The 72,089-nt window shown below is 39.9% G+C and overlaps 2 protein-coding genes, 3 long non-coding RNA genes and 1 pseudogene across 7 annotated transcripts; 3 read left to right on the forward strand and 3 right to left on the reverse strand.

Annotated features, from left to right (window-relative positions):
- Window positions 1-5,654: 5,654 nt before the first annotated feature.
- On the forward strand, window positions 5,655-8,105 carry LOC130139842 (uncharacterized). The gene is made up of 2 exons (XR_008817906.1): window positions 5,655-5,921; window positions 5,996-8,105. It is a non-coding gene; the product is annotated as an uncharacterized LOC130139842 (long non-coding RNA).
- A 3,090-nt stretch (window positions 8,106-11,195) lies between these two features.
- Window positions 11,196-11,861, reverse strand: LOC130139843 (uncharacterized). The gene is made up of 2 exons (XR_008817907.1): window positions 11,670-11,861; window positions 11,196-11,484 (listed from the first exon to the last, which is right to left on the reverse strand). It is a non-coding gene; the product is annotated as an uncharacterized LOC130139843 (long non-coding RNA).
- A 7,465-nt stretch (window positions 11,862-19,326) lies between these two features.
- Window positions 19,327-20,783, reverse strand: LOC130139985 (uncharacterized). Of its 2 annotated transcripts, XR_008817994.1 has the most exons (3): window positions 20,667-20,783; window positions 20,385-20,544; window positions 19,327-19,852 (listed from the first exon to the last, which is right to left on the reverse strand). It is a non-coding gene; the product is annotated as an uncharacterized LOC130139985 (long non-coding RNA). The 2 variants fall into 2 exon arrangements; XR_008817993.1 differs by having other exon boundaries at window positions 19,327-20,544.
- Window positions 20,784-33,558: 12,775 nt separating this feature from the next.
- LOC115664660 (uncharacterized) lies at window positions 33,559-42,486 on the forward strand (annotated as a pseudogene).
- Window positions 42,487-50,084: 7,598 nt separating this feature from the next.
- Window positions 50,085-51,157, reverse strand: LOC130139965 (BOI-related E3 ubiquitin-protein ligase 1-like). The gene is made up of 2 exons (XM_056318023.1): window positions 50,754-51,157; window positions 50,085-50,550 (listed from the first exon to the last, which is right to left on the reverse strand). Exons 1-2 carry the CDS (start codon window positions 50,841-50,843, stop codon window positions 50,164-50,166), a joined length of 477 nt encoding a protein of 158 aa, XP_056173998.1. The 5' UTR covers window positions 50,844-51,157; the 3' UTR covers window positions 50,085-50,163.
- A 4,100-nt stretch (window positions 51,158-55,257) lies between these two features.
- LOC130139963 (E3 ubiquitin-protein ligase BOI-like) lies at window positions 55,258-56,575 on the forward strand. Of its 2 annotated transcripts, none has more exons than XM_056318014.1 (2): window positions 55,258-55,792; window positions 55,969-56,575. In XM_056318014.1, the coding sequence occupies exons 1-2, from the start codon at window positions 55,457-55,459 to the stop codon at window positions 56,359-56,361; spliced, it is 729 nt and encodes a 242-aa protein (XP_056173989.1). In that variant the 5' UTR covers window positions 55,258-55,456; the 3' UTR covers window positions 56,362-56,575. The 2 variants fall into 2 exon arrangements, with proteins under 2 accessions (XP_056173989.1, XP_056173990.1); XM_056318015.1 differs by having other exon boundaries at window positions 55,975-56,575.
- Window positions 56,576-72,089: the final 15,514 nt, after the last annotated feature.

Raw genomic sequence — 72,089 nt, forward strand, 5'->3', positions numbered from 1 at the left:
TTACCTCTTTTCTTTAAGATCACGGAGCTTCTATTTTTTCCTTATCTTCTGATTTCTTGTGCTTGCCAAGAACGTCACTTTCTCTACTGGTAATTAAGTTCATTAAAGAGGGCTGGGCTTGTGTCGGATTGGTCTCTGGAAGTTTAAACAAAATTCGGAACCGAGCTCAAATTCACTCAACAAACTAGGCCAATTCAAATGCTATCCGCGACCGACTCGAGTGCAATTTATGTGGACGTATTTATTATGAAAATGCTCCTCATAGCTATGATGAAAAGTAATAATATTTTTGTTTAGTGGTTAGGGTCCATTCCTAATTTTTCTTTGCAATGAGTGATCAAATGGGTTATCAAAATTTAAGTGTCAACATTGATGAGAATGGGGAGAGTCAGGGTCGGTGTCTCCAGAGTAGGGATTACCACAAGGAGGCACCGACATTGCAAAGGTGAAAGAGGAGCTTTGAAAGATCGAATTCGCACGAGATTGGCAAACCCAAATTTCGAAATTGATGAGACAAAACGGTTGCTGAGGTTGAAACAGTAGCCTGCTGGAACGTTACTGTTCTATGGCGCGAAATTTGCTAATCATCGAGCAAGAGTTAGTGGATTGGAGGCTTAAGTCAGTCAAAGAAGATAGATGCAACGGACTCCTGTGAAGCTGTCACCAATTCTTCATTCATTAAAGTTAACGTAACAGAGACAAACCGCACTTTCTCTCAAATGTGTAAATCTTGAGCTGATTATGTGCAGTTTATTGTCTCTCTTGTTCCCTGCAATTCATTGTCTCGAAGGAAAAGATCAAAGTTAAGTACAAATGTCATAGTTCGGTTGCTGTTGAAAATGGTATTAGCCATAGCGATGTCCGTTATTGAAAACAAGATTTAACATTGTAAACATTACATTTAGACGATGTAATAAATTCAAAGATAAAGTATTAGAAATGCTGAAAATGGTATTAGCTATAGCAATGTTCGTTATTGAAAACAAGATTTAACATTGTAAACATTACATTTAGACGATGTAACAAATTCAAAGATAAAGTATTAGAAATGCTGAAAATGGTATTAGCTATAGCTATTTCCGTTATTGAAAACAAGATTTAACATGGTAAACATTACATTTAGACGATGTAACAAATTCAAAGATAAAGTATAATACTTTATCTTTGAATTTGTTACATCGTCTAAATGTAATGTTGGCTATCAACTTCTTGCTGAAGCATATCTTCTCAGGACAAATCGTTCAATTTGCTGATCCCGAAACATCATAGATGAAGTACAGGCTCAAGACGAACTCTGTGAGTCGTTGCTAAAGTATCTCGTCACTCCCAGTATGGGTGAGGAGGGGAGTTTTTTTCTGTGGATGTTCACTGATTCACTGTTGCCTCCACAGGGTTTACTAGTTGATAGTAACTCAGAAACTTCCTCAACTCAATCGGGTCAAAATCGTATGTACTTTTAGGGAAAGAAACTCGTGTGTCAATTGCTTAGGAAATTGGAAAGTTTAATCATTTGATGTAAATAACACTTAGTGTTAGATAGGCCACAGAGAGATGTACTTCCTTTGCTGATGGGGCATCAAATATGATTAAGTTTTATTAGTAGGTTAATCATTTCTAACACAAAAAAAAAGTAAATTCATCACATTAACTCCGAGGGGAAAAGTGCCAAAAAAGTCCTAAACCTTTTGCATTAGTGTCAATTTAGTCCTAAACCTTTTTGGTGCCAATTGTTCTAAACCTTTTGCATTGGTGCCAATTTAGTCCTAAACCTTGGTGCCAATTAAGTCCTAAACCTTTTAATTGGTGTTAATTCAGTCCTAAACCTTTTGTTTGTGCCAATTTAGTCCTTCCGGCCAATTTAGATCGGAATTTCCTACGTGGAGCTGCCGGCCGGGCGGCCGTCCGGCGCCGACGTGGCGCCGACGTGACAACTTTAATATTTTTTAAATATTTTTTTGAATTTTTATTTTTTTCCTTTTTTTTTTTTTTTTTCCGCTTTTTTTTTGGTTGTCTTCCTCCTTACTCGGCTCTGGCCGCCGGTCCGGGCGACCGGCCGTAGGCCGAGGCCGGCGAGGGCGAGCCTCGCCTTGGTCGGGCGAGGCTCGAGCCCGCCGGGAGGCCGCGGCGAGGGCGAGCCTCGCCATGGTCGGGCGAGCCTCGCCATGGTCGGGCGAGCCTCGCCATGGTCGGCGAGGCCCGACCTCGCCGTGATCTCGGCGAGGTCGACGCTCGACCTCGCCAAATCCGGCGAGGTCGGGCCTCGCCCGACCAAGGCAAGGCTCGAGCCTCGCCGGAGGCCGCGGCGAGGGCGAGCCTCGCCATGGTCGGGCGAGGCCCGACCTCGCCGGATCCGGCGAGGTCGACGCTCGACCTCGCTAGATCCGGCGAGGTCGGGCTCGCCTCGCCGCTGGCCTCCGGGCGAGGTCGGGCCTCGCCATGGCTCGGGCGAGGCTCGCCCTCGCCGCAGCCTCCGGCGAGGGCTCGAGCCTCGCCATGGTCGGGCGAGGCCCGACCTCGCCGGATCCGGGCGAGGTCGGGCCTCGCCGGCGGCCGGGCGAGGCTCGACCTTGCTGATCCGGCGAGGTCGAGCCTCGCCCGACCATGGCGAGGCTCGGCCTCGCCGGCGAGGCCGCTCCCAAAGGGGCCGGCGAGGCCGAGCTCGCGGCCACCGGCCTCGTTGGCCGGCGCGGTCCAAATGACCGCCGATGAAGAAGAAACCAAAAACAAAAAGTGGAAAAAAAAAGAAAAAAAGGAAAAAATAAAAATTCAAAAAATATTAAAATATTATTTAATTTGTCCACGCCGCCGCACACGCCGGGCGCCGGTGACGCCTCCGGCCGGCAGGCCCACGCCAACAAATTCATCAAAATTGACCGAAGGACTAAATTGGCACAAAAATAAAAGGTTTAGACTGAATTGGCATCAATTTAAAAGGTTTAGGACTTAATTGGCACCAAAAAGGTTTAGGACTAAATTGGCACCAATGCAAAAGGTTTAGGACTGAATTGGCACCAAAAAAAGGTTTAGGACTAAATTGGCACTAATGCAAAAGGTTTAGGACTTTTTTGGCACTTTTCCCTAACTCCGAGAAATGCTCAAATTATGGTAACAAAATCTTGAATTATCCAATTGTATACCGCGAATACTTTTTGTCTTACCTAGTAAAGCAAAATGCATCTCGATGGAGATCCGCGAAAAAAAGGTAACGAATTTCAAAAACTTAGTAAACATATCAGTAGCTGAATGTGAATTTGTAGCAAGTCAATTACTATTTATTTATTTTTAATCTCGCGTTTACTCAAACTCCAAAAATACCGAACTTTAGACATCTATATAAACCCACTTCAATGGGACACATAAACACATATCTTTCACAATCATACCTCAGACAATCAATCAAGCCAAATATACTTGGAAATGGAGAAGGGTCAAGTCAAGCTCATCGCAATAGTCTTTCTATTGGTGATTGCATTCAGTAGGTTTCTTCTCATCTCTCAATTACTATTATCATTTCTATACGTACAGCTTTACTAACGAGTTCCTCCGCATTTTCCTTCCTTTAAAGATCTTGTCGTCTCAAATGCTCAAACAAGAGTAGGACCAGGAGGGAGCTATGATGTCTTGGATGATGATCATATTCGGAAAGGACCAGGAAACGTTTGTATTGGAAGTTGTCTTCCTGGGCAGCATCTCGAACTTGTAAATGGAAAATGCGCATGTGTTCCAAATGTAGACCATTGATGGATGTATGTGAGCTTTTGGGCGTATGTGAGAGAAGAGGAAGCAAAAATAAAAAGGGAATTTCGTTCTAAATAAGATGGGTTCATAGTATTGAGTATTAGACTTTTTATGGTCTCAAATATTTTCAATGATCGATCGAAGGTAATCATAAGTGATGGCTGTATTTATTGACACTTAATTTTTAGCCGACGCGTCATAAAAATAAAAACCTAAAATTAGGGCTTCTGATTGCGACAGAGCCCGTTTCTCAACTAAAAAGAGTCATTTAACACTTTTTTTTACATTAGCCCCTCATTTCCTTTTCATTTACACTTTAATCTTAAAAAAGTCAAAGCGTTGACTTTCAAGTTGACTTTTTTGTCAAATTTTGACCGAAAAGTCAACCCTATGTCAAAATTTGGCTTTTTTTCATGAAAAGGCCCAAGATAATGTCAATTTCACTTTTGTATTGTTAATTTTTGAAAAAATCAAAGTTTGACCCATTAATTGACATTTTACTAACTTATTTTTGACTTTTGGTCAACATTTTGTTAAAAAATTTGAAAATATTCAAAATCTAAAAATCAACCTCATTTTACATTAATTTGATTTTGGCGTCATCAATTTTAAAAAAATTGATTTAGAACAAACTTTTCTCCAAAATCGGCCAAAAATGAAATTACTTCGTTTTTTCTAGTCGTTTTTTAAGATAACTTCCTTCATGACATTTGATCTAGAGGTCATTTCACATCCAATTGGCAATTCAATTTTAGAATTCCAAGCCAAAGGTAAAAATCCCCAATTTGAGCCCTAATTAGTGGTCTCGATCGGTTCCTCCTAAGTTGTGTAATTAACCGTGAATGAGTTCATTTTTATGCAACTCAAATTCAACATCATTTTTTACAAATTCACACGAATTTGGTTCAATTTGACCAATTTGGCTAACCAAAGACTTGCAAAATCAAGTTAACTTGGTCCAATTGATGCAATTCAACTTGACCCATTCCAATCTAGGGGTTAATTTGATAAATTGAGGTTTAATTTGACAATTAAGCACCAATTTCCTTTTAAAGTTTAATTCGAGTCATTATGTAAAAGTCAATTTGTGCATGTTGGAGTGTTTTAAACCCATTCAAATGAATCAATTGATTGCTTTTCAAGTTAATTGAGTTTAATTGAAATCAATTTTGTCAATTGGGAAAAATTGAAACAATTGCATCAATTGATAGAGAATCCCCAATTTGCATGAAGTAAATCAGTTGAGATGAAATTGACATCACCAATGATGTATTGGAACAAATTAATTTAATTGAGATGTTCATAATGAGTTTAATTCAGTTGAATTGGTTGGATTTGAGTTGTATTCTTCCAATTTGGCTCATTTCTTTGATAATTAGTTAGGAATTCCTTGCAATTAGGTCCTCCAGAGAGTAAATTGGACTAAAATGCACAAAATTGTTTGCCTGAAACGGTTTGAACCAGCCTGAACTGGTCAGATCGATAACAAAGCCTATTCGGTGAGAACGACTTCATTTTGGCCATTGCCGGCCATATCAGGCCTTAACCAACCAGCCCTCTCCTATATGCATGAAATTACTAAAATGCCCTTAGGTGTTTACAAAAAAGCCCCTAAAGCCTTGTCATCAATCCATGTCATTGAATTTAGGCCAATTAGAGTATTTTCTTAATAATTAAGCAAATAATCCTAGACATGCAGATATCCTAGATCTTGGCTATCCAATTTGACATGTCATCAGTCCAAGTGAAATGAAATGGACAAGTGAAATGCTTGCTTAATCAATAAGCAAATAATTTGAGCCATTGGATTAATCCAAGGGCTACAATTCAAACTTAGAGAAGTATATAAAAAATTTTCCCTAAAAAATATGGGAGGTCATTTTGGATTATAAAACTCTCTCTCTCTCTCTCTCTCTCTCTCTTAGCCAAGTGTCTCCACCGCCCTCATTGGCCAACCGCCGCTTGGCCGCCCTTTGCCAGAGCTCTCGATTTGAGTTGATTTCTCTCCCGGTCACAAAGACCATGTCCCATGCCAGTCCTGCTGCCTGACGGTTTCGGCCTCTGTTCCAACAACGGGCGACCTTCCTCCGGTGCTCCAAGCTGTGCAATTGTGTTCCTCATCTTATCCACAAAGTTGTTGTGGCTGGCTTCCGATGAAATAGCCGCAAGAGCTCTTCAATTAGGTTGATTTTCTTCAATTACTCATTGGAGTTCATTAAGTTGGTTTCTAACTTCAGTTTTTGCTCCCTCGATTCAGCTACTTGACGAGCTTCCATTGGCTGATTCGTGAAGTCGTTTGAAGTAATACGGTGGCCAATTAGCTTGATTGAGCGTTGAAAAGTCTATTGATAAGGTGAGTAGTCTCCAAATTTAGTATAGGAAATGTAGGATGAATGACATGGCCAAATATGCATGTGAAATTGTGAAGGCCAATTGCTAATATTGAGATTGTTGTTGTAGGCTTAGAATGATGATCGAATGACATATGTTGTGTAGAAATGGCTTGGCAATTGCTTGTGGATTGATTGTTGATTGTTATCATGTTCTGGAAAATCAGAGCTCACTGAATTAATAAGCTTTGTCTAATGATTTGAGCCTTGAAATGTTGAAATCTTGAAATCTTGAAAAGTGTTCAACTAGAGAATCAAAATAGACATCCTCAGCTTCAATTTAGTAGGTTTCATGTCGAAGTCGAACATCATTTATTAAGTCAAATCGTCCTCGTGATTTGAGGTCAGAATCTGGAAAATTTTATTCTCTCTTCTGTGATGATTCATTCCTGATCAACCTTATTTGGTTCAACGATTTTTTTGATTTTTTGTGCTCATAATCTAGAAAATATTTCTTCATGAAAGTTTCAGAAAACATCTTGATCTTTCTATCCTAAAAATTTCATAAAATTCCATGATAATTTGATCAATACAATCCTTGCTCAAAGAGACGATTTCAATTCCGTGATGACTGTTTTCCTATTGACCTTTGCTTGTTTTATGATTTTTACGATTTTTTGCATTTGGAATTTCACAACGTTTTCTTCATGAAAGTTTTAATTAAGAGTCTGATATTTCCAATGGTATCAATTTTATCAAAATTGTAACTCGTTTTGTTGCTCAAGGGTCTGATCAATATGCCGATTGATTTCCATACTCAGATCTGGAAAATTGTCTTGAGCATCCAAACGTGTTTTGCAATTTTGGTAAAATTCATGTCCTTTTTTGCAATAAAATCAAAACTAAAAATTTGTTGATTAGGGTCTTAATTTGTAAACTAGAAAATTGGAGGACCTAATAGCAACTTTTTAGGGGGTCATTTGGCAGAAATTTCGGATAAGGTCATCTGACCTGAAAACTGTTTTCAATTGAGTCCTGGGTAAAAGTTTAATTACTAGAAAAAATCAGGGGCTTTTCAGTAAAATACTAAAATACAAAAGTTGTTTAGGACACCCTGTCCTAACTCTCTGTAAAATTTGACGTATTTTTTACCTCATTTGATATTTTTCCCACATTTTTTCAAATCATGGGCTGGAAACTGGTCAAGTCTTGGGTATCTGGTTTAATTCACAATTTTCAGGTAAATCAGATTAGAACCGGTCGAAATGATCTTCACGAACTTTGAACTTAACATCTTAAAATTTCTAATGGTTCTTGAATCGACTTAATTGAACTCCATTTGATAAGCCAATTGAGTCTAAACAGAATCTGCTTGAAATATGGAGTTTAATTGAATAAGTGATCCTCACGAGGCTTACTTCCTCGTTGTGATTGATTCAGAAACAAGGCCACTTGGCCTAATTGCATGCCTAATTTGTTGCTTATACGTGTGTTTGCTAGATGAATGATTAAATGTGATGCTTGTTTGATGGGTAGCCTGTTGAGGACGTTTAGAACCGACTTTAGGAGTCAATTGATATCGACCATCGTTTAATGAATGCAATTGGTGGCCGATCATCATTAACCATCAATTAATGAATCTTAGTCATTAGGAATGGGAGATGATCAAAATGCATGAAAGGCAAAGGCTAACCCCGAAGCCAGTTCATTGCTTTGATGATTGGGTATTATTGTTTTGCCTTGCTTGTTTGCCTACATTGGAAAGTCAATCAAAAACCGATACCACCGAGGTGGTCCATGGAGGAGGCAGCCCAGGGTCATGAAGTGGGAGGCCAAAGACCGATGTCCAATCCTATCTCATTTTGTATTCCATTCGATACATGACCATGTCTCAGATTTCAGTTAGTTTTGTAATAAATAGCTGACGAGTCGTGGGTTTTCCTTCATTACACTTAGATTGGTTCGTCTTTCAACTTAATTGGATGTTTACTTACCACATTGCATTTTCAATACAATTGCTTGTTAATTTCCCTTTTTTAGGATTAGCTTAGATTTGCAAACGAACCAACCCACAAGCATGTCACATGATCACCTAGTGGGATTAGGATTTTGTCATGAAATTGATAATTCAAAATTGCATGGCCATATTAGAAAACAACCAACTAGTTAGTGATACCTAAAGGACGTTAGTGGAAACATTAACATAAGCATGTCCCCATACCTAGACATCTCTAGTTTGGGAAAATTACCAAAAAAGTCCTAAACATTTTGTAATTGTGCCAATTCAGTTATAAACCTTTTGCAAACCAGCCAATTCAATCCTTTTGGCCCGCCGGCGCTGACGTGGCCGCCGGCCGGCGTCCACGTGGTAATATTTTAATATTTTATTATTATTTTCGAATTTTTTTCCTTTTTTTATTTCTTTTCCTTCTCCCCCCTGGCCGACCAGGGGGGAGGCTCGCCGGCGAGGGCCCAGCTCCGACGAGGCGAGCTGGGCCCTCGCCGCCGCTGGGCGAGGGCGGAGCTCGCCCAACCAAGGCGAGCTTCGCCTCGCAGGAGCTGGACGAGCTCCGCCCTTGCCCAGCCAAGGCGAGCTCCGCCTCGCCGGAGCTGGGTGAGCTCGCCATGGGCTGGGCGAGCTCCGCCCTCGCCCAGATCTGGCGAGACGGAGCTCGCCATGGCAGGGGGAGCTCCGCCTCACCAGATCTGGGCGAAGGCGGAGCTCGCCCAGCCATGGCGAGTTGGGCCCTCGCCGCCGCTGGGCGAGCCTCGCCCAGCTCCGGCGAGGCGGAGCTCACCATGGCTGGGCAAGCTCCGCCCTCGCCCAGATCTGGCGAGGCGGAGCTCGCCCAGCTCCAGCGAGGCGGAGCTCACCTTGGCCGGGCGAGCTCCGGAGGCGGAGCTCGCCCAACCATGGCGAACTCCGCCTCGCCGGAGTTGGGCGAGCTCGCCCAGCCGCGGCGAGGGCCCAGCTCGCCTCGTCGGAGCTGGGCCCTCGCCAGCGAGCCTGCCCCCTGGCCAGACAGGCCAGGGGGGAGAAGGAAAAGAAAAAAGGAAAAAAATTCGAAAGTAATAAAAAAAATATTAAAATATTGCCACGTGGACGCCAGCCGGCGCCACGTCAGCCAGCCGGCAGTCACGTCAGCGCCAGCCGGCCAAAAGGACTGAATTGGCTGGTTTGCAAAAGGTTTAGGACTGAATTGGCAAAAAAAAAGGTTTAGGAATGAATTGGCACAATTGCAAAAGGTTTAGGACTTTTTTGGTAATTTTCTCTCTCTAGTTCCGTAGAAATCAAAATGAAATTCCCACATTTCGATTGGGTATTCTAGCCAATCCCTAATAAATGCTAGTGGCAACTCCTAGAAATATATGTAGGTTGATAAAGAATATAAAAACGATCCTGTGACATGCAAGGTATGGACTGAGGAAGAGTTCACGTTCAAGATCGATAGACTTTATGGATGAACTTAAGGATGACGCTTTTTGAGCCGCCTTTTGAGATGTGCCATTTGGAACATCACTCCAACAATTACCTCTAAACCCACTCTTTCGAGGCGGCCCTTGAGGGGTCAATCGTGACAATATTCCTCATGTGTAGTTTAGACAAACGATTGACGATGGATAAGCGAATAAAATTTTTGATATCTGGTCTTAAAGGATGAAGTCCCGAAAAAGTGGCACACCCAATATCCCCTCACGTCTTTGAATATTTATTATGAAAATGCTTCTCATATCATGATGAAAATAATAATTTTTTTGTTTAGGGGTCAAGGTTGATCCCTACTTTTTCTATGCAATGAATAATCAAATGGGTCGTCAAAATTTAAATATTAACATTGACGTGAATGAGGAGAGTCCGGATGCATCTCCAAAGTAGGGATTACTACAGGGAGGCACCGGCATTTGCAAAGGTGAAGGAGTCTCGTCACCCCTGTATGGGTGAGGAGGAGACTGTTTTTCCGTGGATGTTCACTGATTCACGGTTGCCTCCACAGGGTTTACTAGTTGATAATGACTCAAAAACTTCCTCAACTCAATTGGCAATACTACGGTCAGATAAATAAGGATCAAGATGACACCAACGAAATTTTATTAAGAGTAATGGTTTCAAACAAAGCATAGATGCTAAAAGCTAGATAGGAGGCCAAACGAGGAGTGCTCCAAATTTATCAGCAATTCAACACTACCAATTTGCTTGTAGTGCTTTTTACGGAATAAGGATATTACAAGTGTCATAACTTTCGTACGGCACTTACTTGAATGTCATAACTTCTAAAAAAACATTCACTTAAGTGTCACAACTTTCAATCAATTACTTAAATGCCAAAAATTTTAAAAAATATTCACCCAAGTGCCGGAAAATTAGACGTGGCATGGCACTTGTGGTGAACGTTTTTAAAAAGTTATGTCACTCAAGTAATCGATTGAAAAGCTAAATGACACTCAAGTGATCGGATATATAGTTATGGAACTTAAGTGAGCGTTGTACATTAGTTATGGCATTCAGGTGATAAAAAAAGAAGTTTTGGTACTCAAGTGAGCGTCATACGAAAGTTGTAGCACTTGTGGTGTTTTTGTCCCTGCTTTTTACTTCAAAACATATCTCATTTTTCTTGGAGCTCCGCAATGACTTCATGCCTCATCCTAAACCATAGGGAAAATTGTCCAAAAAGTCCTAAACATATTGCACTTTTGCAACTCAGTCATAAATCTTTCAATTTCGCCGATTAAGTCCCAAATCTTTTGACAATTTGTCAATTGAGTTCATCAAATTAATTTTAACTGGAAATCGCTAATGTAGATGCTGGTAGTGCCACATTGTCTAATCGGCGTTGACGTGGACAATTTTTTTAAAAAAATTATAAAAATCGTCCACACCATTGTCAGACGGTCAATGTCTACATCAGCGATTTTCGGTTAAAATTTGCTGGATGGACTCAATTGGCAAAACTTGAAAAGGTTTAGGACTTAATTAGTAAAATTGAAAGGCCTAGGACTAAATTGGCAAAAGTGTGATAAATTTACGATTTTTTGGACAATTTTCTCCTAAACTATAGCTTCTTGCTCGAATTTTTTTAATTCTGCAACTCTTTCCGGTAGTTATAAGAATCTTTATTAGCTTCGGCAAATCCATTGGGCCCACCGATCGTGCTGATCATCTTCCATTGCTTTATTGCGCATGCGCGGAAATTGCTGCCGCTCGTGCAAGTGAGCTAGCTCGCTTTCTTCCTTCGGCCGTGGCTTCAGCATCCACCCCCTAAGGGGCGATGTTTCAATGTCGAGCGACCCAACCTTAATGAGCATGTATATGGCTAGGAACGGCTTGCCTATCTACTTCCAAAAGTAGCGGTCTTCTTTGCCCATTCCTACTTTGCTCAATACCTTTTGGCATCAAGCAATTTGATATATTGAAGTCCTAGACAATCGACCGTCACATCAGAAAGGAAGAAGTCTGTAATTAAATACTGTTAAAAAAATACAGTCATTTGGGCATTTCATTGAACATCTTTGCAGCGCGTGGTGTACCTCAGGAAGACGCTCAAATCGGACTGGAATTTGCATGAATGACGAGATAAAGTAATTGTGTATTTATAAGCTAACCTGTTTTGGCTTAGTGGAATCGTCTGAACCATTTCGATGAGTGAAACTTAGATTCTTCAACAAGCTAGGTTGTGCCGTAATGACCTGCTTATGAGAAAAGCAGGTTATGTTCATACGTCGAGATGGTAGAGAGAGCCTGATGATGTTTTGAAGATGGAGGTGATGTAAAGCGTAGGAACGTGAGGAACATGAAGAAATAAAAAGAAAGAAGAAAACGAAACGAAACGAAACGAAACGAAAGAGTTAAAGAAGAAACAAAAAGAAAATTAATGTTGAAAATATCCTTGGACGAAATGCCCCTGGCCGTGGATAACATTTGGGCGGTGAGCTGAGGTCCAAGTTGGCCACTTCATGAACATATTTAAGACAACATCCGTTTTGGTTACTTTTTTTGAGAAAACGGCATCTCTTCATACCCTTGTTCGAATTTTCCCATTAACTTATTACAAGTACATGAAGACTCATCCAATAAAGGTTAGAAAAGCTGATTTTACATATTTCCATTTAAAATAAGTTATTAACTATTTATATAAAATTTGTATCCTCATGAGTAAATGCACTTGACATGCCTTATAAGATGTTGAATTAAGGTAGAAAACCTTTTTTTTAAATGGTCATGCATATAACGAATCTCGGCCCTAGCCACTGCACTCGCGAGCACCGACCAAGTGCATGACATTATAGCAAGATCTGAGCTCTAAAACTTCAGAAATCGGAAACACAAAGTGTTGTAATTATAGTTTATTAATGGCTCAACATTAGTGTGACGCCTCTTCATTCACTTCTCTTCAATTCACGTATAATCGTTATGTGTCTTTGGATCATGTCCTAACTTTTGCAATTATGGGTTAATTGTTGCCATTGTGGAATAAGGGCTCAACAAAGTGTGAGCATAACCGACATGACTCTTTAGTTCACGTCCTTTCATGTTTCGGCAGCACCTTTAATAGACATTTAGCAATAGACGTCTCTTCAGTTCATGTGTAGGGGTTCTCCGTCCTCAAGAAGACGTGTCTCAAGTCGTGGCTCCTATGCTCTTGAGGGTTGTGCTCTAGATATTGCTAGTCTGGGGCATAGCAATAGCTGCAGTTCATTCACTGTAAAAAAAGCTTACGAATTGATTTCACCGAGATATCATTTGCCTAAAGAGAAATGCTGGATTTTATAGTGGAAATGGGATGGGGCGCAAAGGATAAGAAGTTTCTTGTGGCTAGTTTCTCACCATCGCCTACTTACTGATTACGAAAGGTTCAACGTAAAGTCACAGTGGATTCGTTTTGCACTTCTTGTTCGCAATCCTCTTAAACAACTTTACATGTGCTTAGGGATTGTAAGTATGCAAAAGCTATCTAGCTAAAGATTTCGCTAGTAAGCTTAAGGGGCGAATTCTTTGCCCTTGATCTGCACAAGTGATTGTTGAAAAACCTTTCACTTCAACAACTCTGGTGAAAGAAGCACTAGTTTTTTTTGTGTAAGTTGTCTGCATTTACGGAAGTTGAGAAACAAGAGATTATTTCGGATGGATTTTTCTATTCTTGGTGCACTTGTGGGCCTGATTTTGGGATATGTTATGAACATTCTTGCGGCTCGTATGACTAAAAACATAACCTTTTTAGAAGGAGAAACGGGATATGTTTGTGGGTTAGACATCCCTCCTTCTGGCCGGATGGAACTCAATCCTAACCGGACCTCTAAAGGCAACCCGAGTCCAGGTTTAATAGGTGGGTTTCTTCAAAATGAATCAGGCAATTTGCTTGTTGAGTTCGCACAAACTGTAGGAGTTTGCTCTTTGCTTGAAGCAGAACTTTGGGGCATAAATTTGGATCTCAAAATGGCCATCTCGTTAGGCATTTGCAAATTTATTTTGTAGGTGGACTCACAAGCGACTATTTCCCTTATTGAAAAGCAATTCCCTCTCTTAATTTTTGTGACATTCTCATTTCTCAGATTAGGAAAATGTTAGAGTATTTCAAACGGGGTCAAAATCGTACATTTGTTTAGGGAAGGAAACTCATGTGCGGATTTATTAGCAAATTGGATATTTCGATCATATGATGTAAATGACACTCTAGCATTAGATAGGCTACCGATAAATTTACTTCCTTTGCTAAGAGGAGATCAGGTTAGATTAAGTTTTATTAATAAGCTAATCATTTCTTGCCCAAAAAAAAAGTAAAATCATCCCATTAACTCCGAGAAATCCTCAAATTATAGTAAGAAAATCTCAAATTATCCAATTGTATACTGTAAGTACTTAATTATTGTCTTATCTAGTAAAGCAAATGTGCATTTCAATGTAGACCCGTGAAAGTAAGTTAACACAGAAAGAACACACGGTAAACATATCAGCAGCTGAATATGAATATATTGCAAGTCGATTACTATTTATTTTTTTAACTCGCGTTTACTCAAACTCCAAAAATACCGAACTTTAGACATCTATATAAACCCACTTCAATGGGACACATAAACACATATCTTTCACAATCATACCTCCGACAATCAATTGAGCCAATATACTTGGAAATGGAGAAGGGTTAAGCCAAGCTCAGCGCAATGGTCTTTCTATTGGTGACTACATCTAGCTGGTTTCTTCTCATGGCTTAGTTACTATTATCATTTCTATACGAACAACTGCACTCATGAGTTCCTCCGCATTTTCCTTCCTTTAAAGTTCTTGTTGGATCACTCGGCTATTCAACAAGGACCAGCACAACGCTGTGGTTTTTACTGTCTTCCTAATCAGCATCTCATCATTAAAGATGGCAACTGCACATGTGTTCCGGATGAGGGCCATTGATGTATGTGAGTTTGTGCATCTGGAAGAGGAGACGAAGAAAAAATTTTAAAAAAAAAGGCATTTTGCTCCTAATAAAATGAGTTCGTACTATTGAGTATTTGACGTTTTGATGGTCACAAATATTTCAAATGGTCAAAATCGATTGATTGCATCCTAGTATTTTATAACTATGTAATCAAAAGTGATGGTTGTTTTCCTTATGTATAGGTCAGACAAACATTGAGGATGGATAAGGAGGCTAAAAATTTCTATATCTGGCCTTAAAAGACAAAGTCCCGAAAGAAATTCAGTTTGAATATTCTAATTAGGTATGCAAATGTTGACAAGAAAAATTAAGTGCAGAAATCGAGGATATAAGGGGAAATTTGAAGATATCAAAGATCCATTCTGGTTCGTATTTGACCACCCTTTCGGATCACTCAACATTAAGGTAGATTAAAGCTTATTTTTACACATTTTCATTTAAAATAAGGTTAATAACATAAAAAACCTAAACCGGTACACCTATGATAAATTTATCCCAATTAATTTTTTGATCATCAAAAATCCAAAATCATACTCCTGTAACAAATTTACTTCAAACTAATTTTTTTGACTATCAAGAGCCCTAAATATGTACATTTGTAACAAATTTACTCTTCGTTAAATTGCATTAATATCATGAAAAATTACAAATAGATGCACCTGTGACAAACAGAGGGTAAAACCTCAAACTAATACACCCATCAACTGCCACGTGTCATCTAGCTCAGAAATTTGATGGTAAAATTTAATGGAAACTAACATAGGGTAAAATTGTCACAGGTGTACTAGTTTAGAGTTTTTGGTGTAAAAAAATTAGTTTGGGATAAATTTATCACACATGTACCAATTTGGAGTTTTTCATGATATTAACCCTTCAAAATATATTATAACCTATTACCTATATAAAATCTGTATCCTCACAAGAGATCCATAAATAAAGGGTAAATGCACTATGACATTCCTTATAAGATGTCGAATTAAGGTTAAAAAAATGCTTTGCAAAAATGGTCGTGCATATAAGAATCTCTGCCCCCAGCCACTCCAGCACTCTTGAGCACCGGCTAAGTGCATGACGTTATGACACGATCTGAGCTCTAAAACTTCGAATATTGGAAGCACAAAGCTTCCCGGAAAAACCTAACGCAAGCCAGCGACGATATTGTGCATTGCCCATAAACTTACACCAAACATTAGATTCTCATCCCTATCTCTCGACAAATTCATCAAATCCTGGAAAAACCTCTCCATACCCACACCGAGGCTCTGGCCTTCCGATGCCAAGCGACGAATTTTAACCGTAAACGACGAAGAAGTTGACGTGTTGACGTTAGCCCATCCGATTCTGTGCAGATTGGAGTCCAGTAATGGCATCAGAGAATTCAACCAAGTCCATGCTTAGCTAGTTGTCGCTCGTCTCTCTCAACAATCTCTTGCGTGGTGCTATGAGACTTTATTATGACGAGATGGTGGGGAACGATGTTGCACCAAATCACCACACGTTTCTTATTGTTGTGAAGGGTTTGTGGAGTACCTCAAGAAGACGCTTAAATCGGACTGGAATTTGCGTGAATGATGAGAAAAAGTAATCATGTATTTGTAAGCTAACCTTTTTTGGCTTCGTGGAATCGTCTAAACCATTTCGATGAGTGAAACTTAGATTCTTCAACAAGCTAGGTTGTGCTGTAATGACTTGCTTCTAACAAAAAGCAGGTTATTTTCATACGACGAGATGGTAGAGAGAGCCTGAAGATGTTTTGAAGATGGAGGTGATGTTGCGAAGGAGCGTGAGGAATATGAAGAAAGAAAAAAGAAGAAAGAAAACGAAACACCCTTGGCCGCGGATAATATTTGGGTAGCCAGTGAGGCAAGGTCCTTATTTGAAATTAAATTGGCCACTTCATGTTCATATTTAAGTCAATGTCTCCTTTCGGTCATTTTTTGGAGAAAATGGCATCACTTTATACCCTTATTCGAAATTTTCGTATTAACTTATTACGAATACATGAAAACTCATCCAATAAATGTCAAAAAGCTGATTTTACATATTTCCATTTAAAATAAGTTATTAACTATTTATATAAAATTTGTATCCACATGAGTAAATGCGCTTGACATTCCTTATAAGATGTTGAATTAAGGTAGAAAACTTTGGTAAAATGGTCATGCATATAACGAATCTCTACCCCAGCCACTACACTCTCGAGCACTCGCCAAGTGCATGACATTATAGCAAGATCTGAGCTCTAAAATTTCAAAAATCAGAAGTACGGATCATTGTAATTATAATATATTAATAGCTCAACATTAATGTGACGTCTTTTCATTCGCATCTCTTCAATTCATATATAATAATTATGTGTCTTCGGATCATGTCTTAATTGTTGCAATTATGGGTTAATTATTGTCATTATGGATTGAGGGCTCAACAAAGGTGAGCATGACCGACATGACTCTTTAACTCATGTCCTTTCACATTTCAGAAGCAGCTTTAATAGACGTCCTTTAATAGACGTCTCCTCAGTTCGTGAGTGGGGGTTCTCTGTCTTCAGGAAGACTTGTCTCAAGTCGTGTCTCTTAAGTTCTTGAGAGTCGTGCTCTAGGTACTGCTAGTCTGGGCAGCAATAGCAGCAGTTCATCCACCGTAAAAGAAGCTTACGAATTGATTTCATCGAGACATCATTTATCTAAAGATAAACGCTGGACTTTATCGTGGCAATGGGATGAGGCGCAAAGGATTAGAAATTTGTTGTGGCTAGTTTCTCATCATCGCTTACTTATTGATTACAAAAGGTTCAACGTAAAGTCACTGCAGATTCCTTTTGCACTTCTTATTCGCAATCCTCTTAAACAATTTTACACGTGCTTCAGGATTGTAAGTATGCAAAAGCCATCTGGCTAAAGATTTGCTAGTAAGCTTAAGGGGCGAATTCTTTGCCCGTAATCTGCACAAGTGATTGCTAGCAAACCTATCTACTTCAAAAACTCTGCTGAAAGAAGCTGACTGGCCACTAGTTTTTTGTGTAAGTTGTCTGCATTTACGGAAGTTGAGAAACAAGAGATTATTTCGGATGGATTTTTCTATTCTTGGTGCACTTGTGGGCCTGAATTTGAGATATGTTATGGACATTCTTTCAGCTCGTATGACTAAAAACATAGCCTTTTTAGAAGGAGAAACGGGATATGTTTGTGGGTTAGACCATCCCTCCTTCTGGATGGATCAAACTCAATACGAACCTGACCTCTAAAGGCAACCTGAGTCCAGGTTCAACAGGTGGGCTTCTTCGAAATGAATCAAGCAATTTGCTTGTTGAGTTCGTGCAAACTGTAGGACTCTACTCTTTACTCAGAGCAAAACTTTGGGGCATATATTTGAGTATGAAAATGGCCATCTTGTTAGGCATTCGCAAATCTATTTTGTAGATGGACTCACAAGCGGCTTTCCCTTCTTTGAAAAGAAACTCCCTCTCTTAATTTTTGTGACATTCTCATTTCTCAGATTAGGAAAATGTTAGAGTATTTCAAACGGGTCAAAGTCGTACATATTTTCAAGGAAGGAAACTCAAGTGTAGATTTATTAGCAAATTGGATAGTTTGATCATATGATGTGAATGACACTCTAGCATTAGATAGGCCACCGATAGATTTACTTCCTTCGTTGATAGGAGATCAAATTAGATTAAGTTTTATTAGTAGGCTAATAATTTCTTTTGCAAAAAAAAAAGTAAATTCATCCTCAATCCTCAATCCTCAAATTATAGTAAGAAAATCTCAAATTATTCAATTGTATACCACGAATACTTATTGTCTTATCTTGTAAATCAAATGAGCATGTCAATGGAGATCCGCGAAATAAAGTTAACACAGAAAGAACACCCGGTAAACATCTATATAAACCCACTTCAATGGGACACATAAACACATATCTTTCACAATCATACCTCAGACAATCAATCAAGCCAATATACTTGGAAATGGAGAAGGGTCAAGCCAAGCTCAGCACAATGGTCTTTTTATTGATGATTGCATCTAGTAGGTTTCTTCTCATCTCTCAATTACTATCATCATTTCTATATGCAGAACTGGACCAATGAGATCCTCCACATTTTCCTTCCTTTAAAGGTTTTGTCGTCTCACATGCTCGAACAAGAGTAGGACCAGGAGAGGGTTGGGATCACTCGACTATGGAGCAAGGACCAGCAAAACGTTGTGGTTTTTATTGTCCTCCTGATCAGCATCTCATCATTAAAAATGGCAAATGCACATGTGTTCCGGATCAGGGCCATTGATGTGTGTGAGTTTGTGCGTCTGTAAGAAGAGAGGAAGCAAAAGTATAAAAGGGAATTTTGTTCTTAATAAAATGGGTTCGTACTATTGAGTATTTGACGTTTTGACAGTCTTGAATATTTTAAATGGTCTAAATCGATCGATATTTTATGACTAGGTAATCAAAAGTGATGGTCGTTTTTCTTATGTATTGGTTGGACGAACATTGAGTATGGATAAGGAGAATAAAAAAATCTATATCTCGCCTTAAAAGACAAAGTCCCCAAAGAAATTCAGTTTGAATATTCCAATTAGGTACACAAAGGTTGACAAGAAAAATGCAGTGCTGAAATTGAGGATATAAAGGGAAATTTGAAGATATCGAAGATCCATTCTTGTTCGTATTTCTTTCGGATCACTCGACATTAAGGGTAGATTAGAGCTTATTTTTATATATTTCCATTGAAAATAGATTATAACCTATTAATACAAAATCTGTATCCTGATGAGAGATCCATAAATAAAGGGTAAATGCACTTCGACATTTTGTATAAGATGCCGAATTATGGCAAAAAAAACCTTTGCAAAAATAGTCGTGCATACAAGAATCTCTGCCACTCTAGCACTCTCGAGCACTAGCCAAGGGCATGACGTTATAGCACGGTCTGAGCTCTAAAACTTCAGATATCGGAAGCACAAAGCTTCCCGGAAAAACCAAACGCAAGCCAGGAACGATATTGGGCATTGCCCATAAACTCACACCAAACACCAGATTCTCATCCCTATAGCTATCTCTCAACAAATTCATCAAATCCTAGACATACCTCTCCATACCCACACCGAGGCTCTGGCCTCCCGATGTCAAGCGGCGAATTTTAACCGTAAACGATGAAGAAGTTGACGTGTTGACGTTAGCCCGTCCGATTATGCGCAGATTGGAGTCGAGTAGTCCATGCTCAGCTAATTGTTGCTCGTCTTTCTCAACACTCTCTTGCCACAAGCCGAGCTGTGAAGAAGCTCTGTTCTTTGCATGAAGTTGCTCCTGCGGCTTCGTTCTTCAAGTGTAGCCAAGAGTCCGTTGCTTTTCTGTGCAATACTAGTATGCGAACTTATGTCAACACCAATGGTGCGAGTGGTGCTTTGAGATTTTATTATGACGAGATGGTGGGGAACGATGTTGCCCCAAATCACTATACGTTTTTTATTGTTGTGAAGGGTTTGTGGCGATTGGGTCATTAACTGAAGAAGAGAAGGTTCATGACAGGGTGTTAAAACTTGGGTTTGGGTTAGAATCATTCTTGAGGAATGCGTTGATTCACAAGTATTCGGTTTTTCGAAAAGCCAGGAGTGCACGCTTGGCGTTTGATGCGCTGTGTTGCATTTGGTTAGCTGGAATACCATGATTGATGGTCATGTGAAGAATGGGGAAGTGCATGTTGCTCGCAAACTTTTTGATGAAATGACCTGTCAACTAACGTAATCTAACAGATAGAACCAGAACACACCATCTACCCCAACAAATTCCACACGAAACTCAAAACACATTCGACAAGACCACACCATTCCACACACAGAGATGCAAAGGCAACGAGCTGCAGCCAAGTCAAGGAATGAGGAAAGCGGCGCACCTGGAGCGAGACAGAGATGAGACAAGGCGACAAGCACGGCGACCAGAGCCGGAGCAACGGCGGCGACAAGGAAACCAGCCCGCTTGAGGTCCCAGGGAGCTCCGTCCTTGTCTCTTCCTGGCCCTCCTCCTCCCTGCATTCCTCCGGCGACCACGCTGCACTGCCAGGCAAACACATGGCGTGAGTTTGCAGAGGTGACAAGCAAAGCGGGGGAAGGACGAAGAAGAAGAAGAAGCAGCTTTACCTTGCTCGCGAGGAAAGGAGAAGTGACGTTGGCAGAACCAGGCGAGAGGCATTGTAGAAGCTGCATCTCTCTCTCTCTCTCCAGCCTCGAGTCTTGCTGCTGCTTGGGGAGTTTCGGTTGCGGTGGAATCCAAATTTTCAGGTTCGCACACGTGACATTTATCTATGGTTTCCTGTCTCACGGGACACAATCTGTCCGCCGTGTTAAGAGCTTACAATTTTTTCTCTATTTTTTTATTATGAGCTCTATCTGTTTCGCTAAATAAAAAAAATTATAAATTATTTTTTTGAGAACGATTGCTTGTATTACTTGAAATAATTAGTCAATAGAAAATATTTTCACTATCATAGTAATTTGTGTAGAAGCATTTTCGTAATCGGTGAAAAATTTTCTTTTTCCTATAGTCATTTTTGTAAGCGGCACAAGCGAGTATTTTTGAGAAAATGTTTCTTGGATCTTTCATTTTTCACAAAACAAAACGGAGCCTAAATATGCAAATTTGTCACAGGTGTACCAGTTTGGGGTTTTTTGTGGTCAAAAAATTAGTTGGGGATAAATTTGTCACAAGTGTACCAGTTTAGGGTTTTTGTAGTAAAAAAAAATAGTATGGGGTAAATTTGTCACAGATGTACCAATTTGAGATTTTTCGTGGTGTTAACCCTTACTAATATCATTTCTATACGTGTCACGCCCCGAATCCCATCGAGCGCGCAACACACTTCCCTGGTCGATTAATGCGACATCATAGGGTATCGCCGACCAAATTTCATTTTATCAGAGATTTAAAACGATCAGCGGAAACCACAAATACCCGGACAATTAAAACTGGGGTAATCAGGGAGAATGCACATATTCATTTCTCATTATCAAACTTATATAATATTCACAATTTACAACCGCCGTATACATATGCACATCGTACTATAAACCACCGACATCAAAAGGATCGATAGTCTGAATACCCTATCTTCCAAAAATGGAACATTCCAAAAGAGTTACTATGACCCTAAAACTATCCCTGACGCCCGCTAGACGGCGTCCACTCCGATTCCGTCTCCCCAGAATCTAAGTCTGAATCCCTCTGAACCTTTGCTCGTCTGTTGGGTACTCTACCACGTTATGATCGGTGTACATCGGTATCCCAAACGCTACGGCGGCGGAGGAAGATTCATTGCTCAGGCCGGGGTTCTGAAATTGTTGGTTGAAACAACCATGAGATCACATCTCAATAAGCACACACCCTAAACCCCACCTAGGCTATCACGTACCGCCAGACGAAACACACATAACACACAACGTTCAATCATACTCACAACACATGCGCTCCTACCTGAAACCCATCATGCACGTCCCTGCATGTTAGATAACAATACAACCCACATTCCACAGTAATGCATCACAGCCGCACGCGTGCCTCGATTATAAGACCAAACCCACTTGGGCACGTCTCATACCATGCCTAGCAGTTTTTACCCCATAATCGAGCACCACAATACGCGATACCAACCACACTCGCACACGAACTCACGCCATGCGCCAATTTTCGCAATCCTCACACGGCAAGCCAAGTCCAGCTCATTCCCAACTTTTCCACCACTACCGCGCCCGCATAAAACGCATCAGGCCAACGGTCTTCTGACCTCGTCAGGCATCGTCACCCCGTCGGACCGGGCATCGTCACCTCGTCAGAGACGGCATCGTCCCGTGTAAACGAACACGCCTCAGGACGGATCCTACATTCTCAACTTTCCTTTTCTACCGCACCCGCGTAAAACGCATCAGGCTAACGGTCTTCTGACCTCGTTAGGCATCGTCACCCCGTCGGGCCGGGCATCGTCACCTCGTCAGGGACGGCATCGTCCCGCGTAAACGAACACGCCTCAGGACGGAACCTACCCCATGTAATGGTACCACCCCAGGGATTTCCACAATCACGCATGCCACACCACACACAATTTCTTACTCATTCACAAGCCCAACATTCACTTGCCACTAAATTAGCCAATCACACGCGACCCGTGCACGCATCAATTCACACCCGATTCTCATGCTCAATAAGCATTCAATACGGTCAATTGACAATTAATTCAATTCGGCCCGAGCGTGCACATAACGACCAGCATTTCAAGCAATCAAGTCACAATTCAACAAACATACAAGGCCGCTAACGGGCCCACAATCACAGCCAAGACCATAGCATAATTTCGGCATTCCCAAGGTCATTTCCAACCATATTAAACACCACAATCCAGCCACACTACCACACACCAAACCGACACCATTTGTCCTTAAATCGAGCCCTAAGCTCGTCAATTCCATCTCACTACGTCCGGCACTCTATTCAGTCTCACTCCAGCCCCGAAACATCCTCATTTCATCCTCAAATCAACTCATATAACACACATTCAAGCATCAATTCCAGTCACGAGGGCAGCAACTATTCAACCTCGACAGCCCCATCATTCCGCTCATAAAAATGAACATCCATAGAATCGGGGTAAATCTGGGCAGTTTACACAGTGACCGAAATCCCATCAAAATAAATAGTAAACGAACTCCAAAAATTCTAAATTTTGGATATATCATAAAAAACATCTTGATAAACATTTCTTATGAAGAACACGAAATCCGGTTCAATCTGTAACCATGCCTTTTTGTCCCTCGAAATCAGACCAAAATCAGTTCGCTCTAACAGACTGTTTTGTCCTCAAAATACATTTCTTTCAACACCCAAATCACCTTGAAAGGCTTTGAAATTTTTATATGTCATAGAAAAGAAAGTCACCAACAACTTTTGTGAAGGAATTTTATTGAAAATAGATCTGGAAAATTTTATAAAAATTCGACCGGACAAGAAGGTCGGGAGGAACAGTGTTCCGGGCAGTTTTAAAACGGTCTGAAAATGGGTTTTTGTGCGACCCAAATGGCCTCCAAAAATTCCAAATTTAAAATATATTATACCTCAGGATGTTGGGAGAAACTTTCATGAAGAAAACTTCCTCAAATTCGGCCCACACAATTCTCCACAAAAATAGCAAACCGGACGGGTACAGTAACCGCGAATCCGAGAATCACACCAAACCTCAAGGATTCAAACCCTAATTGATTTCTACCGAATTTCAACCGCCAAAACTCATTCCACCATGTCCAAACTAACATCCAACAGCCACATGAACATCCATGAACACAACAAGGGATCAAGCTCTCCTCTAATCCATCTATAATCACTTCCATCAACCCCTAAAACCGACTAAACCGTGTCTAAACTAGTCCGTTAATACCCGATATCCTAAATAGGGTTTAGGGGGCGACTTACCCAAACTCTAGGCTAACTCGGCTAGAGTGGAAAACGGCGGCGATCGGCGGGGACGGCGGCGAGCGGCGGCGCGGCTCGGCGGTGGCGCGGACGGCGATGGCCTCCTTGCCGTGAGTCACGGCCACGGGAGAGGGGAGAGAGAGAGAGCTCACGGTGAGGGAGGGGAGGGAGCCGAGAGTTTTGAGAGAGAGAGAGAGAATGAGGAGAGAGAGAGAGAGAGTCTTATCCTTTAATAGTCAAATTTGACCAACTTTGGCAATTTACCATCTTGCCCCTCTCTAATCTTTTTAATCAACGGCCGAGATTTGATGTTATCTTGGAATCGACGGCCAAGATCGAATCTTTCCCAAAAATATCCAAGGGCAATTTGGGGATTTCTCAAAAAGTTCAAGGGTAAAATTGTCATTTTCCAAAGTTAGGGCAAAATGACCAAAATGCCCTTCCCTCTTAAAACTTGCCCTTAACAAATTCTTAGGGGTAAAATGGTCACTTTCCTCTTTTCTTGCCGAAATTGAATTTTTCTGAAGGATTCGGGAAAATCCAAAGCTGCACGTTCCAACTACAACGTCGTTCTAACGCCCCGTTGTGACTTCCTAATTTTCCGATGTCCAAATTGGGCTCAAATAAATAATTGAATCTTATTTAACGTAACTCGAGTGTTTCTCAAACTAATGGGCGGCTTTTGAGGGAAATTCGCATATTCGACCCGTGACTGATAATAAATCGAGTCACGTGCAAGTTCATTCGGTTCGTGATGACTTCGATTGTCACTTAATCGCGAGGATCGATCGCTAGATCCGAGGGGCACGATCGTTTGGTATAGGTTCAGGATCATTCGTTAATTCATTTCGTGGTCCAGCGGAATCACCCGCGATCCACTACTATGACATTGGCGAACTAACCCCTGGCTATCCTTGGATCGGCCTACAGTGGTTCAAAATGTCACATCGACGATTTTATGGTCGAAAATCAATTCACGATCGAATTTTCTTTAGTCGCACGAATTTAAATCCCTAATTAACCTTTCCCTAATGGTTAGTATCCCAGGAATGATGAGTTCCGGGCGAGAACTAACTACGAGTACGTTTATAAAATCAAGCATTTCATAAATCCCAAATGGACAATTTTCAAGATGTCACAATACGTATAACTGCACTGATGAGTTCCTCCACATTTTCCTTCCTTTAAAGGTCTTGTCGTCTCACATGCTCGAACAAGAGTAGGACCAGGAGAGGGCTAGGATCACTCGGCTATTGAGCAAGGACAAGCACAACGTTGTGGTTTTTATTGTCCTCCTGGTCAGCATCTCATCATTAAAAATGGCAAATGCACGTGTGTTCAGGATGAGGGCTATTGATGTATGTGAGTTTGTGTGTCTGTAAGAAGAGAGGAAGAAAAAATAAAAAAAAGGAAATTTGCTCCTAATAAAATGGGTCCGTACTATTGAGTATTTGACGTTTTGACGGTCTCGAATATTTCAAACAGTAGAAATCGATCCATATTTTATGACTAGGTAATCAAAAGTGATGGTCGTTTTTCTTATGTATAGGTCGGACGAACATTGAGGATGGATAAGGAGAATAAAAATTCTATATCTAGCCTTAAAAGACAAATTCCCGAAAGAAATTCAGTTTGAATGTTCTAATTAGGTATGCAAAGGTCAACAAGAAAAATGGAGCGCTAAAATTGAGAATATAAATTAAATTTGAAGATATCGAAGATCCATTCTGGTTCGTATTTGACCATCCTTCCGGATCACTTGACAGTAAGGTAGATCAGAGGTTATTTTTATATATTTCCATTTAAAGGGTAAATGCACTTCGACATTCCTTATAAGATGTTGAACTAAGGTAAAAAAGCCTTTGCAAAAATGGTCGTGCATAGAAGAATCTCTGCCCCCAGCCACTCCAGCACTCTCCAGCACCGGCCACGTGAATGACGTTATAGCACGATTTGAGCTCTGAAACTTCGGATACCGGAAGCCTAAAGCTTCCCGGAAAAACCAAACGCAAGCTAGGAGCGATGTCAATCGACGAATTCCTATCTCCTTAGTAGCATCGAAACCGACACGCGACACGCAACACGACACGACATGTCGACACGTCATTTCTCAAAAAATAAAAAATTCCGACACGTTGGGACACGCTGTATATTAAATATATATTTTAAAATATACATGATATATTATCATTTTTATGATTATTTCAATCAAATTAATTTAACTCAAATCCACAAATAAATAAATAAAATAAAAGAGTGTCGGACGAGTGTCGGTATCCAATACTGACAAGGAGGGCCCCGGAGAGTGTCGGTGCTTCCTAGCCTATCTCTTGACAAATTCATCAAATCCTAGAAAAACTCTCCATACCCACTACGAGGCTCTGGCATCCTGATGTCAAGCGACGAAATCTAACCACAAACGACGAAGAAGTCGACGTGTTGACGTTAGCCCATCCGATTATGTCTTGATTGGAGTCGAGTGATGGCATCAGAAAATTCAACCAAGTCCATGCTCAGCTAGTTGTCGCTCGTCTCTCTCAAAACTCTCCTGCCACAAGCCGAGCCGTGAAGAAGCTCTATTCTTTGCGTGAAGTTGCTCCTGCGTCTTCATTATTCAAGTGTACCCAAGAGTCCGATGCTTTTCTATGCAATACTAGTATGCGAACTTATGTCAACACCAATGATGCGCGTGGTGCTGTGAGATTTTATTATGACAAGATGGTGGGGAACGATGTTGCACCAAATCACTATACGCTTCTTATTATTGTGAAGGGTTTGTGGCGATTGGGTCATTGACTGAAAGAGAGAAGGTTCATGGCAGGGTGTTAAAACTTGGGTTTGGGTCAAAATCATTCTTGAGGAATGCGTTGATTCACATGTATTCGATTTTTCTAAAAGACAGGAGTGCGCACTTGGCGTTTGATGTGCTGTGTTGCATTTGGTTAGCTGGAATTCCATGATTGATGGTCATGTGAAGAATGGGGAAGTAAATGTTGCTCGCAAACTTTTGATGAAATGACCAAAAAAGATGTCTTCAGTTAGGATTCGATGATTGCGGGTTATGTTGCAAGAGCAGACATGGGCAGTTAGTTTGTTCTTACATGAAGGATAATGACATTGAAGCCAATGTGCTACTTTCGACATTGACAATGTACGCAAAATGTAGCACTATGGATTAGCCAGGAAAGTGTTTGATCAAATGCCTGAAGGTAGTGATTTCTTGTGGAATGCTATGATCTAGGGGTAAGGAACACATGGGCATTGCGAGAAAGCCCTGGAAATGTTCATGGAGATGGAGAAGAGAGGTCCAATGCCAAATGATTCTACCTTCATGTTATCTGCCTGATCACATTCCAGAATGTTTTTGGAAGGCTGGTGGTGTTTCAACCCGATGTCTCGAGTTTACAATATCCAACCTAAGGTGGAGCACTATGGTGCATGGTTGATCTGCTTTCTCGGGTTGGACTGGTGAAGGATTCGGGAGAGTTGATTAAGCAGTACCTACAAAGGCAAGATCTTCGCTATGGGGTGCTCTGCTTTCTACCTGTAGGATCCATTCTCACGTTGAGCTAGGAGAGATGTTGGCCAAGCGTTTGATTGCGTTGGAACCAACAGATGTCATCGAGAATGTCAGAGTGATGATGAAGGCAAAGGGTTTGCAAAAGGAAGTTGGGTCCAGCCTCATTCAACTTAGAGGCATTAAATCTATAGAGTCCGCAAAAGATGGCATGCCCCATCAGAGAAGTATGAATTACTTAGTGTCGAGTGAGATTGGTTCGCAAATAAAAGTGTCCAGTAGAGACTCCAGAGCAGTATAGGATCAAAAGTAGAGAGAGACTAAACCATATTGCTGGATTTTGTCGAAGATCCGAGTTCAGTATATTCTGCAGGATTGAAGGTGAAGATCTTCTGCAAAGAATTTGCCTTGCTTCTCTATTTATGCCTGTACAGCGCATCTCCCAGTTGAAATGAAGATCGCAGTATGCGGATCCATGAGTACGCTGATGTTCTAGTTATTGAGAACTATTGCTGGAACACTATTTTGGAAGGAAGATACTGCGGTAACTTTTTAGACGTTGAGTTAATTCTACAAGCTTCAGTCGATGAAACTAAAAGTTCAGAGCAGAAGTTTGACAGTAATATACATCAAGCAATCATCTCTCAAGTTAAAAGGTAATACGCTCATTGATTATTTTGCCTGGAAGATGTTTTGGCTGTGAATATGTATATTTTGAACTTTTAGCTCCTCTCCTCTCCTCCAGGTAAATAACATGCAGTCTAAATTGATTGCTCAATCGACAATTTGGACAAAAAAAACATATAATACAGGGTTTAATCGGACAAAACAATTTGGAGGGCCCCATTGAGCTTTTGTAACAATTCAGAGACAGTTAATGCATTTATCTCTTTTCGGTTTTGATAAATTGCTGTAATATTTTTTCTTTGGTTGAAAGATAAATATGGTGGAAGATGAAATGTAATAGGGATTCAAACAAATCTAATCGGAAGTATCTAATACACTTTTAGTTATGGGATAAGTGCATTCAAAGTCCTAAAACTTGTCACGAAAGTGCAATTGAGTCCTAAAACTTTCAAAAGTGAAAAAGTCCTAAAAACTGTCACGAAAGTGATTCTGAGTCCTAAACTTTAAAAGTGCAAAAAGTCCTAAAACATGTCAAAGTGAACAAGTCCTAAAACTTGTCAAATTGATTCAATCAAGTCTTTCCATTGATTGTACTTTTGAAAGTTTTAGGACTTGTTTGCACTTTTGTGACAAGTTTTAAGACTTGTTTGCACTTTCGTGACAAGTTTTAGGACTTATTTGCACTTTTTGAAAGTTTTAGGACTCAAGTGCACTTTCGTGATAAGTTTTAGGACTTCTAGTGCACATATCCCTTTAGTTATTATCAAAGTTTGAGCAACACAGTTATAATTGGTTATGAGATAATTGACCGAACATCATTTGTAAAATCGGGGTTGTATATCTAAATTGGTAATTTATTGAGATATGTTGTCAATGTTTTTATTAAAATATGTAATCGTGCTTTTCGATGCATCCTAACAGATAGTGACTATAATTCCTAAACAAAGTAACAATAATATCAAACATCACATAGAATAAATTTTGCTGAATTATTATACTAGGTAAGCCAAACTTATTTGTGATTTAAAATCATCTATCTGTCTTATTAAGAAAAAATTGGGTTTTGTCTCGCTTATTGGTATTTCTAAATTACCATTACGATAAATAATAAGAAAAAGTGAAGTCCTCGGTGATGGAGATCCGGATCTGGTGGGGCCTTGCCTAGACAAACAAGGCCGCCGTCAGCTCCCTCTGCTCCAACCTCGAGCACACCCTCACCCGCGGCACTGGGGTCGACAATAAGGGTGTGCAATCGAACCGAATGTACTCGAGAAATAGACCGGACTACCCGAAAAACCAGTTCGAGAACCGGTTCCCATTGCAACCAATCCAGTTCCCGGTTCCAAGTGAAGACCCACCCGGAACTGGACCAGTTTGGGAACCTAGAAAGCAAAACCCTAATTTCTTGTTTCTGTTTCTATTTTCCAACCTCAGCACACTGCGATAGCCATCCGATTCCTCTACTAGTCTCTTTCCTCTTCCTCGCACGGCAACGTAGGAACCACTCGCCAGTCGCCACAGAGCCACCATCGTCGCCCATCAGTCCTCTCTCAAGACTCAGTCTCCGACTCTCCCTCTTCCTTGCACCGCGAATCAGGTAAACTCGATTTTGGTTCATGTTATTCCAATTTCCTCTTGTTGTTTTCATTCGATTTTTAGTTGCATATGCTGACTTTGAATATCAGAATCTCTTGCGTGTTTTGCTTCTATTTTCGAGTTGCAAATTCTTGGAGAAAATCGTGTTCACCATCGTCGATTTCGTGTCATGAGCGTCGTGTTTTTCTCTCCTTTCAATTTAGCTTACCATGGGATCCCCGCCCCTCGCTATCAGTGGTAGCTGCCTCTGAGGCAATGCCACTTGTTCGGTGAGCAGTCACATTAGTGTGGACACGAGGTGGCACTAATGCGAGTCTGCCTCTAAAAATTAGGTTAGCCTACTAGTCTCGGATTGGAGAAAATATTGTGTAGGAATGTCTCGCCACATCATCGCCGAGACAGTCCATTAGGCGTGCGACATGTGTCCAAGCGGGTCTCACCTCTTAGGGGATTTTGAAAATTCCCTCCCATCTTTATCTCCATTAGCCCCGTTAACGCTTGCTCTCTCTCTCTCCCTCCTCCCATAGAGAATGAGCTCTCTCTTTCCCCATCACTTTCACATCACAAACACAAACAAAAGCTTCACGAGCAAAAGCTTTCTCTCTCCCAAAATCGTCTTCGTCTTCGTCTTCTCATTTTCTCTGAAATCTCAAGGAACGAAGCCGCTCCATTCTCGCCGTCGCCGCCGCCGTCGCGTGCAAGAGCCCATCAGTGGCTCCGGCTTGTTTTCTTCATCCGACGAGCGAAGATCTGTTGGAGGTTGGGGTTTTCCTCTCGCGTCTCTCTCCAAATCGCAACGAGCTTCCGCTGTCGTCTCACTCTGTCGCGTACAAGAGCCCATTAGTGGCTCCGGCTCGTTTTCTCAGTTCGACGAGCGAAGATCTGCCAAAGGTTGGGGTTTTCTTCTCGTGTCTCTCCTAAAATCGCAACGAACTTCCGCCGTCGCCTCACTTCGTCTTCTCTTCTCTAACAAGCGAAGCCACCTCCACCTCACCTTTTAAGAGCCCATCGGCGCCTCTTGCTCGTTTTCTCCGTCTGATGAGCGAAGATCGGGTTAGGGTTTTCCTCTCTTTTTGTTTATATTCGTGAGTCTGTACCTCCATTTGCTTAATTGGAATGAGGTTTGCTTATGTCTCTCTTTGCGGAAAGTATTTAACTTTGTTAGATCAAATGTTAAGGGTTTCTTAGTTTGAGGTCTATTGAATAATCGAAAAAATCAATTTTGTAGTTTTAATACAATGTTTGGACGAAATGCTTAGTTAAATGCTTAGCCGCGACTACGCAATCATCAGTATTTGCGAACCCTTCTTATAATCATAGTTTCAGCTCAAGAGGTCGTCTTCTCTTCGTCTGAGGATGTCGTTATGGGAAGTGCTTGGTTTACCTCCTCCTCTGATCCTTTATTGATTTGTCCACCAATCGATCTTTCCATTTACTTGTTTAGCTGCTTCTGGATTTTGTTATTTGGTGAGTGGCTTCTTTCCCATTGCAGCAAACTGTCTGAGGATGTCAAGGACGATAAATACGATATCAACGGTCCGTTTGTTTTATAGAATTAGGTGTTTGGGCTTACAACGGGTGATAGACTGAAATCTACTGGTTTTGATTGAAATATGTTTCAGTTATTTAATCTTGGGGAGTTGATTATCGTCTAGTCCTAATTCTCTCATAGTTTGGAGTCTTACCAAACTTGACAAGTGGTGATCTACCTTGAGCTGATGATTGTCTGAAATTAGATAAGCTCTATCGTTTCTTGCAAGAGGTGGAGATTTGAACTCCGTACATGTCAATCACTGGGGTTTGCCCCAATAGCCACCCTTCCTACTTGGGAAGGGGGAGGTTGGAAGTTCGATTCCCTACCTTCTTAGGAAAGCTAGACGTGGGGATGTGTAGTTTTAGATGTGAGTTTCGACTCCCACGTCCTGCAAGAGGCAGGGAAAAAATCTGAGAGTGAGTTGAGAATTAGAGTAGGATATACAAAAAAAAAAAGAAAAAAAAGAACTTCGTACACATCTTTATTGTGAATGTATTTGTCGAATGGAGCATCCCGCCAAAGAGTAACTGCTGTGATAGAGACTTTCAAACTATAAATTAAGTGATTGTCACTCAAAAAAATAACAATAATGATTAGTCATCAAAGGAAGATTGATGTATGTATGTATATATATATATACAAATATATGTACAAATACACATATGTATATGTATATACGGAGCTTGCAATTCAAACCTAAGGTTGCTCGCTACATTCGATCATGAATCTGTTGCTAGCTATGAGTGAATGTTGAAGATAATGAACTTTGTGTTGTACGCGATCACAGGCACAGGTGGCTCCACGGCCAGCAGTGATACCGCCAACTCCCTCTCCTCGCATGCCCTGCACCACCCCCTCCCCCTCCCCGTCTGCAATTTCGTTGTCATCCACTCCCTCCCTCCTGGGATCATCGTCTCCCGCAACAGGATTCCGCATTGTCGACTAGGAGTGATCGATTCTAGAGTGGATAGATTCCCTATTTGAAACCTAGAACCTATATGTAACCTAGAACCTATCCTGTTATAATCGGTTCCTAGTTTTTGGAATCAAGAACCTACCTTGTTTTTCTGATCCAGTTCCAAAGTTTATCCGAGAATCTTTTTTCTTTTGTTCCTTTTTTTGGTTCATTTTTTATAGCAAAATAGTATGAACAACAAAGCGGTTCAAAGTGAAAAAGATGAACAACATAAATCCCCATCTACCAAAAACAACAATCCATAAGCTGAACACGTAGTCACGTACAATTATAAATGATAAAAAGTTCAAACACATAGTCACGTACAATTATAAACGATAAAAAGTTCACACATATAGTCACGAACACGTAACATAAAACATAAATTATAAAACTCCATTTCCTATTCATCCATAAAAATATTGCTCCAAATTCTAACCACCTGAAAACAAAACAAACAATATAGTTAATCACTTAACAATAATTTAAATTAAATTAGTATTTTAAAATAATTATTAGAAATACTCACCACGTAAACAAACAACATAGTCCACTTCAACTCGTGAGCTCTGTTTACCATGATCCATTTTGCTATAACTTCTCAAAAAGATGTCAGACGAAGACGAGCACAATCAATTACACAGAGGGAGAAGCGCACGATGTTATCGACCTTATCGAAATCATCTATTTAGACACAATTACCTTACGGTTCACGATGAGCAAGACCTATCAATTATGTCACTGAAAACAAATTAAAATCCTCACCATCGAAAAGCACAATCCTAGTGAGAAAATATTGTGTAGGATTGTCTCGCCACGTTATCATTGAAACAGTCCATTAGGCGTGCGACATGTGTCAAAGCGCGTCCCACCTCTAAGGGGATTTTGAAAATTCCCTCCAATCTCTGTCTCCTTTAGCTCCGTTAACGCTTGCTCTTTCTCTCCCTCCTCCATGAGAGAAAGAGCTTTCTCTCTCCCTATCACTTTTCACGTCACAAACACAAACAACAGCTTCACGAGTAAAAGCTTTCTCTCTCCCAAAATCGCCTTCGTCTTCTCATTTTTTCTGAAATCTCAAGGAACGAAGCCGCTCCATTCTCGCCATCGTCACCACCATCGCGTACAAGAGCCCATCAGCGGCTCTGGCTTGTTTTCTCTGTCCGACGAGCGAAAATGTGCTGGAGGTTAGGGTTTTCCTCTCGCGTCTCTCCCCAAATCGCAACAAACTTTCTCTATCGCGTACAAGAGCCCATCAACAGATCCGACTCGTTTTCTCCGTTCGACAAGTGAAGATTTGCCGGAGGTTGGGGTTTTCCTCTAGCGTCTCTCCCAAAATCGCAACGAGCTTCCGCCATCGCCTCACTTCGTCTTCTTTTCTCCAACGAATGAAGCCACCTCCACCATCGCCTTTCAAGAGCCCATCTGCGCCTCCTGCTCGTTTTCTTCGACTGACAAGTGAAAATCAGGTTAGCGTTTTCCTCCCCTTTCGTTTATATTCGTGAGTCTGTACCCCCATTTGCTTAATTAGAATGAGATTTACTTATGTCTCTCTTTGCGGAAAGTATTTAACTTTGTTGGAATAAATGTTGAGGGTTTCTTAGTTTGAGGTCTATTGAAGAATCGAAAAAATCAATTTGGTAGTTTTAATACAATGTTTGGACGAAATGCTTAGTTATTGTGTAGGACTGTCTCGCCATGCCATCGCTGAGACAGTCCATTAGGAGTGCGACATGTGCCAAAGCGGGCCCACCTCTCAGGGGATTTTGAAAATTCCCCCCTATCTCTGTCTCTGTTAGCTCCGTTAATGTTTGCTCTCTCTCTCTCCCTCCTCCCAGAGAGAAGGATCTCTCTCTCTCCCCATCACTCTTCACGCCACAAACAAAACCTTCATGAGCAAAAGCTCTCTCTCTCTCAAAATCACCTTCGTTTTCTCATTTTCTCTGAAATCTCAAGGAACAAAGCCGCTCCATTCTCGCCGTCGCCGCCGCCGTCGCGTTCAAGAGCCCATCAGCGGCTCCGGCTTGTTTTCTCCGTCCGACGAGCGAAGATCTGCTGGAGGTTGGGGTTTTCCTCTCGCGTCTCTCTCCAAATCGCAACAAGCTTCCACCGTCGCCTCACTTTGTCGCATACAAGAGCTCATCAGTAGCTCCGGCTCATTTTCTCAGTCCGACGAGTAAAGATCTGCTAGAGGTTGGGGTTTTCTTCTCGCGTCTCTCCCAAAATCACAACGAGCTTCCGCCATCGCCTCACTTCGTCTTCTCTTCTCCAATGAACGAAGCCGCCTCCGCCATCGCCTTTCAAGAGCCCATCGACGCCTCCTGCTCGTTTTCTCCGTCTGACGAGCGAAGATCAGGTTAGGGTTTTCCTCCCCTTTCGTTTTGTGAGTCTGTACCCCCATTTGCTTAATTGGAATGAGGTTTACTTATGTCTCTTTTTGCGGAAAATATTTAACTTTGTTAGATCAAATGTTGAGGGTTTCTTAGTTTGAAGTCCATTGAAGAATCGAAAAAATCAGTTTGGTAGTTTTAATATAATGTTTGGACGAAATGCTTAGTTATTGTGTAGGACTGTCTTGCCACATCATCATTGAGATAGTCCATTAGACGTGCAACACGTGTCAAAGCGGGTCCCACCTTTCAGGGAATTTTGAAAATTTCCTCCCATCTCTGTCTCCGTTAGCTCCGTTAACACTTGCTCTCTCTCTCTCTCTCCCTTCTCTAGGAGAGAAGGAGCTCTCTCTCTCCCCATCACTTTTCACGTTGCAAACACAAACAAAAGCTTCATGAGCAGAAGCTTTCTCTCTCCCAAAATCGCCTTCGTCTTCTCATTTTCTCTGAAATCTCAAGGAACGAAGCCGCTCCATTCTCGCCGTCGCCGCCGCCATTGCGTACAATTGCCCATCAGCAGCTCCGGCTTGTTTTTTTTCGTCCGACGAGCGAAGATCTACTGGAGGTTACGATTTTCCTCTCACTGTCTCTCCCCAAATTGCAACAAGCTTCCGCTATCGCCTCACTCCGTCGCGTACAAGAGCCCATCAGCGGCTCCGGCTTGTTTTCTCTGTCCGACGAGTGAAGATTTGCTAGAGGTTGGGGTTTTCCACTCGCGTCTCTCCCAAAATCGCAACAAGCTTCCGCCATCGCCTCACTTCGTCTTCTCTTCCCCAATGAACGAAGCCGCCTCCGCCGTCGCCTTTCAAGAGCCCATCGGCGCCTCCTACTCGTTTTCTCCGTCTAACGAGCGAAGATGAGGTTAGGGTTTTCCTCCCCTTTCGCTTATATTCGTGAGTCTGTGCCCCCATTTGCTTAATTGGAATGAAGTTTACTTATGTCTCTCTTTGCAGAAAGTATTTAACTTTGTTGGATCAAATGTTGAGGGTTTCTTAGTTTGAGGTCTATTGAAGAATCGAAAAAAATCTGTTTAATAGTTTTAATACAATGTTTGGATGAAAATGCTTAATTATTGTATAGGATTGTCTCGCTACACTATCGCTGAGACAGTCCATTAGGCGTGCGACTTGTGTCAAAGCGGGTCACACCTCTCAGGGTATTTTGAAAAGGGATAATGATACAAATAGTCCCTGAACTTTGACTTAATGTGCAATTTGGTCCCTGAACTTTTAATTTATTCAATGTAGTCCCTGAACTTTAACATAATGTTCAATTTGGTCCCTGAACTTTTAATTTGTTCAATGTGGTCCCTGAACTTTTAATATGTGTTCAATTTAGTCCCTGAACTATATGAAAATGTTCAATATAGTCCCTGCACTTGAATTAATGGAAGGACTATATTGAATATTTTTAAATAGTTCAAGGACTAAATTGAACACATATTAAAAATTCAGGGATCACATTGAACAAATCAAAAATTCAGGGACCAAATTGAATATTAGGTTAAAGATCAGGGACTATATTGAATAAATTAAAAGTTCATGGACCAAATTGCATATTAAGTCAAAATTCAGGGGCTATTTATGCCATTTTTCCTTTTGAAAATTCCCTAGCGTCTTTGTATCTGTTAGCTCCGTTAACGCTTGCTCTCTCTCTCCCCGTCACTCTTCACGTCACAAACAAAAATAAAAGCTGCACGAGCAGAAGCCTTCTCTCTCTCAAAATCGCCTTCGTCTTCTCATTTTCTCTGAAATCTCAAGGAACGAAGCCGCTCCATTCTCGCCGTCGCCGCCGCCGCCGCCGCCATCTCCTTCCTCCTCTTCTCGTCGTCGCCGCGGACGGAAATTCCAGAAATGACCTTGAGCTTTTGTGCTCGGGCTCGCCCTGCCTCTCTCGCTTCCCTCACTCCTCCTCCCTCCACCACTCCCGATGCTGCTCCCCGAGCACCAACACTGCCCTGCTGTCCATTCTCCTCTGCAGCAGCGGCGGCAGCAGCAGCCACTGCCCGCCTGCTCCACGCCATCTCCGGGATTCGGCGGCTCCTCCCCCCGCCGTCTCGCGGCGCTCCTCCTTCGAGTGCAGGGCCTCGCTGAGCGAGAGCGAGAGCAGCGTCGCCGGCGAGCCGTCGTCCTCCTCCTCGGCGGTTTTGAGCGACGAGGTGGTCGGCGAAGCATCCGGCGCTGGCGACGCCGACGAGGCGCTGCGGGTCATCGCGGAGAAGGCCGGCGGGAGGGGCGGCGTGGTCCGCGTGTCGGATTGCTGCTCGATTATGGCCGCGGCGCTTGAGCGCGGCAATGCCGGGTTGGCTCTGTCCGTGTTCTACGCCATGCGCGCGACTTTCGATCAAGGTGTGTCTTGTTATTCCATATACATGGTGTTTCGGGGTTCTGATTTCTGAACTGAGTGTTCATCAATAATCGCAACGTGTGAAGTGCTCAAGGCTTTATTGCAATTGCCGGTTGATACTAGTGCCTTAACTTCCTCTCTTACTTAGTGGGTGCTTTCTTCTGTTCCCCGGCTTAAAGAGGGAAGAAATGTCGTTTAGATAATTTTTTGTAGGGAGGGACAATGAATATGCTTGGTTCGTAGGAGGAAGTCTAGAAATTCAACTGGAATGAGGTGGAGATCATTTGAAATGTGTGACTGTGAATCTAATGCTGATATCTTGATGATGGCCAGGTCCAGGTGAAGACCGTACTTATGTCGACCGGTGGAGATGGTCCAGGCCTGACGTGCGATTATACAAACTGTTAGTTCAGGGTCTTGCAGCATGACTAAGGGTTTCTGATGCTCTAAGTGTGATTGATATCATATGCCAAGTAGGGGTTTCTCCCGGTGTGGAGGTAAAATCCTACTGTTTCTTGCTTTAAAATTTAAAAGCTGTTTTGGCTGCCAATTATGCATGCATTTGCCTTAGAAAACTATTACTTGGATAATTGCTGGTAGTTTTCCTACCGACCTTGCACTACCTGGAATTTTTTTGCTTCTAGCAGGTCCCTTTCGGGAAGGTTGTGAGATGTCCAAGTTGTATGATAGCTGTCGCTGTTGCACAACCCCAAGATGGTATTCAAGTATGCTACCAAAGTTCAATTCTTAGTCTTGATTATGCCATTTCGTTATCGAAGATAACTTCAAGTTCTATACTTTGTTCCCAGTATTGCTTACTAAGCGTGCCTAGATGTTAAGGTAGGCGGACTCCACCGTAGATGTGCTGCAGGGATTTAGAATCGGATGATCATTGTGATTTACGCAGTAAAAGTATACTTGCCTTTTGCCACATAGTTTGAGTTCTTTCTCAACTTTCTCTAGCGCTGCATAAATAGTGCAGAGTCATGGTTAGGATTAAAGTAAGCTGTGATACCTTCTCCTTTCCAAAGTTCAAAATATCAATGTATGGTGCTTTTTATGGATATGAATCCTTGTCCATTTTCGTGTCAAGTTCGTGTTGCTTCTCTATTAGTAGGGTCGACTCGGTCATCCTCCCTGAGTTTTCTTCTTTGTATTGTCGATGAATGACCAAGAGGTGGATGCAATTTTACTTGTAAGAGGCTTGTTGATGGGTTCATAGAATTCTGTGCCCTGATGAGTCCAATAACTAACTCTGCTAATGAGCATTTTGACCTTGAGAGTCTAGTTCTATTTGCTCTTCAGCTTTATGATGGCTCATTCACATATTTATGTCAAGTATTCATCAAACATTTTATTGTGATAACATCTTATTCGGAACCTGCTGCCGCAGATTGTTTCCTGTGCCACCTGCCGTTACAAGTATGAGCTATTTTCCGGTGACATTATTAGTATTGACTCCGAAGAGATCAGGTTGTTACTTCTATCTTTCTTGCATAATTAATTGAATATGACTTAAGCAAATCCTGTATTGAACTTTTTATTTCCTCGATCTCCTGGGTATTTATATATCTACTGTCATATACTGTTTCCTCTTTTGATCAGCCATATGATAGCTTCTAATCATAAGCTAGATCTGGTATCATGAGTTTGGACAGCCATTGTTTCCTAGTTGATCACACATATTATTCTGTGTGGTGTTGATCCTTGGATATTCGCTTCTTCTAAGGGTCTCCTCCTGCCGAACGCAGCATGGATGTTCCAGCATGGAAACGCAGGCTAAGATTTCTGAATTTAACAAAGCAAACTATCCCTGCTGCAGTTCACTCTGTTGTGGTATGTTCACGTTACTATGACATAGGACATATGCGGTTTGTTCAATCTTGCGAGATCTATCAGATTGTATCTTTGCAGCTGTGCTGAAAGCTATCTGGCTTGTTGTCCTTCTAAATGCAATTAAATGGGGACCTTAGAATGAATAGGAAAAAATTACTATCCACTCAATTTTTATGTCTCCTCAGAAGCACTTGTGCTGATTCATCTTTTCCTCTCTTCTCTGACAAGCTGAAGGGTTTGATCTTCCCATTGATATAATAGCTATTAAAGGTTTTACAGACATGGCATCAATAGATTTATTTGAAGCTTAAATTGCGAATTTTCCTTTATTACTACTTAATAGAGACTTTTGTGCATATTCAATTTGTAGGTACAGACCCCTTCTGGTGTGGCACGCACCCACCGGTTTGCCACTGAAACAGCTACTCTTCCTGCTCAAGCAGGAGATAGAGTAACTATGGCTTTAGCAGCTCCATCAAATGTTTACCGGGAGGTGGGTCCATTTAAGTTTAGCCCATAGGCTCCCAACTTCTACACCAGTGAGCCTATGTGCCTCACGAACCACAAAGATGGGAGGGAATCACTACTTTTAAGAGCACCTGCAAAAGACGGAAATTCATTTTTATTCAATCCGTCTGTCCTTTTTCCACTTCTAGCTGTGCTGGCCACTGGGGATGCTGCATCTGGATTTATTGATCTCAGCTTGCTTCAGCTCCTTTCAGTTGGTGCAGTTGCATCTCTCACGGTTGGGGCTACTTTAAATATTTTGGTTTTTACCCAATTAAACAGCGTAAGTTTATCACATTGTTTGATGCAGTAGGTGCGAGCGGACTTTGCATATTCCGTGTAGTTTTACTTCTGAATTTCTTTTGCAGTAACATTTTTAATTTTTGCTTTTTTCTTGACATCAATAATTCTTTGCCTAGTATTTTAGTTGTCAGTTCCACATAATAGAAGGTAACACTAGGGAATCCATGTTTTGTCAGATTGAATCATGAAAATAGGTACTTTTGTTATTAGATTTTAGAGTGTGCTGGATATTCTTGTGTGATGTCATCATAGTCTAAAGTATCTTGCATGTTTGCTTTGATACCTCTGCTCACGCTCCAAATACCAGATGCTGCATTTATATATCAAAGTCAATTAACCTCTCTGTCCAGATCTGTTAGACAAGCTCAGACTTTCCCTTAAGTACTAATTACCAAGAATTCTAGTCATATGATTTCACATTTTGCTTTGAATCTGCCTTTAACATATGCTTAGTTCTATGCATATTTAGTCATCCATTGTGTCATTTGTCAGCTTCCGCAAAGATCAGTCGATGCAACTGCAATCAAGCAGCAACTTCTGTCTCAATATGCCGTACTCCAGTTGTGCATCAAAGACCTGAAACAAGCTGCTGAAAAAAGAGGTATAATCCTTCAATGTAGCAACCATTTTGCATTGATAAAAATGCAACTTACTCCTGCTGTTGAGACAGGAACTGAAAATGGGGGGTAAACCTGTAATGTCAACTCTCCGTTTTATTGGAAACCCCTGATTCAAACTGCGTTGCTTCCACATTACCTGGCATTTGATCGTTAAACTTAAAATTACCATTTTAACTTATCTGGGTATGGCATTCTTTTACTCTGCGAAGTCAATGAGTGATTTTACATGGAAAGATCCTCTTCACTCTCCAGTCTGAATATCCTTGAAGATATTCTCTATTTTCGATTAACTCCATGTTTATCAGTTTTCATGTGGGCAACTAACAAGTCTTCGAAGTGTGGAGTCAATCTTATTAGATAGTAGGTTCATAGCTCTTTAGCAATTAAAGAAAGGATCATTAAGCAACGTGATCTTTTCAAATCTTGAATGAAGCGAATCTCAAGCATGAATTTCCATTGCTGCCAATTATTTCAAACCTGGCAGTTGAATGCTGCTCCTGGAACTCTGATCATCTAACTTTCACTTTGCCATGACTTATGATAGTTCAATCGGCGACTTTAGATATTTTCTTTGCTTTTGTTTGCATGAAATGACAAGATGGTGAGAAGTTTCGGAACAGTGTGCATCTATGTATGTATGGATGTTAGCTCGCATGTGTAAACTTGAAAACAAGATTTATGCTGTTGGAGAACCTTCTTACCGGTAAACCTCTTTAAAATGGATTCTCTAGTTAGCTCATTGTCGTTTGCATGTTTCATAGTATTATTTCTCTGTTGACATGTTGAGGCAGTATTTGCTTCTTTTATGGACATCGAATTTGTAGGAACCTGCTGCCTTTTCAGGGCACGGAAAGGTCGAGTCAGAAGGGTGCAAGAAGGCCTGGAAAACTCAGTGAGGATACGGATTGAATTAATTGAAAGTTATGCAAGAGTAGGACTTGGAAAACCTTATCACATTAGTCTCTCACCACCTAATTTCAGCCTATATACGTTCTTTAGTATCTTATTTACTGGATTTGGTTGTTAGATATCTTCAATGATTGAAATTGAGGTAGAAATGGACTTTGACGTTCTGGTAGCTGTAGCAGCAAGCAATGTGGTTTGTTTTCCTGATTTGTGATCTTTCCCAACCATCTATTATGCATGAAATAGACTAGCTAACTTATCTCTGTTTACAGGAAAGTGTTGCTGAACAAATACAGCAGATAATGGAGATAGAAAAACTTGAAGAGGTATGTTCTGATTACTCTGAATTTATTTTTTTCTCATAACAAACTGAGATGGGAAATTGACAAATAATTAGTTACGGGGTATGAGGCATAGATTGGTTGTAGTGATGGAAGACTTCACTTTATAGTGGAGACTATTTCTTAGACCGACACTTAAATGTCACTTCTCTTCTTGCAAATTTGAAAAATGATGGTGGCTAGAAAGGAAGCGACTGCACCACAATGCAATCACGGAATTTATGTACATTAGTCTTTTCTTCTGATAAAGATGGATTTTCTTCTTTTATAATAGAACCTATTAAATGGCATTCTCTGCTGTGCAATCATATTTGCATATAAACTTATTTAATAGAATTTGCTTAACTGATTGTTAGTATTTTCACATACTAAGCTCACACTCCTACAAATTTTGCAAATATGTTATGTGACTGTGTGGAGACATTATAGTAGGGTATACGAACCACTACTGTTTATGATAAAATGGAATTATTCTTTTAACCAATGCCTTTTTCCAGTTAATCCATACACCATGATTTTGTTTGCCTAGGTGATTCGATCTAAATGGCTGCTAGCTGACATTTCAATTGTGAACAGCATGCACATTGAAAAATGTCGATTAGTAAGTCTCTTCATTTCTCTCGCAGAAATGGACGCTACAAGCTGAAGCAAACGATGAAGCTGAAAGACTCCTCAGTTCCCAACCCATAGCTACAGAACAGGATTAAACTATAAATTACTTCTTACCCAATTTTGGCATCGGATGCAGATTCTTCTACCTCCTTCATGATTTTTTGCCAGATCATTCAACGTCAGCTGGCGATGTTCTTTGCACAAGCCAAGTACACACCATGCTGAACGGTTTTTCTTCCCATAATGATGATTACTGGTCGTAAAGTTCAGAATCTTTTACCAGTTCTGTGGGAAAAAAAAGTGACATGAAGGTCGGTACTTCTTATGCAAGGTAACTCCATGAGATTCGGCTCCTACTATTTCCTTTCTAGCTGTTTAAGTAACCGAGTCTGGGCTAAGGAGGCTTTGCTCTTAGAATGTTGTTACAGTCAAATTGAATCTCGTCTCTCTTCTCATCAATGCTATTACACAAAGAACAAAATATTTCTGTTTGTAAAAACAAAAGCTCTTTCTCATCAATGCTATTCCACAAAGATAAAGTTGATAACTTTTTTTGGGAATTAACTCCAACAATTTGTGCATCATCAATTAATGGTTTCCAAAACGAAAAAAAATATATATGAACACCATGATTTACGATGTATTTACACAAAAATAAAAAAACCATCCCTCTGGATGGCTTTCCCCAATTTCTCCAGCACTAAAAATATCAAAGAATCTCCCTATCATCCGAAAAATATAAATCCAAAAAAGACTATTTCTTTCGTCCCCTTATTCTTTCCTTTTTTCCACTTTCTGCCCCTAATTTTTCTCCTTTTTACCTTTTTTGCCCAGGGCGCTTTCAATTTTATGATCACGACGACGTACACACTCGCCGTGACCGCCTAGCCGCACGCCGGGTAGTCATGGTGGCTGGGCCCGCACACCAAGCACCACCCCCCTCCCCCTCTCCCTGCACGCCTTGCACCACCACCATCACCTCCGCGAGATGTCACCGCAACATCGTGGCCGCCCGTGCCCACTCCCTCCAGGGATCGCTGCTCCCAAAGCGGAACTCCGCGTCATCATCCCGGCCACCGCGAGCGAGGGCATGTTCGAGGCTGGAGCTGAGGGAGTTGACGGCGGCCTCGTTGGTCTAGGCGAGGCCCCGCCAGATCAAAATGGATTCTCTCTCTCTTCCAAAGGAGGGCAAGCAGATCAAAATGGATTCTCTCTCTCTTCCAAAGGAGGGCAAGCAATCTGATGTCCATATCAAACCCCACCATCCACAAGTGCATAATGAGTAAGGATAAATCCTCATCACTTTAAGAGTGCTTTTATGAACCTTTCATCCACCTATTTTTTAGAAAATCCAAACTTGCACATGTTCATGGGTGGGTACAATTTCATCGTATAAACAAGTCGTCATGTCACCGCACACCAAAGTGAGATAGGAGAAGGCATGGACGTGACTGACTATGATTCCTTACCTCTTGGTTCATTGATGGTGTGAAGGGGAGATGATCGGATCCGTTGCTCCCATAACGACTTGTTGCTTGATGCAACTGTTATTACAAAATTTTATGTAAAATTCATATATGTTGCCTCTCTAGTTAAGGATGGTACTTGCTTCTCAAGCTAGATTTCAACGTCCACCACCATCTTGATGGTTAAAATCAGTCTCCAGCCGCCCATCGTCTTGTGGGCCAAATAAGAGAGATCCCAAGTATTATATAGGCAAAAATATGGATTTAGATACTAAGACCCTGATCATGCTTAGGTAGGAATGGGTCCAATTTTATTTAACTTCTATCATGAGAGGAAGAAAAAAAGAATGGAGAGGATGTGGAGGTGTGAACTCAAATTGGGTGTCATTTTCATGCTTTGTATATGGAGAGTTGGCACACCATGTGGGTTGAGATAATTGGAAAAACATCATTCTTTATCTCATTTTCATGTCCTTGATGGTTCATAGTGTGTCTTGGGTTCAAATGTTAGAAAAAGTGCAATCTTCCGAGATTTAGGACAAAGTCGTCGACGAGTGTCCATCACCTTGTCCTAGAAAGTAGAAACCAGACAAGACACCTTTTTCTATATTCAACCTAATTTTTTAATATCGTACTTTTTTTTTCCCCCAAAAACAGAAATAGAAAATTTTATTTGTGAATGGAAATCAATCAAATCATCCACTTTCACACTTTTGGGCAACAACCCATCAATTTTACACCACTGATATAAGAAAAGCGGTCACGAAGTAGATTTATTTTTGATTCTTTGAATTCATTTCACCAACAGAATCACCTAACATTTTACAAATTTGAAACATGTTATTAAGTGGCACATGAAGTAACACAACTATGGAGTTAGCGCAATAATTTAACACGCCATCGTCTCGATGAGTCGAGAATATCACCGAAACCGCAATTATTAGTACATTGTCCACGGGTGCAATTTATATTTTCGCAATAAATATTTCAATTAGATTATGGTTTTATTCTCGCTAAATTCAAATGTAAATCAATTAATATCAATCTAGTCTCGCGAGATAAGCCCCAAAGTTTATTTATTCAATGCATTCTTGTGCGTAACATGTTACCCAGTGGCTGAGACTGATTGATATGGTGAAAAATGAAAAAATAATTATTATTATTTTTATTTTTTACAATTTTTTTTTTTTGTAACCGAGGTGTCGGCTACAAATTTGCGCGCACCTCGACTATTCCTCGGGGAGACTAGCACAAAGAACCCACCGTCATAACCCCCACTTAAATCACAATTGGCAAATTTTATTTGTGAATGGAAATCAATCAAATCATCCACTTTCACACTTTGGGCAACAACCCATCAATTTTACACCACTGATATAAGAAAAGCGGTCACGAAGTAGATTTATTTTTTATTCTTTGAATTCATTTCACCAACAGAATCACCTAACATTTTACAAATTTGAAACATGTTATTAAGTGGCACATGAAGTAACACAACTATGGAGTTAGCGCAATAATTTAACACGCCATCGTCTCGATGAGTCGAGAATATCACCGAAACCGCAATTATTAGTACATTGTCCACGGGTGCAATTTATATTTTCGCAATAAATATTTCAATTAGATTATGGTTTTATTCTCGCTAAATTCAAATGTAAATCAATTAATAGCAATCTAGTCTCGCGAGATAAGCCCCAAAGTTCATTTATTCAATGCATTCTTGTGCGAGCATGTTACCCAGTGGATGAGACTGATTGATACGGTGAAAAATGAAAAAATAATTATTATTTTTAGTTTTTACATCTTTCGCCTTCTTTAATATATAAAAAAGTGGGTGTTAGGAAACGATCAAAGTGAAAGAGACTGTAAGGGTGGCTAACTTTGCTTTACTTTAACTCAATATAGAAAAGATAGAGCATTTATCGATTGAAGCGATTGAATGTTGAACTTACAAAGTAACACAACTATTGTGATAACAATGGTACATGCACGACGCCCATCGAATACTAATTCAAGACCCATCATTTTGATTCTTCGTTAGTTTAATCGGATAATTAGGGCATGATATAGGGGAAACCTTACTGTGGCCCTATCATTTTTCCTTTTTAATCTTTTTTCTTATTGTCGGGTTCTTCGAGAAGGAAATTGAATGGGACAGCATTCAAGGCACCGCAAAATCAATGTTCGGTGATTCTTGAATTTTATTACGAGCAACCAATTTTAAATGATTATGCGATCTTTGTTTGGCCCAGCTATCGTTTCGTATGGGGATCGATCTTCTTAGTTAAATCAAATTTCTTCTAAGACATAGTGATTATGTAGTTTTTACTCAGCTTCATATATCATAAAAACACATAGAGACGTGTAACGTGGTGTCTCTTTACGTTATTGAAGAACATAAAACTGGTAAAAACTATCTCTCGTTTGGTTTTCTTTCAATAACACGATAGCTTACTTTACCTCTAAGAGATTGACTGAAACTCCGTTTGTTTCACAGAGAAAATATTTTCCGAATTTTCTGCTATTTGACCCAAAGAAAATGAATAAATAAAGGAAAACAATTTCCGTCAACTGAAAAAAGTCCTTCGAACTATGGGAAAATGACTTCCGCTTTCTAAAAAACGGATATCATTTTCCCCACTTTCTAAGACAAAACCCTAGCTCCATTCCTCTCGTTGCATGCCTCCTCCTTCCTCCTCTATGTCTTCTCGCTCATCACTCTCTGCCAGCTACTCCTCCTTGTCGCCTCGTGCTTCTCTCCAGCGATCTCCTCAGCTCGAGAGGTGTCCACCTAGATAAGGCGAAGCCCCAGCTAGGCAACGAGGGCAGAGTCGACGATGCAGTCGGCGGAGCCGAGGCAAAGGACGAGTTGGTAGGGGCGGAGGCGGCGCTGGGTTTGCGCGAGAGAGGAAGGCGAGGACAGCAGAGGCAAAGTATAAGTGGTGCGGTCGGAGAAGGCGGAGCGGCTGAGGGGGACGTGCTCGACTGAGGCAACGCTAGTGAGGGAGGACTACTCGAGGGTGACGACAAGGGGAAGGGACGAGGGGTCAGGTTGGTGAGGCACCACCGCAAGGGAAGATCTGGCCATTATCACGGTGGTGGTGGTGGTTGGCAAGGGTGAGTGAAATTAGGGTTGAGTGCTTGCAGATGGTGGTGGTGGTGGTGGTTGTTCGAATCTTGTTCAACGCAAAAGCGATCAGGTGCATAGACTGTGGGTGTCGAGCTGCTTTGACGAAAAAATGTTTGCGAAAAAATAAAATAAAATAATTAATCCTTCATTTATGTATGTACACTTCTATGCATGGGGATGAGCTCTCAATGCAATAGAATCTGTTTTTTTAAGAAAAAAAATATTTTCCTTTTCAAACAATGGAAAATATTTTCCTTTTCATTTTTATGTCTCAACCAAATACTGGAAAATATGATTATTTTCCTAAAAAATGATTTCCTGAAAAAAAATTTCTAGAAATATCACATTTTTTGCGAAACAAACGGAACCTAAGTAGTTAGTTGTTTTTCTTTGATCCAACAAATTTCACATTCAAATCAAAGCGCCTCCCACCATAGAGTAACTTTGGGAGTCGCTTCCCATAGTTTCGTTAGTGGAAGGAAGCATTATTATACGCAATCGATCCACATGGATGGGGCAATTTGCGTGCATGTACAAAAATTAAGTGAGTTGAAAAGTTTGGATATCTTATATTATCTAAAGAAGAATTAGTGACTTGTTTCATTTCTGTATTTTTCTTCTATAGTTAATAATCCATTTTTTTCTCTTCTTGGCGGCGACAGGGTAATTTCCAAAAAAATAAGATCAAGATCCATGAATTAGTGCCTGGCACACGGCGTGGAGACCATGATAATAACTATACGATTTAGTATAATAGATTATTATTCTGATTCCAGCTTTTTTTTCAGATGTTAATTGTAATTGGACTTGGATTGGATGCACATCGGCTTTAATCTTTATTTATCCTAGCAATTCGATGCACATTTTTAGCCAGGACAAAAGAACATATTGTATAAATTAGTCATAGTCATAATTATCAGCATGCTCATCAATTAATTAATAATGAGAAAACTATAATTAATAATGCATATGCATCTAATATTTCTCAAATTTATCTATTATCATTTCAACACCGGGAAGAATTTCAATTACTTCGATTTCTTCATCATAAGGTTGGTCATTTTCTAGTCCAAAGGACATGTCATAGACATATTCTTTAAACTTTCACGAAGCACGATGATTAAACTTTGTACTACACAAAGGGGATAAAGAGAGTGCATTTTCAAATAATTATTAAATGGCGAACATTTTCAATGTATTTTCAAACGAAAAGAAACAAAAAGAAAAGATTCGTGCAATTCCAATGCACTTTAAAATAATTGTCAGGATAAAATAATTTCACTTTTCGGAAGCAATTTCACACAAATATGGGAAGCCACTTACAGCATAATCATGTTCGTTCTTTGACCCCACGTACAACAAAGTAATTGAGAACCGAAATTGACTTCATTGCACTTGGTCTTTGCACGATGACCCAAACCCTAATCAATGCATTAATCAAACATTATTCCAACAAATTGCTAATCTCCCACGACATTTTCAATCCCCTCGCAGACCCCATCTAATTCTAATCACAATGGCCACCTTTGAGTACGAACAAATCAAAAGATGAACATGAATCTACCATTTGAATGGTGGCAATGTCTGACCAAAAAAAAAAAACAGAATGGTGGCAATGAGATGACAATCGACGACTAAACTTCGGATATCCCCAATGGGCACGTGGCTCAATGTTAAGGAAATTGAATAGGGTGGAGATGTTTAGATTCGGACGTGGGATTCGACTCTTACACTCGGCAAAAAGGCAAATTAGTCTGAAAGAGAGAGGGAAGTTAGAGTAAAACGAACAAAAAAAAATGAGTTCATCGTACTTAGATAAGAGTATCGGGACAAATATATTTGCTCAAGCAATTTCCATATCGCGTCATCATCGTCGTGCTTATATTGTATTATTTTGAGAAAAATTTCTCATTATATTTTTTACAACTAGTACATTATGCACGTGCTTTCAAGATATATATATTATAATATTTTAATTATTTCGTTTCTCTGCATTTATTCCAAAAAAAACACAGCACATGCATGTCAAACATAAATACATAATGGCTATATTGACCCACCATGTCCTACAAACACTTTGCCAATTGGTCAACATGATCCATCGACACATTGGCAATAATGGACCCCTCCCAAAAAAACTCATTATTATCATAACGAAATTATCGATTTAGAGTTGAAAATTATTAAAAATTCCTTAATCACAGCTGAGATAGCAGATGTACTTTATTGTAATTATTGTTTAGATTTGGTTCTGCAAAAACCCAACAAAACTCCGGCAGTTGCATATAGCCTGACCCAACTGCTCCGAGCATTAATTTGTACCTTTCTCTGATAGCAATCAAATAAATAATGAACTAAACAAATTGTACTAGTTACTGCAAAAGTTTTGTGGGTTCTTGTCAGTGACATGTGCACTACATATTAACACGAACGTGGTGTAAATTCGGCGTAACAAAAGCATGTAATAAAGCCGACCATGGTGAGACGGTGGTTTAATTATCAAATTTGGTTAATTAAAACATTGCTTAACTCAATGACAGTCTCATTCAGACAGAGCACTTATCATGTGAAGTCCGCATAGCATGTTGTGAAGCTCCTATTTCTGATTTTAAGTTTGATATGATTGTGGTTGTTCCACCACCGTGGATAACCGGCCCGGGAAGTCGGCACAAGAAGTTGTGTTTTGTTTTTTTAATTAAGGAATGTATTATAGATCTATCTTTATTTATATTCTGGGTAGAAATTAGGTTACGGTCGAGAATTACTAAGTAAATTGAGAAAAGAGAGGGAGAGGGAGAGAGAGAGAGAGAGCGCCTCTTAGTTAGTTTAAGGGAATTAAGATTGTTTTAACTTGTGAGTAGTGTGCATTGGTTTAATTGTTAAGAAAAGTTTCTATATAGATAATTTTTTTAATCTAAATATTTCCATTTAGGGTCAAATGTGTGCTCAGAAGAGTTAAATTACTTCGACAAGTTTTTAAAACTTGGCAAAACCAAAGCTGCATTTGTAGTCAAAAACTATTATATGAATTCTTTATGAGAATTTCTTTGCATTAAAATTTGACAGAACGGATTGATTTGAATGAAGATGTATGCGGAAGCCCACAATGCAAAAAGTGCCCATACTTGCAAAATGCCCCGAAATTTAAAATATTTTTCTCGAAATTTTTTAAAGACTAACCCACAAAGGAAAAAGATTTGAAATTTAGATCGACGATTTGTCGGAATAATGTTCGTATAGGAAATTAAAAAGGAGATTAAAAAGGAAACAAATTATTTTGCATCATCAAATAATGAGTTCCAAAAAAGAAAAATAGGGACATTATGATCAAGAAAAAAACAAAGAGAACATTTTATTATGTATTGTATTGTATATACACAAAAATGAGAAAACCATCCCTCTCGATGGTTTTTTTTCCCATTATTCCCAACAAAAAGATATCGAAGAAACTCCCTATCAAAAAAAGGGGGGGACTATTTCATTCCTGCCCCATATTCTTTCGTTTTTCCCATTTTCGCCCCTATTTTCTCTCCTATTTACATTTCCAGCCCAGGGCCCTCCCGACCGTTACGACGACGACGACAAGGACAGATGCGGGTGCGCGCGCACCGCGACAGATACAGGTGCACGCTCCACGGTTCCGCCGCCGCATCTCCGCCGTCCGCTCCCTCCCTCCCGGGATCGTTGTTGCTCCCCCAGCAGGAGGACTCCGCGTCGTCGACCCCGCCGCCGCCGCCGCCGCGGGCGAGGAGGTGCTGGAGGGTGGAACGGAGGGAGTCGGCTTCGGCCTCGTTGTCCTGGGCGAGGCCCCGCCAGATGCGGTTCTCCGACAACAGGGAATTCACTTGCTCTTGGAGAAGCCTATTCAATTTCCCCATCTTCGCGATCTCTTCGTCCTTTTCCTTGATTTTTCTCGCCAAACCCTGCGTCCGTAAAGAAGTCAAGAACAAAGTTGTCAGAATACGACATTGTTAATCTTTTCTGGGTTTTGTTTCCCAGAACCAGTAATAAACCCTAATCAGTCCATCAAAGACTTGTCGAAACAACATAAACTGACGACGACGACGACGACAAGAAAAGGTAAAATTTGCAAAAAGGAAAGGAGGAAAAAAGGGTGATCACATACATGTTGGGAAATCAAACGGTCGATCTCCGATTCGTGCCCTTGGATCTCGAACGCATCCTGGTGCCCCAGAGACGGCGACGCCTTGCTCATCTTGGGAGGAACATGATTCACCGAGAAGAGATCGCCGCTCGAGTGATCGTCGCCGATCGCGTCTCTGGACCGCTTGCGGCGGTGTCTCCCGGGGACAGAGACGGAGGCGACGTTGAAATCGCGGGTCAATGATTTCGCCGCCCCAGAACTCGGGGATGATGCGGTATTTCCGGTGGCGGCGGCGCGACGGCCGCGAGATCTGGTCTGGCGGCGTGGTCTCCGGCAGATGGATGAAATCCTCCGCCGCCAAGCTAGGGTAGAAACAGGTCGCCATGAGAGGAGAGTCGTTTGCACAGAGAGAGAGTTTCAGACGAAGAAGAAGACAGAGAAAGGCGTGTGGCGTGCGCGTGAGGGAGTTTGGCCCTTTTTATCTTGGAGCGTTTCCGACCGTTGCGACGACGCGGGCAGGGAGGCGGTGACCGCCGGGCAGTCGGGGTTGCTCGGCACGCACGCCGGGCACGGCGGCGGCGGCACAGGTGGCTGCGCGCCGTGAAAATTAAATGTTTCTTTTTTTAACTTTTTGATCGACATTATTTTTTTTATTAATTCTTTTTTGGCACGTTCCCCACTGGTTAAAATTAAAGTGTACTACCACTATTATTATTCATGTACTTGTCAAGTACATCCTCGTTCAATACAAAAAAGTTAAATGGGGTCGTGAATAAGATTTATTTTTTATTTCTCGAATTCTTTTCGTCTGCAGAATTGACCAACATTTTATAAAAGACTCGATGTGTTTTGATTTGAATAATGATGATAAAGGGGCATGTTCCGATGTATGTGGGCTCTTACATAATTTTCAATCAACTTTTAAATATTCGGTGGGTCGGAGATTGTTTTTCAGAGAAAACATAAAAACATTTGTACACAAATAGTATCTCACAAATTTACAGCAAAGCGCATTCTTCATTAGAATACGAAGTTAGCGCGATAATTTAAATTTCACTCATGCTATCATCTCGATTAGTCAATGTGATAGCCGGAACCACAATTTATATATTTATTTTTTATAGGTGCAATTTATTTATCTTTTTTTGTAATGAATGTTTCAATTATGCAAACATATGGTTATAAAATCAATCAAAAGTCTTAAACCTATTATAATTATGCCAATTCACAAGATAAAACGAAGTTTGCATATGTGCTCATTCATCATTGACCGAAAACGACCACCAATCAAAAAGATCATTGAGCGATAGAAAAAGGGGACCGAGCGCCGGAAAGCGAGGATGCGAGGCAAACGGAGTGTCCAAAGCCGAGAACAAAGAAGAAGAGAAAGAGAAGATCGCACGGTTTACACAGAAGCTGCGTCGTTAAACACCATACTATGAGTTCAACTGCAGAAGCGCGAACGCTAGAAGAAGAAGTAAAGCTAGAGAGTAATGGCGCGAGCAAGAAGTAAAAGATCTATTCTGTCGAATTTTAATCCAGAGATATTTTCGTAAAGAATTCTTATAGTAGTTTTAGAACACTAAAAATGTGGCTTTGATTTTGTCAAATCTTAAAATGTGTCAAGTAATTTACTCTTTTAATCACGACTTTGTCGTCCGATTTCCCGGACTGGTTATTCACGGTGGTTGAACAATGTCTTAATTAACCAAATTAAATAATTAAAGCACCGTCCCGCTATAACCGGCTTTAATTACATCTTTTTTTTTTTTTCAAGAAGAAGGGGAAGGAAAGCTGATAAAATTAGCAGCTCTGGAGCTCTGACGGTAATTACCAAGGGACCATAGGTTGCGTCTCCTCCAACCGGCGAAGTCACGACGACGACGACGACAAGTTCTCTCCCTGGGACCACCTCCGCCCTCGGCCACCACATCGTCTCCCTCACCTCCACCACCTACGGCCTCCTCACCCTCGACCCACCCCTGCCCTCCGCTGCCGCCGCCGCCGCCGCCACCACGACGACGCCGCCGACTCCTCTGCCGCGGTTCACCCTCGATCCTTCTTCCCCTCCCTTCTCTCGAACCCCAAGTCCTTCCGATCCGAATCCAGGCCTCTATGGTCTGATCCGACCCGCCCCGAGATCATCAACTCCTGGGAGCTCATGGCCGGCCTAGACGCCGAAACCTCTCCTTGCTTTTTTCTATTTCTGGTCTTTCCTCAGGAATCGAGCGGCTCCTTTCTTCCTTCTTCTTGCCCTGTTTCTTTGACAAGAAAGTAAATGGAACTAGGCTTCCGACGGGTTCCGGCGAAATCGGCCGAGACGTGACTAGCAGGAGGGACCAAGGAGCCGCTGGAGAAGAGAGCGAGGGTTATTGGTTCAGTGCCAGTTAGGGTTTGAGAGGGGTGAGAAAGAAGAGAGATTTTAATTTAAGTTGGCTTTCGGTTCGAGTAACCGAACCGAACTGAAATAATCCAAATCGTAAAAGATACGACTAATTTTCCATAATCCGATCCGAAACCGAAATCAAATCGAAATGCATTAAATTTTCGGTTCGGATCGATTCGGTCGTATATCGGTTCGATTTTTTCGGTTTGGTTAGCACGCGCTAATTTTTAGAACACTAAAAATGTGGCTTTGATTTTGTCAGATCTTGAAATGTGTCAAGTAATTTACTCTTTTAAGTACGCATATTGACCCTAATGGAGATATCTAGATTAAAAAAATTATCAAAATAAAAACTTATCTTAACAAATAAACCAATGCACTACTCACGAGTTAGAACAATCTTAATTCCCCTAATATAACTAAGAGGCTATCTCTCTCTCAATATTTTTAGTAATTCTCATAACCTAATCTCTCGCCAGAGCATAAATAAAGTATTAAATCTATAATACTATCCTCAATTAAAAAAATAAAACACGGCAAGTGTTTTTGCACAAAACCCTAAACGAATCGTGCGATATGGACAATTTTTTTTTTGTCTCGACAAGAAGCTGTACTCTCTCTCTATTTGCATCGAAATATAATAATCGATTAGTTGTTTTTCCTAGTACTCTTATCCAAGTAAGATATTCCATGTTTAGTTGTCATCACATTGCCACCATTTAAAGTGGACATTCATACTTATCTCGATTTTGTTCGTATTCAAAGGTGGCATTGTTAATTAGAATTAGCTGGAGATGGAGATCTTGTGGTGGGAGATAAGCAAGTTGGATTAATGCGTTGATTAGGGTTTGCGCCATCGTGCAAAGACTAAGTGCAATTAAGTCAATTTTGATTCTTAATCAATTTTGTCAGGCGTGGGGTGGGGTCAGATAGCGACGTGATTCCGTTCTGGGTCGCTTTCCATGTTCGTGTGAATGGATTGAATACAAAATTATGCCTTTTTTACTTACCATCACGTCTTGGTTTTAGCTAATATGATGATAATGATGGCGATAAGGACGTTTCGTGGCCATTTACATAGTAAGAATGGCAAGCTTTGAACTTTACCAATTTCGATCATTATGTATTTGACATACGGAGTAAGGATAGATTATTATTCAGTATTACATTGAAGGAAGCATGATGATGATAATGACCATAACTAGTATACTTGTAACGAATTTACCCTCCGTTAAATTGGATTAATACCTCAAAAAATCACAAATTAGTAAATTTGTTACAAATGGTGGGGTAAAACCCTAAACTGGTATACCCATCAACTGTCACGTATCATTCAATTCAGCAATTTGACAGTAAAATTTAACGGAAACTAATAGAGGGTAAATTTGTCACAGGTGTACCGATTTGGGGTTTTTGGTGGTCAAAAATTAGTTTTTGGTAAATTTGTCAAGGTATACCAGTTTGTAATTTTTCGTGATATTAACCCTATAAAGAAAATATTTCTAAGACGAGGTGGTAGACACTCATTGAGGAGGACTTTCTCCTAAATCTTGCGAGACTTGATTGATTTTATAAACCATATATTTGCATAATTGAAACATTTATTACGAAAGGATAAACAAACCGCACTTGTAAAAAATAAATATATAAATCATGGTTACGGCAATCACCTTGGCTAATTGAGATGATACTGTGAGTGAAATTTGAATTATCGCGCTAACTCTGTAAATTTGTGAAATAGTATTTGTGTACACACATTTATATGTTTTTCTCTGAAAAATAATCTCCGACCCACCGAATATTTAAAAATTGATTGAAAATTATGCAAGAGCCCACATTCATCGGAACATGTCCCTTTATCATCATTATTCAAATCAAAACACGTCGACTGTTTTATAAAATGTTGGTCAGTTCTGCAGACGAAAAGAATTCGAGAAATAAAAAATAAATCTTATTCACAATGAACGAGGATGTACTTGACAAGTACTTGTACAATAATAATGATACACTTTAATTTTTTTTTTTTGGTAATCAGTGGGGGAATGTGCCAAAAAGAATTAATAAAAAAATAATGTTGATTAAAAAGTTTAAAAAAAAAAAAACGTTTAAGTTTCACGGCGCCCAGCCACCTGTGCTGCCGCCGTGCGCGGCGTGCGTGCCGAGCTACCCCGACTGCCAGGCGTACGGCCCGGCGGTCACCGCCTCCCCCCCCGCGTCGTCGCAACGGTCGGGAACGCTCCAAGATAAAAGGGCCAAACTCCCTCACGCGCACACCACTCGCCTCTCTCTCTCTCTTCTTCGTCTGAAACTCTCTCTCTCTGCAAACGACTCTCCTCTCATGGCGACCTGTTTCTACCCTAGCCTGGCGGCGGAGGATTTCATCCCTCTGCCGGAGACCACGCCGCCCGACCAGATCTCGCGGCCGTCGCGCCGCCGCCTCCGGAAATACCGCATCATCCCCGAGCTTTGCGCGGCGAAATCACTGACCCGCGACTTTAACGACGCCGCCGCCTCTGTCCCCGGGAACCACCACCGCAAGCGGTCCAGAGACGCCATCGGCGACGACCACTTGAGCGGCGATCGCTTCTCGGCGAATCGCGATCCTCGGAAGATGACCAAGGCGTCGCCGTCTCTGGGGCACGAATCGGAGATCGACCCTTTGATTTCCCAACATGTATGTAACGACCCTTCTTTCCTCCTTTCCTTTTTTAAATTTTACCAATTTTTTTTGTCGTCGTCGTCAGTTTATGTTGTTTCGACAAGCCTTCGATGGACTGATTAGGGTTTATGGCTTGTTCTGGGATTTCCAAAAGCAAAACCATGACAATTTTGTTCTTGACTTCTTTACAGACGCAGGATTTGGCGAGAAAAATCAAGGAAAAGGATGAAGAGATCGCGAAGATGGGGAAATTGAATCGGCTTCTCCAGGAGCAAGTGAATTCCCTGTTGTCGGAGAACCGCATCTGGCGGGGCCTCGCCCAGGACAACGAGGCCGAAGCCGACTCCCTCCGTTCCACCCTCCAGCACCTCCTCGCCCGCGGCGGCGGCGGCGGCGGCGGGGTCGACGACGCGGAGTCCTCCTGCTGCGGGAGCAGCAACGATCCCGGGAGGGAGGGAGCGGACGGCGGAGATGCGGCGGCGGAACCGTGGAGCGTGCACCTGTATCTGTCGCGGCGTGCGCGCACCCGCATCTGTCCTTGTCGTCGTCGTAACGGTCGGAAGGGCCCTGGGCTGGAAATGTAAAAAGGAGAGAAAATAGGGGCGAAAAGGGGAAAAAGGAAAGAATATGGATCGGGAATGAAATACTCCCCCCGTGTTTTTTGATAGGGAGATTCTTTTGATATCTTTTTAGTTGGAAATAATGGGGAAAAAACCATCGAGAGGGATGGTTTCTCATTTTTGTGTAAATACAATTCAATACAATACATAATAAATGTTGTCATTGTTTTCTTCTTGATCATAATGTTCCTATTTTTCTTTTTCGGAAATCATTAATTGATGGTGCAAAAAAATTTGTTGCCTTTCTAATCCCCTTTTTAATTTCCTTAATGTGCTCGAATATGAATATCAATCCAATCGTGTCGACATTAACAAAAATCTCTTTCTTTCGTGGGTTGTACTTCCAAAAAAATTTAGAGAAAAATGTTTTCTCTTACTCTATCATTCTTCAATTTCGTGGCCCGATAGGTCATTAACGCGAAACTCTAAAGAGAGTCATCTGAAATGCACAGATGAAATGTCTAAAAAATGGCGATTTTTCAATAAGTGACTATATGCTATAATCATTATCTCAATAATTTTCTAAATGGTATAGTAAATTGTTATTAATTCATAAAAAAAAAGTACAGCTGGTGTTTTTCTTCTTCTTTTTTCCTTTTTTCTTCCAAGTCAATGTTTTGCTTTTTGGATGGCTATGCAAAGGATAAACCATGTAAAAGGGAAAAAAAGGAATGGAAAAAAGATTTTAAAAAAAAAACAAGAAACGAAAAAGGCAAGGCATGATTCTGATTGTAGTTCCTCTCTTTGACGAACAAATCCCACTCAAACCCAAGTTTTAATGGGTGATAATTTATTTTAAATACTAAATATGTTAAATCAGCTTTTCAGACCTTTTACCATTCTTTACTGGCAAGAATCCTCCAACATACAATAAAATCCCAAAACGAGAATACCAAATAGGGAGAATAAAGGCACTGTATGCATTGAACCGAAAACGTACAATTAATAAAGTGACTCTTTTGTGATTAGGCATACTATTTCAAAAGGGCACAACTTTTCGTTATTTTATTTTTAAACAATAAATTTGGATTAAAAAAATAACAGCTAATTAATGCCAATTCTTGTCCTCGAGAACGGAAAGTGCGCCTAATAGTCGCGCACTTGCACATGGGTACTGCGAGATCTTAGTCCCATGGTCTAAGATCGTAAGGCTAGAAGACTTGCACAGTTATATATTGGCTCACAAACTCACACATCTTTTCCAGGTTGGACAAAACATCGGTGTGTTTGTTTTACAAACAAATTATCAGCAAAGCACTATCTAGTTAGAATATCCAAACTATGTTTTGAATTTCTTTGCCGTCAAATTCAAAGGCATGCGGATATTGGGCATGCCACTCTTTCGGGATTTCGTCTTCTAAGGCCTCATATCGAAATCTTTATTCTCTTATCCATCGTCAATCATTCGTCCGACCTCTACATAAGGAATACGATCATCACTTTCGATTAGCTAGTTATGAAATACTAGGATGCAATCGATCGATCTCGATCATTGGAATTTTTCGAGACCGTCGAAAAGTCAATTGCTCAATAGTATGAATTCCATTTCATTAAGAGCAAAAATTCCCTTTTATTTGTTTATTTTTGCTTCCTCTCCTCTCACGTACGCACGAACTCACGAAACATCAACGGTCCTTAATCTTGAAGACACACGCATCTGCCTTCAAAATAGGCGAGATGCTCCCCAGGAGGACAGATTCCCACACAAAGTTCTCCTGGTCCTGTACGAATGCCCTCTGTTGCAACGCTGTCACTTTGGCCATCTTTACTTGTTCCAGCATGCGAGACGACAAGACCTTTAAAGGAAGTGAAAACGTGGAGGAACTCAATGGTGCAGCTCTACGTTCAGAAATGTTAATAGAAATTGAGAGGTGAGAAGAAACCTACTGGATGCAATCACTAATAAAACGATCATTGCGCTAAGCTTGGCTTGACCCTTCTCCATTTCCAAGTATATTTGGCTTGATTGATTGTCTAGGGTATATGATTGTTAAAAATATGTGTTTATGTGTCCCAATGTAGGTTTATATATAAATGTCTAAAGTTCGGTGTTCTTGGAGTTTTAAGTAAATGCGAGATTCGAAAAAATAAAAAGTAATTGATTTGCCCCATATTCATATTCAGCTGCTGATACACTTACCGAGTTTTTTCTTTGTTACCTTTGTTTCGCGGGTCTCCATCAAAATACATGTTTGCTTTAATGTAAGACAATAAGTACTCGCGGTATACAACTGTATAATTCGGAGTTTTCCTACCATAATTTGAGCATTTCTTGGAATTGATAAGATGAACTTACTTCTTCTTTTTTTGGTAAGAAATGAGAGCAAAACCCTAGAGAGCTACACCATTACTCTCATAATAAAACTTAATCGTATATGAGCTCCTATCAACAAAGGAAGTAAATCTCTGGATATTCTATCTAATTCTAGAGTGTCATTTACATTGTCGAGCCTCGTCGATGGCCGGCGACCTCCGCCGACATTAGGCGAGGGCAACTCCGCCAGCCATCGACAAGGCCAGCCCTTCGCCGAATTGGGTGAGCGCGAGGGCGACCCTCGCTTGATCCGGCGAGGGCAGCCATCACTTAAGGCTGGCGGAGGGAAAAAGGAAAAAGAAAATAAGAGAAAAGGAAAAAAAGAAAAAGTAAAGAAGGAAAAAATAATATGAGTTTCAAAAAAATATTAAAATATTATTAAAAATTATCTACGTTAGCGTTGGTCGTGCCATGGCCAGCATCTATATTAGCGATTTCCAACCAAAATTGGTTGAGGGCGGCCCTCACCGGCGTCGAGTGAGGGCGAGGGTCGCCCTTGCCAGATCCGGCAAGGGCCGCCCTCGCTCGCCCAAGTGAGGCGACCCTCGCCGGCGTCGGGCGAGGGTCGCCCTCGCCGGGCGAGCGAGGGGGCCCTCGCCCGACTCAGCGAGGGTCGCCTCGCCTAGGCGAGCGAGGGCGCCTCGCGAATCGGCAAGGGCGACCCTCGCCGGTGCCGGCGAGGGTCGCCCTCGCTCGAGTCGAGCGACGGCCGCCCTCGCTCACCTAGGCGAGGGCGACCTGCTGACGCCACGCGAGGGCCCTCGCCGGAAAGAAAAAAAAAAAAAAAAAAAAAAGCAAAAAAGACGAAAATGCCCATAAACTAAAGTACATTGGGGTAAATATGTCACAAATAGCATAGTTTAGGGTTTTTGGTGTCACAAAAAAAAGTTCAGGTTAAATGTGTCACAGTCGGTAAAGTTTGGGATTTTTGGTGGCTTTTTCCCATAAGTTAAATCAATTTTTTTGAACCCTAATTGATAATTAAAGCACCGACCCACTATTATCGGCTTTTTATTACATGCTTTTGTTTCACGTAATTTACACCTTGTTCATGTTAAATATAGAGCGCACATGTCACTGACAAGAACCCACCGAACTTTTGCATTAATTAGTACAATTTGATTATTTATTTATTTGATTGCTATCTGAAAAAGTAACAAATCAATGCAGAACCAAACTCTGAAATAATGACAATACAGCACATCTGCTATCTTAGCTGTAATTAAGGAATATAAATAATTTTCACCTCTATATTGACAATTTCTTTGTGATAATACTGAAATTTTTTTTGGAATGGGTCCATAATTCCCATTGTTGCAGTGAATCTTGTTGACCAATTGGCAAAGTGTTTGTAGGATATGGTGGGTCAATAAAGCCATTATGATTTTTTGTTTGACAAGACATGTACTAATAATTAAAATACAGAGAAACAAAAAAAAGACAATACTACAAGGAAAATAAATTACATTCTATATCTTGAAAGCACAAATACAATGTGTTAGTTGTAAATAATATTATAAGAAATGTTTCTCATACTAATAGAATATAAATATAACAATGAAGATGTGATGTGCAAACAACTCAATAGCTTGAACAATCGCTCGAATAGGCTCGCAAGTTGCTCGAGTATTACATATTTCAAACTCTAGAAGAAATTTAATTCGATGGAAAGTGTTTTTGCACTAAACCCAAAACGGATCATGCTTCCTATATGGTTTTTATCTCAAAATGAAATTGTACTTGCTTTCACTTTGCTTGTATCGAAATATGATAAACAAATATTGCTTTTCCTAGTAATCTTGTCTAAGTACGAAATTTCGAGTTTGGTTGTCATCACATTGCCACCATTTAAAGGGTACATTCATATTTATCTTCATATGTTCGTATCCAAAGGTGGCCATTGTTAATTAGAATTGTGATGGGGTGCACGAAAGGTTGAAAAGGGACAATAGAGATTGGAGATTATTGTCGTGGGAGATAAGCAAGCTGGAAATATGATTGATTAATGCATTGCTTAGGGAAGTGCAATTAAGTCAATTTTGATTCTTAATTAATTTTGTCGGGTGTGGGGTCGACATGATTCTGCTCTAAGTTGCTTTTCATGTTTGTGCGAATGGATTGATCAGAAAACTTATGCCTTTTTACTTACTATCACGTTTGGATGTTAGCTTTACTACGATTGATAATGGTGACGATAACGACGTTTTGCGGCCATTTACATGGTAAGAACGACAAGCTCTGAACTTTACCGATTTCGATGATCATGTATTTGATTGATAGAGTAAGGATGGAATATTAAGCAACAGTTATGCCCAGTGCTGCATGATAATGCGGGATGGCGTCACCATCAATTAAATATATCTACTTTTTGTTTGATGCTTATTACATGATGATTAACGTAAAAACCCTAATACAGAAATCGCTTAAAGTATCCCGTTGGGAAGTAAAATATCGAATACAGGCCTATGCTGTATAATGATTCATCCTTTACGAGGGCCATTTTTTTGCATAAGAAGGTTTGCAATCAAAGCTCAGAATGCATTGAAAATGCTTCCGCATAGTGAAATTATTTTATCCTGACAATTATTTTAAAATGCATTGAAAATTCACGAATATTTTCTTTTTGTTTCTTTTCGTTTGAAAATACATTGAAAATGTACGCTATTTAATAATTATTTGAAAATGCAATCTCTTTATCCCCTTCGTGTAGTACAAAGTTTAATTATTGCGCTCCGTGAAAGTTACAGAATATGTCTATGACATGTCCTATGACTAGAAAATAATGAACCATATGATGAAAATAAATCAAATTAATTGAAATGTCAACCAAATTGAACGTCGAATTGACCAGTCAAACCACCCCCTCCCTTGAAATTCTTCATCGCGTTGAAATGAGAATTGATAAGAATAAGAAATATTAAATGCGCACGCATAAATTTTTTTATAATATTTATTATTTCAGCTACGAAAAATAGTAATAGACACCTCTAGAAGAAATTAGATCGATGAGCATATGCTGATAATTATGACTATGATAAATTCATACGATATGCTTTTTTTTCCTAGCTAATTATAAGTATGAGTGTCATGATCGTATTTTCTTAACATCCAATTGCTAGAATAAAATAAAGATTAAAGATGATGGCACATCCAAATCCAATTGCAATCAACATTCAATAAAAAAAAAGATGGAATAATTGTAATAAATATCTTATATTAAATCGTTTAGTTGTTATCTTGGTTTCCACGCCGTTTGCGAAGCACTAGATCATGGATCTTGATGTTATTTTTGAGAACGACCCTTTTGACAAGAAGAAATGTCTAAAGTTCGGTGTTCTTGGAGTTTTAAGTAAATGCGAGATTCGAAAAAATAAAAAGTAATTGATTTACCCCATATTCATATTCAGCTGCTGATACACTTACCGAGTTTTTTCTTTGTTACCTTTGTTTCGCTGGTCTCCATCAAAATACATGTTTGCTTTAATGTAAGACAATAAGTACTCGCGGTATACAACTGTATAATTCGGAGTTTCCCTACCTTAATTTGAGCATTTCTTGGAGTTGATGAGATGAACTTACTTCTTCTTTTTTTGGTAAGAAATGAGAGCAAAACCCTAGAGAGTTACACCATTACTCTCATAATAAAACTTAATCGTATATGATTTCCTATCAACAAAGGAAATAAATCTCTAGATATTCTATCTAATTCTAGAGTGTCATTTACATTGTCGAGCCTCGTCGATGGCCGGTGACCTCCGCCGACATTAGGCGAGGGCAACACCGCTGGCCATCGACAAGGCCAGCCCTTCGCCGAATTGGGTGAGCGCGAGGGCGACCCTCGCTTGATCCGGCGAGGGCAGCCATCACTTAAGGCTGGCGGAGGGAAAAAGGAAAAAGAAAATAAGAGAAAAGGAAAAAAAGAAAAAGTAAAGAAGGAAAAAATAATATGAGTTTCAAAAAAATATTAAAATATTATTAAAAATTATCTACGTTAGCGTTGGTCGTGCCATGGCCAGCATCTACATTAGCGATTTCCAACCAAAATTGGTTGGATTGACTCAATTGACAAAATATAAAAAAAATTATGACTTAGTTGGCATAATTAAAATGTTTATGATTGAATTGACAAAAGTACAATAGGTTTATGACTTTTTAGATAATTTTCCCATTTAAAAAGTTTCTATCTAAGGCCGTCGAGATGCTCTATTCCAAAAATGCATCCACAATAAAGATGTGTATGGAGTTCAAATCTCCACTCATGCCAGGAGGAATACTATCGTTTGCTCATATTGTCGATTTTTTTATTGCCTCTGCTATTGGTATTACTAGTTTACCTCTATCATATGCCACATTTGTCCCATCTTATGTGATATTCAACTTTGTATTACTTTTTTGCTGGTGTTGACAAAGTAAAATAAAAACTAGGGTTGCTAAAGATATTATTTGGAGACAAATTTTAAAGATAACATATATATATTTTTAATTCGTTATTGATCCTTTCGCGGGGTCAAACAACGAGGCATGAGGACGCATTTTATTTTGCAAGGAGGGGCAATTTGATCGCAAAAGGGGTGGGATGGGCACGAGGCAAGGTAATGGGCGTATGAGCTAGTAAAGCTAGGAACACCGATATTGTGTAAAGTTATGTACTTAATAAAAAAATTTATTCAGACTCCCTAACTCCATTTTCTCGTGATCTTAGTTATATTTGTAATGTTGGAGAATTTTCCTAAGCTTTTGTACGTCACCTTCTAAATGATACTTATATTTTACACCCAAAAAAAAATTATTCAAGACTAGTACAAAAAGTGCCCCATACTTGCAAAATGCCCCCAAAATTCATGGTCTCTGAATATTTGATAATCGAGAAAGTGCTTCATATATCGATTGCACGGCTAATGAGAGAAATAAATTCAAATTATATAGCATCTATCATTCTAAGGGTAAGGGTCTGTTTTGGTTGAGCTTTTTTTTTTTAAAGTAAAAAGTAATTTTTTTGTATTTTACGGATGATAGGGAGATTCTTTTATATATTTAGTGTTGGAGAATAATGGAGAAAACCATCGAGAGGGATGGTTATTCATTTTTGTGTAATTACAATACATAATAAATGTTCTTTTAATTTTAATCATGGTGTTCCTATTTTTATTTTTTGGAAATCATCAATTGATGATGCAAAGAATTTGTTGCCTTTCTAATCCCCTTTTTATTTTCCTTATTGTGCTCGAATATGAATATTATTCCAAGATATCGTCGTCGACATTAACAAATCTCTCTTTTGTGGCTTAGACTTCCAAAAAAATTAGAGAAAAATATTCTCTTTTACTCTGTTACTCTTCTATTTTTTGACTAGATAAGTCATTAACGTGAAATTCTATAGACAGTCACCCAAATACACAGATAAAATGTCCGAAAAATGGTTATTTTCTAATAAGTGATGATTATTCTTTAATCATTATCTCAATAATAAGTTATTATTCTTTAACCAAGATATCAAGAATATAAAGAGCTTTTCCATCACTTTTCTTCTTCTTCTTTTTTTCATTTTTTCTTCCAAGTTAATGTTTTGATTTTTGGTTGGCTATGCAAAGGATAAAGTATTCTCTCCAATTCGTCCCCCTTTTTTTTCTTTTCTTTGCCTCAAAATTTCTGTACTCGTGTAATATAAATATTAATACTTAAATTTTTCACCGCCTCTCTCTCAATTTATTTAGTAATTCTGGACCATAATATAGTCACCTCCCAGAGAATAAGTAAAGTAATAAATCTATAATTACTTTCCTCAATTAAAAAAAAACAAAACACAACTTTATGTCCCGATTTTCGGGACTGATTATCCACGGTGTTTGAACAACCTTTAATCATATCAAACTTAAAATCAGCAATAGGAGCTTCACATGCTATGTGGACTTCACATGATAAGTGCTTTGTCTGAATAAGACGCTCAATAAGTTAAATCAATTTTTTTGAAACCTAATTGATAATTAAAGCACCGACCCACTATTGTCGGCTTTTTATTACATGCTTTTGTTTCACCTAATTTACACCTTGTACATGTTAAATATAGAGTGCCCATGTCACTGACAAGAACCCACAGAACTTTTGCATTAATTAGTACAATTTGATTATTTATTTATTTGATTGCTATCTGAAAAAGTAACAAAAATCAATGCAGAACCAAACTCTGAAATAATGACAATACAGCACATCTGCTATCTTAGCTGTAATTAAGGAATATAAATAATTTTCACCTCTATATTGACAATTTCTTTATGATAATACTGAATTTTTTTTTTTGGGATGGGTCCATAATTCCCATTGTTGCGGTGAATCTTGTTGACCAATTGGCAAAGTGTTTGCAGGATACGGTGGGCTCAATGAAGCCATTATGAATTTTTGTTTGACATGACATGTACTAATAATTAAAATACAGAGAAACAAAAAAAAGACAATACTACAAGGAAAATAAATTACATTCTATATCTTGAAAGCACAAATACAATGTGTTAGTTGTAAATAATATTATAAGAAATGTTTCTCATACTAATAGAATATAAATATAACAATGAAGATGTGATGTGCAAACAACTCAATAGCTTGAACAATCGCTCGAATAGGCTCACAAGTATTGAACAATTACATATTTCAGACTCTAGAAGAAATTTAATTCGATGGCAAGTGTTTTTGCACTAAACCCAACACGGATCATGCTTCCTAGATGGTTTTTATCTCAAAATGAAATTGTACTTGCTTTCACTTTGCTTGTATCGAAATATGATAAACAAATATTGCTTTTCCCAGTAATCTTGTCTAAGTACGATATTTCGAGTTTGGTTGTCATCACATTGCCACCATTTAAAGGGTCCATTCATATTTATCTTCATATGTTCGTATCCAAAGGTGGCCATTGTTAATTAGAATTGTGATGGGGTGCACGAAAGGTTGAAAAGGGACAATAGAGATTGGAGATTATTGTCGTGGGAGATAAGCAAGCTGGAAATATGATTGATTAATGCATTGCTTAGGGAAGTGCAATTAAGTCAATTTTGACTCTTAATTAATTTTGTCGGGTGTGTGGTCGACATGATTCTGCTCTAAGTTGCTTTTCATGTTTGTGTGAATGGATTGATCAGAAAACTTATGCCTTTTTACTTTCTATCACGTTTTGATTTTAGCTTACTACGATTGATAATGATGACGATAACGACGTTTTGCGGCCATTTACATGGTAAGAACGACAAGCTCTGAATTTTGCCGATTTCGATTATCATGTGTTTGATTGATAGAGTAAGGATGGAATATTAAGCAACAGTTACGCCCAGTGCTGCATGATAATGCGGGATGGCGTCACCATCAATTAAATATATCTACTTTTTGTTTGATGCTTATTACATGATAATTAACGTAAAAACCCTAATACAGAAATCGCTTAAAGTATCCCGTTGGGAAGTAAAATATCGAATACAGGCCTATGCTGTATAATGATTCATCCTTTACGAGGGCCATTTTTTTGCATAAGAAGGTTTGCAATCAAAGCTCAGAATGCATTGAAAATGCTTCCGCTTGGTGAAATTATTTTATCCTGACAATTATTTTAAAATGCATTGAAAATGCACGAATCTTTTCTTTTTGTTTCTTTTCGTTTGAAAATACATTGAAAATGTACGCTATTTAATAATAATTTGAAAATGCAATCTCTTTATCCCCTTCGTGTGGTACAAAGTTCAATTATTGTGCTCCGTGAAAGTTAAAGAATATGCCTATGACATGTCCTATGACTAGAAAATAATGAACCATATGATGAAAATAAATCAAATTAATTGAAATGTCAACCAAATTGAACGTTGACTTGACCAGCCAAACCACCCCCTCCCTCGAAATTCTTCATTGCGTTGAAATGAGAATTGATAAGAATAAGAAACATTAAATGCGCACGCATAAATTTTTTTATAATATTTATTATTTCAGGGACGAAAAAAATGAATAGACACCTCTAGAAGAAATTAGATCGATGAGCATATGCTGATAATTATGACTATGATAAATTCATACGATGTGCTTTTTTTTCCTAGCTAATTATAAGTATGAGTGTCATGATCGTATTTTCTTAACATCCAATTGCCAGAATAAAATAAAGATTAAAGCTAATGGCACATCCAAATCCAATTGCAATCAACATTCAATAAAAAAAAAAGAAGAAGATGGAATAATTGTAATAAATATCTTATATTAAATCGTTTTAGTTGTTATCTTGGTTTCCACGCCGTTTGCGAAGCACTAGATCATGGATCTTGATGTTATTTTTGAGAACGACCCTTTTGACGCCAAGAAGAGGAAAAACTAGATTATTAACAATAGGCAAAATTAAAAGAAAAATCGAAATATGATAATTCCAAGTGATGGTTGCAACCACCATCTGAATAAATAAAATATTTTGAAAAATAATTGGATGATCATGGAGATTAAGGACATCCTGGAGTCAAATATCTAGGGCGAGAAATTCTTAATTTAGTTTTTCCATTTTTGTATAATTTTTTTCGGCCCCTTCTAAGCCAAATTTTGTTGCTTCGTTTTCCCTCCTGTTTGTTTTTTATGAAAATTTGCCGCCTCAGACAATTTAAATTCTTCAAGTGTCGTGTGTCGTGTCATACATGTCGTTTTAAGAGATAATAAGATGATCTTTTAAAATGGATTATCAATTATGGCCGTCCAATGACTAAACATTCAAATTTTGCACCCACCCTCCTGATGATATCTTCAACGTCCTTGGCTTGAGTCATGCAACTTCTTATAGTAAGTGTTACATAAAATACTTTCATCTTCATTAAATAATAAATCCGTGAGGTCTGATGAGACATCGCTCCAAGTGATGTTATCGATCTTTTACATTATAAAAAAGGTTCCTTTAACATTTTCCCTGCAAAAAAGAAAGAAGTTACATACGATAATTTTCCTTTTATGGTTGAAGAGAGACGATAATTAACTTGCTTAGTTATTTTTATTCTTTTGATAACATGAGATATTTGAACTTTTGAATTCATCTTATTTCTATACATGCATGCAAGGCGCCCCATCCACAAGCTATTAATTATTCAGTCAATCCCTTAGGGTAAAACAAGCTATTGAACTGAAAATTAACCAATAACAAACCGAATAATTATCATCTAAAGGGGATAGCTTTAACCAGTATGACACACTTCCGTAATATGAAGAGATAGCAAGGTGCATGGCTCCTATGACATATGAAGCAAAGTGAAAGCTACATAATCATTATGCCTCGGAAGCAATTTGAATGAACAAACGAGATCGACCTTAATAAGAAACGATGGCATAGGCCAAACAAAGTCCGCGTAATCGATTAAAATAAGTTAAGCGTACAAATCAAGAATCATCGACCAATGGCTTTGTGGTGCCCCATACGTCGTCCCATTCAATTTCCTTCTCGAAGAGCCAAACAATAAGAAACGATCCAAAAGGAAAAAATAATAATTGAGCCACCCTCATATTCCCCCCCTTTGTCATGCCATAAGGGCGTCCAATTAAACTAACGATAGAGTCAAAAACGGGTCGGTCTTGAACAAGCAAGCATTCGATGGGTGTCGTGCGTGTACTTTTCATGAAGTGTTGTCTTCTGCTTGCTCTGTGCAATGAAAGATGTTGCGTTGTCACTTGTCCCAATAGTGCATTTACTTTATAAACAATATTACCTTAAACCACTTCAATCAGTGAATGCTTTATCATTTTTAAAGATCAAGATAAAGTAGCAAAGTTAGCCACCACCACCCTCATGTCTCTTTCGCTTTGATCATTTCCCAAAACCCACTTTTATATTACATTAAAGAATGTGAAAGACGTGAATATGAGATGTAAAAAAAAATGTTTCGTTTTTGAGGATCTTGATAGCGTGAATGAATAAAATTAATGACTTGCAGTTGTGACTACGATGATAACCATGTCTCATCGTCAATTGCAGTAACTCCATATTGTAAGGTAGAATTGTGTTTTGAAACTAACTTATGAGATCGTCGACAGACCCCGTATTTAAATTTTCCTCTCTGAAAATAGTTTCCGACCCACCCAATATTTAAAAGCTTATTGGAAATCATTTGAATACGTCTCTTATCTATCATAGTCAATTCTGTCGGTGAAATAAATTCAGGAAATAAAAATAAATCTTCCGTGCGACCCCCATCACAATTTTTCAAATGATGTCTACCCACGCGTTTATATAAAACAGAGGATGCACTTGACAAGTACATAAATATTTGACCAAAAATAAAAGTATATAAATAAATAGTCACACCCCTTTTTCTTAATCAGTGGGGAATCTGCCGACAAAATTACTAATGAAAAATAAAATAAAAGTGATAGGTTTTGGCCCAAAGTGCTAAATTGGATGATGATATGATCGATTCTAATTGGCAAATCACTTTTTTTTTATTTTTGGGAAAAAGAATGGGGAAAGCTACTAAACAATTAGGTGGGAATATAGAAAAAGGGGTATTGTCTGGTTATGGGACAAGGTGGGGTACACACTCGTTGAGGACTTTGTCCTAAACCTAAGAAGATTGCACTTTGTCAACACTTTGGCCATGACCAAGTACGCCGCCGTGCAGGCACCTGCACCACCACCACCACCACCACCTCCGCAAGACGCCGCCACCATCCATGCCCTCCCTCCGGGGATAGCTGCTCCCGCAGCAGGACTCCGTGTCGTCGGCTCCACCAAGGCGGGCAAGGCCCTCTCCCTTGGAGCAGCCAATTCGATTTCCCCCGTGAAGGAGAATCCTCAGAAAATGGATATCCTTTGTGTAATGGCCATGATGCCATCCATCACTACCCTCTCACTTTCAAACCCCACCGTCCAAGTGCGTGATAGAGCACGGACAAATCTACGACACTAGCAGGAGAGCCTTTTATGACACCTCTCATTCACCTATTTTTAACCCTAATGGTAGATATTTGTTTTACACCCCTTTAGGGTGGGGCTACGAATTTCATGGCATAGACAAGTTGGTCATCCCACCGCACCCCAAGTGAGATCGGAGAAGATGCAAATGCGATTGAATTCGATCCTATCCACTTGCTTCAATGACGGCCAGAGGGGTGATGGCAGGATCCATCACTCACCAATAACTTGTTGCTTGATACAATTTTTATAACGAAATTTTATGTGAAGTTTCTATGTATTGCCTCCCTAGTGAGGAATTTTACTCGCCTTCCGAACTAGATTTCAGCGTCCACCACCATCTTGGTTGTCAAGATCAGTCTCTAGCTAGCCATCGTCCCGTGGGCCAAATAAGGCAATGATATAGGCCTAGATACTAAGATCTTGACCATGCTTAGGTTAAATTTGGACCCAAATTTAATCAAATTTCTATCATGAGAGGGAAAAGAAAAAAGAGGGGACGTGGGTGTGTGAGCACAAATTGGGTGTGTTGGTGTTGTTGTTGGGGGTCAGTTTCATGCTTTGTTTTTAGAGAGTTTGCACACCACGTGGATTGAGCCAGTTATTGGGTCTTGGGTGCAATTTAAAAGCTAGACGGCCCAACTTATTGATTTCTTTTTTACAAGGTCCAATTTATTTTTTTTCGTAATTAATATATTGTGGAAACATATAGTTTATAAAATCAATCAAGTCTCACAAGATAAGGCCCAAAGTTCATATATTCAATGCATTCTTGTGGGTGTCATGTTAGCTGGTGGATGAGGGAACTCAGAGAGCCCCACAAATTGAACATTTTTTTTGTTCTCTTTTAATTTCACATCATTCGCCTTCTTTAATATATACAAAAGTGGGTGTTCCAAGAAATAATAATCAAAGTGAAAGAGAGGTAAGATTGGCTAACTTTGCTTACTTTATCTTAATCTATGAAAAGAGAAGGCATTGATTGATTGAAGTGGTTTAAGATAATATTATTCACAAAGCAAAACAACTATCGTGACAACACTCCATGAAAAGTATGTGCACGACACCCGTCGAATGCTAACTCAAGACTCATCCTCTTTGATTCTATCATTAGTTTAATTAGATATCTTATGTCATGATAGGGGGAGAAATGTAAAGAAGGGAAACTTTAGTGTGGCCCTATCGTTTTTCTTTTCCTTTTAAATCTTTTCTTATTGCTGGGTTCTTCGAGAAGAAAATTGAACGGTACGGCGTTTGAGCACCATAACATCAATGGTGGATGATTCTTGGGTTTTACACTAAACCTACTCTAAACGAGTGTGCAATCTTTGTTTGGCCTATGCCATCATTTCTTATCAGGGTCGTTGTTGTTGTTAATTCAAAGTGTTTCTAAGGCATAATGATTGCGTAGTTTTCACTTAGCTTCGTACATCATAAGTCACGACGAGACATGTAATTTACTCTCTCTTTACATTATTGAAACACATCAAACTAGTTAAAACTATATCTCGTTATTGATTTCTTCTCAGCAATACCGTAGCTTATTTTACCTCTAAGAGATTGGCTAGGTAGTTAATTGCTCGGTCTTGATCCTCTCCACATTCAAATAAAGCGGCTCTTACCTAAGAAGAACTTTGGGACTCACCTTCCATACTTACGTGACTGGAAGGCTTATCATTCTTGATTGATGCACGCGGATGAATTGATTTGCATGCATGCGTAGAAATTAAGTGAGTTGAAAAATTCGGATATCTCGTGATAACTCCTTTCTTATTTTCTCGAAAAATCTTAAGAGGATTATTTTTTAAAAACATAAAAGATAGGTTTTATCGATTGAAGTGACATCTCGTCAGTGGATTTATCCATCAATAAGGACGGAAGTATCTTATGTAGCACGCGTGACTGAAACCAAGGAATTCGAAGATATCATACGGATATCTCATGATAACTTCTTTCTTACTTTCTCGGAAAATGTTAAAGGAATCTTATACTAACGACATAAAATGTTGATTTTATCAATTGAAGTGATGTCTCGTCAAGTCTCGCGGATTTATCCATCAATAAGGACGGAAGTACCTCATGTATCACGCGTGACTCGAGCTAAGGAATTTGAAGATATCATACAGAGAGTGGCTGCAAAATTTGAATATTATATGACAAGATGGCCAGAATTGATAATCCATTTTGGAACATTGTATGATGTTATCTCGAAACGGCATGCATGACAAGACGCATCACGGCATTCGAAGAAATGGCCAAAAAATAATATAAAAAATAAAAAAACTACTAGAAAAATTCTCGCCCTACATTGTTGACTCCACGTTCGCCTTCTCTTAAACAACAACCATCGATTGCATCACCACCTTGGTGCTCTTGTTGATGTGATTTCAAGTACCAATTTACAATTAATTCCAATGGTTATCCAAATTATATTAAATTTTTCCAATTATTCAGATGTTGGTTGCAACC

This window comes from Syzygium oleosum, unplaced genomic scaffold (assembly GCF_021117445.2).
Source record: "Syzygium oleosum isolate NSW1041296 unplaced genomic scaffold, Sole_v2.1 Sole_v2.14, whole genome shotgun sequence".
NCBI lineage: Eukaryota > Viridiplantae > Streptophyta > Magnoliopsida > Myrtales > Myrtaceae > Syzygium > Syzygium oleosum.

Bases quoted from the DNA above. Each gene is read 5' to 3' on its own strand.
- LOC130139965 (XM_056318023.1), bottom strand. From the start codon at position 50,843: ATGAGCAAGGCGTCGCCGTCTCTGGGGCACCAGGATGCGTTCGAGATC. The intron at 50,551-50,753 runs GTATGTGATCAC...TTACGGACGCAG, and splicing joins ACCGTTTGATTTCCCAACAT to GGTTTGGCGAGAAAAATCAA.
- LOC130139963 (XM_056318014.1), top strand. From the start codon at position 55,457: ATGGCGACCTGTTTCTACCCTAGCCTGGCGGCGGAGGATTTCATCCCT. The intron at 55,793-55,968 runs GTATGTAACGAC...ACTTCTTTACAG, and splicing joins ACCCTTTGATTTCCCAACAT to ACGCAGGATTTGGCGAGAAA.